This window comes from Trachypithecus francoisi, unplaced genomic scaffold, assembly GCF_009764315.1.
Source record: "Trachypithecus francoisi isolate TF-2019V2 unplaced genomic scaffold, Tfra_2.0 Lachesis_group13, whole genome shotgun sequence".
NCBI lineage: Eukaryota > Metazoa > Chordata > Mammalia > Primates > Cercopithecidae > Trachypithecus > Trachypithecus francoisi.
Genome location: NW_022681458.1, coordinates 51,012,882 through 51,084,970, shown reverse-complemented (window position 1 = coordinate 51,084,970; position 72,089 = coordinate 51,012,882). Strand labels below are relative to the sequence as shown.

The following is a 72,089-nucleotide window of genomic DNA, read 5'->3' as shown; positions in this document are numbered from 1 at the left end:
GTTTCTGACACATGGCCAAATAATCTAGATTTAGAGAGGAAATTATGAACAAATTAATTTTAGTCATAAATTAACAGACAGGCAGCTTCTAGAGACCCAAATATGTCTATTTTTCAAACATGGTGACTGTCTTACTCCATTCAGGCAGCTATAACAAAAATACTATAGCCTGGGTGGCTTAAACTACATTTACTTCTCACCGTTCTGGAGGCTGGGAAGTCTGAGATTAAAATGCAGATTCAGTGTCTGGTAGGGACCAGCTTACCAGTTTATAGACTGTGGTCTTCTGACTAAGTCCTTACATGGCAGAAAGGGGTAAGAGAGCGCTCTGGGTCTCTTTTATAAGGGCACTAATCTTACTCATGAGGGCTCTGTCCTCATGACCTAATCACCTCCACAAAGCCACACCTCCCAATGCAGCACATTGAGGGTTAGGATTTCAACATATGAATTTCGGGGGGACACAAATATTCAGTCCATAATAGTGACCTAGAATCATTAAATTAATAGGTTTCCTTTAGTGCAAGGATAACATCCTGAAAATACTAATTAATTTAAAAGTTAAAATGATTAACAAATGGAATGAAACACACACAGACATTTAAATGTACCCTGAGGAATGCCCTTTTATATTACCATATTAAGAGTGTCAAAAGAGAGAGAGAGACAGAGAAAGAGAGAGAGAGAGAGCTTTACCTGTGGGTGTATAATGATTTTGGGTTGTTAAGCAGCACCCTTCTTTTGAATTGCTCACAATGCTTTATAGCATTCACTTCAATGGTGACAACACTCTTGTGGGTGGCAGGCATTGTACTAAAAGTGCAGTACAGCTGCAGGTCAGACAACCCAGGGACACACAGTTATCACGTCAACAGTTTATAGCACAGGTGGGTGCAGAGCCCACAGGGTCGGTCCAGTCATGCTTCATCCACATCTGACCAAGGTGGCATCTTCTTGGACTGATAAGCTCTCGAATGAATAATAGTTTTAAGTTCCCATTATTCTGGGTTTCCCAAGCGTGCCTGCCATATCTGAAACAGATGGTCAGTATTACAGGATGATGACTGTTTTTAATTCTAATAGGAATCACATGATTAACACTTCCTGAAAGGAACTGGATTACATATTGAAAATTGGACCTCTGCTCTTCAAAAAAAAATTGATTTCCTGTCTCATTTCCAGAAAATCATAGGAATACTGAAAAGTCTGTAAAGAGTATTTTGAAATGGATTAACATCTACACTTGTTTTATGTCACACTGATCTCTTAGGCCCCATCCAACTATTTACTTATTTGGCAGTTATGATACTTTCTCTGCACAGCCAAAAGCCTGGGGAGGGACATGCATGCAGGGACAACATCCGTTTTATTTTCCCGTGTCGTCCCATGCTTAGCACTGTGCCTGGCACATCGCGCGTGCTCAACAACACTTTTTGAGTAAATAAATCTTGCAGTATTTTGCTTTATAAGACTTTTCTTTGACTATATGGCACTCCAGTTGGAGTTCTATTTATGATAACAACCCCTTCTAGCAATGCTTTTGTTGCATGGATAATGTGTTTTTATTTTTCCAGATTTCTTTCATTTCTGATTTACTCTGACCATTCACAAAAGTATATTAAGATTTGAAGATTTCCAAACACCTCTGGTGAGGGAATTTCTATAAGTGTTCAAATGTTTCTTGACTACATTTTAAAAGGTTATTTATATCTGCAGTATTTTTGGCACTTAACAAGTAATAACATATTCATATTACATCAACACTTACTTCATTGTTTTTCCTTTAAAAGTTCTTAAAAAAAAAACAAAAAACTTAACATCTTCCCAGATTGTATTTCCCTCATCTCCATTAGTTACCAGTGTTGACTCTATTCTTTTTATTGCCAATATTCCTGCAGAAAACTTAGAGATGACCTATTTGTCCTTGATTTTTGCTTCCAAAGATGCGCCACCAAAGAATAGGAATTTTTTATAGAATGCTTACGCTTTAGGGGCATCTGTCCCTGTCTTTAACTTTACAAAAATAAAATAATAAAGTTATGTGTTTTCTTCACACATTTGAAAACCAGAAATAGATTCAAACGTACATTTTTCTATCCGTGTGCCAAGCTAGTAAGTCGAGCGCAACAGACTGCAGCGCGCAGGCCACCGCAGCTCCGCCCTCACACAGCGCTCTTCCTCCTCCCGCGCCTCCCCCGCGCCTCCTCCCACTGGGGCCCGGCCAGCCAGCAGCTCCCCCCGCAGCCCTGCCAGCTGCTCCCCTGGCAGCTGCACGCTCGCCTCTGGGTCTCTCATGCCGCGTAATGTTCCTGGGCATCATTAAAATCAGCATCACTGCGTTTTAGAGCCGAGTGGCTTTGGACTGGCTCCTCTGACACCACCGAATTTCTGCAGATCATTTACTCCATTTTAGACTCTTTAACACTTCACCATCTGGAAGGTCTTGGAGAGGGCACTGGGACCAGCGGAGTGTCTGCTGCGTCATGTGGGGCACTTTTAGTGACCTTCTTTTGAAGCAAACGTCAACGGGAAGTGTGCTAGGTGCCCACAGGGAGGGGTCTGATGGAGGAAGCCTGTTACTGCTTCTTCGCCCTCAAAGGAAGGAAGCCTTCTAGACTTCTGAGGAGGTAGAACTCAACAGTATACGTGCTTTTAACTAGCAATATGTGTGGTACACGTTCTTCATTTGTAAAATCAGTTCTGCAATGCCTGTTACTCCAGTCTCTGTTATCTCAGGAACTCTTGAGTGAAGACTATCCGCTGACCTAAGCTGGGCCGATCAGAATCTCTCTGGGGAGTCTGGAATTGGGACAGAAATGTTCGTCTCTGTCCTGGTTTCTCCAACAGGCAAGATGTGCATGGGGAGCTGGGGATGGGCGGTGTTTGGGGCTGTGTACCTTGAGGTAGTGAAAACAGATCTGCTGATCCTGCAGGCAGTGAGAGAGAGAGAGAAAGAAAAATAAATCTACAGTGAGAAAAATAGACATGAGAAAAAGCCAGCTTCCCGGCTTCCCAGAAGCTTCCTGGCTCGCGGTTCTAGTCCCCCAGGAGACTGGGCTACTTCCCCGCCTGGCTTGAAGTTAGTTTCTCTTCCATGCAACAAAAATCCTCTCCTAAGATGTTGACTCCACAAGGCTTCTGACCACAAAGCACAATCATAATCCTTTCATTGAGTTTAATTATCCAAAATCTCAAGAATCTCAAACACAATTAAGAACCCAGAAGTAGACAGATGACATATCCAAATAGTGAAAGCTATGTTTTTGGTCCAGAATTGTGCAGAGCGTCAGTCCTAGCTACGCCTGGCCCTGCTCACTAACTCCTCCTCAGAAAACAACTCATCAAATATATCTTGCAGCTGGTATATGCTCTGCACCAGGTCAAATGCTGAAGTTTTGGAGGCCATCATGACACAGCCCAATCCTCATGCTTTCAATCTAGCAGGGAACTTAGACAAGTAAAACACATTATACAAGGGGTCTTTAAAAAGTTCACTGAAACACGTATTATGAAAAACTATGCATAGATGTCAAAAATTTTTGCACCAAAATAAACTTGTACTAACTTGTTATAACATGTCTGAAAAGGATGTAGTTCGAGGCACTAAGATGAGACATCAGTTTGTAAGGAGTCCCTTATCAGAGCAACGTAAATTCTGCTAAAATTGAAGCAAGAACAAACATTAAATTTTTAGTGAAGCTTGGTTGGAAGAATGATGAAATCATTAACTTTATTTATTTATTTATTTATTTATTTTTATTTATTTTTGAGACGGAGTCTCGCTCTGTCGCCCAGGCTGGAGTGCAATGGCCAGATCTCAGCTCACTGCAAGCTCCGCCTCCTGGGTTCACGCCATTCTCTTGCCTCAGCCTCCTGAGTAGCTGGGACTATAGGCGCCCAGCACCTCGCCCGGCTAGTTTTTTGTATTTTTTAGTAGAGCCGCGGTTTCACCGTGTTAGTCAGGATGGTCTCCATCTCCTGACCTCGTGATCCGCCGGTCTTGGCCTCCCAAAGTGCTGGGATTACAGGCTTGAGCCACCGCGCCCGGCCGAAATCATTAACTTTTAATGAAAAGTTTATTGGGACAATGCCCCCCAAAATTAAGCAGTTTATAAATAGAATAATTCATTTTAAGAAGGGGCGAGACAATGTGAAAGCTGAAGCCTGCAGCAGCAGACCATCCACATCAATTTGTGAGGAAAAACTCATCGTGTTTGAGCCCTAATTGAAGAGGACCAATGATTAACAGCAGAAACAATAGCCAACACCATAGACATCTCAGTCGGTTCCACTAATTTTTCTGACTGAAAAATTATAAAGTTGAGCAAACTCTCTACTTGATGGGTGTCAAAACTGTTGTGCCCAGATCAGCAGCAGACAAAAGCAGAGCTTTTGATGGAAATTTTAAAACAAGTGGGATCAACAATCTCAGGGCATTTCTTCAAAGAACTGTAACAGGAAATAAAACATGGCTTTGCCAGTACAATCCTAAAGACAAAACACAATCACAGCAATAGCTACCAAGGGGGGTAATGTGCTTCAGTCAAAGCACAAGCAGACCATCAAGAACGTAGGTCATGGTGGAGGTTTCTTTTTTGGATGCTCAAGGCACTTTGCTCATTGACTTTCTGGAGGGCCAAAGAACAGTAGTATTTGCTTATTATGAGCGTGTTTTGAAAAAGCCAAAGCTTTAGCAGAAAAATGCCCAGGAAAGCTTCACAAGAGAGTCCTTTTCCACCACAACGATGCTCCTGCTCATTCATTCCTCTCATCAGACAAGGGCAATTTTTGTTTTTGTTTTTAAGACGGAGTCTTGCTCTGTCACCCAGGCTGGAGTGCCATGACACAATCTCAGCTCACTGCAACCTCTGCCTCCTGGGTTCAAGCCATTCTCCTGCCTCAGCCTCCCGAGTAACTGGGATTACAGGCCCGCACCACCACGCCCAGCTAATTTTTGTATTTTTAGTAGAGACGGGGTTTCACCATGTTGGCCAGGCTGGTCTCAAACTCCTGACCTCATGATCCACCTGCCTCAGCCTCCCAAAGTGCTGGGATTACACCGTGCCTGGCCAGAGAAGGGCAATATTTTGAGTTTTGATGCTAAATGATTAGGCATCCACCTTACAGTCCTGATTTGGCTCCTTCTGACTTTTTGTTTCCTAAAAAATCTTTAAATCTTTTTTTTCGGTTAATAATGTAAAAAAGACTATATTGACCTGGTTGATTTCCCAGAACCCTCAGTTCTTTAGGGATGGACTAAATGGCTATTATCACTTATAAAAATGTCTTGAACCTGTTGGAGCTTATGTTGAGAAATGAAGTTTATATATTTTATCTTTTAATTTCATTTCTTCATGAACCTTTTGAACTAGTAAGAGAATTTTCTAATTTAACTTTACTGAGTTTAAATCTCAGTGCTGTTCAAGAAATGATAATACTGGCCGGGCACAGCGGCTCATGTCTGTAGTCCTAGTGCTTTGGGAGACTGAGGCAGGAGGATTGCCTGAGGCCAGGAGTTTGAGACCAGCCTGGCCAAAAACAGTGAGACCGTTTTTCTTTTTTCTTTTTTGAGATGGAGTCTCGCTCTGTCGCCCAGGCTGGAGTGCAGTGGCGCAATCTCAGCTCACTGCAAGCTCCAACTCCCGGGTTCACCCTATTCTCCTGCCTCAGCCTCCCTAGTAGCTGGGACTACAGGCACCTGCCACCATGCCTGTCTAATTTTTTGTATTTGTAATGGAGACAGGGTTTCACCGTGTTAGCCAGGATGGTCTCAATCTCCTCACCTCGTGATCCGCCTGCCTTGGCCTCCCAAAGTGCTGGGAGTAGAGGCATGAGCCACCACACCCCGACAGTGAGACCTTGTTTCTAATTAAAAAAAAAAAAAAAAAATTCTGAGTCACAGGGCAGAAAAAAAATACAAAATATGATACTACTTTGCAGATGTTATCTTTTTAATATTTCAACAGGCCAAGCATGAGTATCAGCTATAAAAATCTCAATTTTAAAGATATGACAAACTTTAATTATTTGAAGATGTTGTATGAGACTTGCAGAGTTCTAGATAGGGAAGAAACTGTTTCCAAGATGCTTACATATCCAACCGAATGAAGTAGATTAGAAAACAGCAGGATGAGCCGGGCGCGGTGGCTCACGCCTGTAATCCCAGCACTTTGGGAGGCCGAGATGGGTGGATCACGAGGAATGGGCCTTAAGGGACACCATCGACTTTGCTACGATCATGTTGCATTTCTAACTAGGCTCTCGGTGTTGACAGTACAGCAAAGCCCTTTTGGTCAAGGAAACAAACTTTAGACACTGTCAGAGACCAGTTACAAGATCAAGTGGTTTTATAAGATTAATGTAAAAAAATCTTTATATTAATATTTTACTACTTTTATTTTGAATATGTACCAAAGAACATACATTATATTTTCAAGCTAATTTGGTAATTTAGAATAAGACTTATAAAAGCAACTTTTATCAGATTATATATTAACACATGTTGATTGCAGAATATTTGGATAATATAGATCAATACTGTATGACCTAATCCACAAAACCACTTTATTGTTATAGTCATGACTTTTATTTTTGTAATTAATTTCTCAAATCCTCACTTACCCTATCAGGAGAAAGTCTAATATAGACTCTCCCCAAATTGTCCAAAGACACTATGGGCTGGGTGTGGTCGCTCACGCCTGTAATCCCAGCACTTTGGGAAGCCAAGACAGGCAGCTTGCTTGAGTCCAGGAGTTCAAGACCAGCCTGGGCAACATGGCAAAACCCCATCTCTACTAAAAATACAAAAATTAGCTGGGCATGGTGGCACACATCTGTAGTTCCAGCTACTTGGGAGGCTGAGGTGGGAGAATCACTTGAGCTCAGGAGGTAGAGGCTGCAGTGAGCTAACACCACTGCACTCTCTCCTGGCCAACTGGAGTAAGACCCTATCTCAAAAAAAAAAGAAAAGAAAAGAAAAAGACATTATGGTCTTACTGGGTCCAAACAGTGACAAGGGTGAGTTGTGTTTCCATTGCTAGGTCTAGAGAGAAGTGGGAAGCTTGACCATTTCACTAGTGCTCTCCTTCCTTGCAGCCTCACAGGGCTCTCTCTAAGTATTGTCCTGCATGGTCCATGCTGTGGCAAATGCCCTTGCTGCATCTGGCCCTGCCTAGCCATGGTGGGGCTCCAACCTGGGGTCCTACAATTATAGCTCTCTTGGAGTCCCTGTCAGTCAATGATAGTCACCATTTCCCGTATTCTCAGCATAGAACCAGAGTAGCTGGGTCCCAAGAAGCTTCTAACTTAGCCATATGCTGTGCTTCCTCCAAGAATGCCTAGGACCTTAAATTTATCCCAGGATGTCAACTTAGGTTTGCTGATTCCTAATGATAATTTTATTTCAGGTCCTCATTACTGTTCTCTGAGAATGGGCCTTGGCCTGGTTACCCTGATCAATCTTGAAAGAGCAGGGTAGAAAATGTGTCCTTGCCTTTCCAGGTGGTCAGGGCTCCATCCTCATACTATCCAACCACTTCATCGGGGACCAATTTTGTTAACCCTGGGTTTCAGAGAATAGCATAATTCAAGAAGGATGGGTAAACTCTACTCCCAACATTTCCATAGCTAAGGGGGCAACTGGAATGACTTGGAAGGCTACAAATGAAATCCTCTTATGTCAATTTTAAAAAATCCATGACAAAGCAGTAATATGTGGTCACTGCAGAATATATAGAATGTACAGAATATTACAAAGAAGAAAATAAAAATCCCTCATAATCCCATTCACAGATAACCCGTTAATGCTGTAGAGGACTCTTGTCCTAACTTGCCTTCCCACCCACCCTTGCAGTACTCTCCCATACCCATCCAACAATTCAGACAAGTTGCTGCTCTGAACACTCCATTCTTTACTTCTTTGTGCATTGTATTTCCTTGTCCTGCAATGCCTTCTTTTCTATTTTTGCCTGTTGAAATCTACTTCTTTTAACGCCCAGATTGAATGTCACCTTCCTCTTAAATGCATTCTGCTCACATCCTCTGAATGAAGCTCCACCTACTCGGACCACCCACAATTTGTACTTTACTCGAGGCACATATATCATGCCTTTGAATTGTACTAATTTTTGCAATAGTGTCAACTCCATGACTAAAGTGAAAGTTTGAGCGAATTCCTACTTGAGAGTAAGAATTTTGTTGCACTCAACGTTTCCTTTTTTTTTTTTTTTTTTTTTTTTTGAGACAGGGTTTCGCTCTTGTTGCCCAGGCTGGAGTGCAATGGCGCGATCTTGGCTCACTGCAGCCTCCTCATTTCAGGTTCAAGTCATTCTCTCGCCTCAGCCTCCCGAGTAGCTGGGATTACAGGTGCCCACCACCATGCCCAGTGGAGATGGGGTTTCACCATGTTGGCCAGGCTGGTCTCGAACTCCTGACCTCTGGTGATCCACCTGCCTCGGCCACCCAAAGTGCTGGGATTACAGGCATGAGCCACCACACCCAGTCTGTATTCAACTTTTCATCTCCCATGTCAACTGGTACAGTGCAAATAGTTATGTACTCAGCAAATGTTTGTTAAAAAATACATGTGTGTACCTAGCAACAGAGAGATAACATATCAATTAAGTTGGCCTAGTCAAATTATTTAACTTTATTAAAATAAAAAATGATAGGGCCAGGTACTGTGGCTCACACCTGCAATCTCAGTGACTCAGGAGACTGATACAGGAGGATCACCTGAGGCCAGGAATTCAAGACCAGCCTAAATAACAAAGCAAGACCCTGTCTCCACAACAAATTAAAAAATTAGCCAGGCATAGTGGTCACATGCCTATAGTTGTAGCTATTTGGGAGGCTGAGACAGGAAGATCGCTTGAGCCCAGGAGTTTGAGGTTACATTGAGCTATGATTGTGCCACTTCACTCCAGCCTGGGCGACAGAGCAAGATTCTGTGTCTTTAAAAAAAGAAAAGTATCAAATATCTGTTATATGGAAGACTCCAGGTATTTACTGTTTCAAACTTTTCTTAAATTTATTTTTTAAAGGTTCAGATGCACAAAATTATAAATAATAATATAATAAACACCCACATACCCAGCATCCATATTAAGAAACAAAACATTACCAGTATAACTGAAGTCCTGTAAATTCCATCCTTAACGCACCCCTTTATGCCTCTACCATAGTTAGGCAAATTCTGAACTTGGGGATTAATCTTTCTAAGCATTTATTTTTATTTTAACCATACTACACATGTATTTATAATGTATGTTTGTTGGATTATTTAAGAGTATTCAATTCTGCTATACAAAATAAGACAAACACATAGGGAGAAAAAAATGAAACTAAGAATTGAAGCAAGTAGCTTATGAAACAGGCAAAATTCCTACAAAATGTAGTAGCGCATTTGCGTAATGAACATAATTAGAAAGACATGGAAAGAGCAAGAAACACATAATAGTCATGATACATGAGGCCCTGAATCATCCAATTTTCATGACGCACTGAAGATACTTAAGGCATATCAGGCATTCTCTATTCAAAAGGTTTTAATTTGGCCAACCATTGGCTCCTTGCATCCTCTGCAAAAGAAATGTAAACAAAATTCATAGCTGTTGATGGGGTTAACTGACAAGCTACCGCCGTCAACCAGACCTACTTTGCTCCCAAGACTTTAGAGCAAGTGTGTGTTTTGACCCCAAACACCCCTGTCTGTTGGGCTGCTTTGGTTAAATCTCAACTCTGATCTTTGCAAGCAAACCCTTGGTTAGGAAGGCTGATGTGGCAAGGAGAGACAGGACTGAGGATTCAGGTGTTGTCATCTTTCCACCCTGCTTCCTGTGACACATCTTAAATGTGTTAACCCACTCCATGTCTTTCACCTAGCTTCTTATGGTGTGTTTTAAATTGATTTAATAAGCCAAGTGATTTGAGGATTTTGTTTTGGTTCATGAGCCTTTCTTGTTCTACAATCCCTTGAATAGCTTGCCTGTTAGTGTACTTACAGGCTACCATTGCAGCAACAATGGTTGTTGTTTCCCACACAATAGCATTTGCAAGTTTTTAATCTGTATAGAAATATATTCTACACATTCAACAGAAATTTTTTTTTTAAGAGACAGGGTCTTGCTCTGTCACCCAGAATGGAGTGCATTGGTGCAATCATAGCCCACTGCAGCCTACAACTCTTGGGCTCAAGGAATCCTCCCACCTCAGTCTCCTGAGTAGCGAGGACCATGGGCATGTGCCACCAAGCCTGGCTAATTTTATTTTTTGTAGAGCAGGGCCTTGCTATGTTGCCCAGGCTGGTCTCAAACTCTTGGCCTCAAGAAGTCTTCCTGCCTTAGCCTACCAAAGTGCTCCCAATTTACAGGCATGAGCCACTGTGTCTGGTCTTGCAACCTGATTTTTGGTCAACTTGATCAACACCTTGTTTGTGAGATTCTTCCATGGGAGATATGCATATCTATTTCATTCATTTTCATAGCTATATTCATTGAATATTTCACAATTTACCCATAAATTCTTCTGTTGATCTAATGCACATCATTTCCAATTATTTTCTATGCTGCTGTGAATATTCTTGTATGTATCTCCTTGGGCACAGGTAAGAGAGCTTCTCAGAGAATATACCTAGGAGCGCAATTTCTGGCTCACAGAGTATGCACAGCTTTAACTTGACTAAATACTGCCAAATTGCTCTCCAAAGTGTTTGTGCCAATTTATACACTTACCAGAAGTAAGTTCCTATGTTGTTTGTTTTTTGAGACAGGCTCTCACTCTGTTGCCCAGGCTGGAGTGCAAAGGCATTATAGCTCATGGCAGCCTTGGACTGCAGACTTAAGCAATCCTCCCACTTCAGCCTCCCTAGTAGGTGAAACCACAAGCGTCTGCCATCATGCCTGGTTAAGTTTTTATTTTTTGTAGAGACGGGATCTCACTATATTGCTCAGGCTAGTTGCGAACTCCTGGACTCAGGTGATCCTTCTGCCTTGGCCTCCCAAAATACTGGAATTAAAGACAGTTCCTATGTTCTTAATCCCAGCCAACACTTTGTGCTGTCAGACTTTAAAATTTTTACTGATCTGATGAATGGATGAGCTCTGCTCACAAAGAATCATCTTATGGCATTTCCTCAGTACTTTAATTATGAGGGAAAAAAATCTGTGCAAATTTTGTGTCAGATTTTTGGATTTTCTCATTCTCTGCTTAAGGCCAAGTAAGGTTTCCTCTTTCTATTTCCATCACTGTCAGCACCAAAGGAAAAACTTTGCAACAAAACTTGTTATATTTTTTCAGAAGGATTAAAGTTTGGAAGAATACCATATTGGAGGCTTTAAGTCTCAAAAATATCCCTCTGATTATACAGGGGCATAAGAAAATGAATTTAACTGCATCTATGCAAATCAATCATCACTAAGCCTATGTCATAATGATGGTAGGTCAGTAGTGGAACAACTATGACTCACAGGCTAAGAATGCCCTCATTTAAGAAATTCTACAAAGTTGCTCCCTACCCCAGAATATCTACCCCAGGGGCTTGTTCCATGCCTCAAATTCAGCTACTAAAGTACTGAAGTCCAAAATTTTCATATTTAAGAAAACTCCAAAAGAAAACACATCTCAAAAAAAATTTGTATAAGTCATTAGCACCTTATTTGTCGCATCTCTTAAAAACACAAAAGGAATGGGCCACAGAACCTGCAAGGGCTAATAGGGCATAATTAGCTAATAGGGCTAATAGGGCATAAGTTGAGGCCACCCTCAACTTCTTCCCCTCCCTTTATCCACAACATTCAGACAGACAAATCTCTGTTCTTAGCATCTTGCTTTAATATTTTGGATGGCTCCCCAAAAGGGCTACCTGTATTCTCCAAGTGTAGTCTAGGGGTCCCTTCTGGCTTCAGGTCCTTCACTAAGGTAATCATTTAAAAAGTACAGATTTCCCAAGTGCCAGCCCAGGCCTACTCAATAAGTATGTCTGACAGGGAGATCCTGGAATCTGTTTTCAATAAATAACCCAGTTTGATTTTCTTAAAGAGTTTTTCACAATTGAGAAGTACAGTGTACAGTAAGTACAGAAAGCATAAATGTGCAGTTCAGTGATTACAAAGTGAACATCCACATAACCATGGTCCAGAACAAAAGACAGAGCCTTGCTTGCCAGCACTTCAGAAGCCTCCTTGTTCCCCTTTCAATGATTTCTCTCTTCCCTTAGTCAAATCTATTATTCTCATGTCTGACACTCACAGCTTGATTCTTGTACTCACTGGTAGCAAGAACTACAGCTACAAGCTAAAGTCCAGACTGCTTAGCATGTCAAAGGCAGCTCCTGCACAATTTGGTCTCTACAATTTCATCTTCTGCCTCTGCCCTCTTCATATGTAATTCTCAAGTCATTTGGAATCAGTTATGCTTCATTTTACAATGATTTCCCTAAGTTACTGCTCATGCTGCCTCACTGCCTCTGTGCTTCTGTACTTGCTGGGGAGTGCCTGCACTTCCTGAGTCTTAATTTCATCCTTCCAGGCCTGTCCAATTGTCGCTTGCTTACAAGGCCTACTGACTTCCACCCCTCTGCCCTACCCAAATCAGAACCATCACTCTTTCTTTGTGTGACTAAGAACATCTTATAATGTGTGCAAGTGCTTGTTTAATGTGTATTCCCCTTTCTAGACCAGGAATTAGGGCAGATATTTTTTAATTTTCTTGTGCATATAGGCTTAGTGTGTATCCCTCAGTCAGTGCTTAATTGTTGAACAAGCAAATAGTCTCCAGGTATAAACATCTTTGGAAAAGTAGCACACGGCAACCTTAATAACTCTGGGTATATTTGGATCAGATCACGTTCTTCCTTGTCAGGAAACAAATGCAGACATCAGTAACACACTGGGTGCCTGAGAGGAAGGTGAAAGCAAGTGAAGAAAATGGGATGAAACACTGCGGGAGCAGGAGCGGGGGAGCTAGTGATGTTGTCTGAAGGGCTGCCAGAGCTACAGAGCAAGGGACAATCAGAGTGCTCCCGGCAGCAATGAGCCTTCCCTTCTTTCTCTGAGAGGACTCTCAGTTGTCAGACCACTTTGCTGCATGGGGAGCGTGGACTGTTCCAAATTCCTTACATCTTTTCCTGCCTCTGATTGTCCTCACATTGTCCATCTTCTTCTCTGAGTATCCATTCTGCTTGCAAAATGCCACCTTTTAAGTAAGTAACCTGCCTATTTTTGACCTTAGCATCAAAACTCCTATCCATCCATAGTATGTGAGTGGGAGTGGAAGGCGACAATGAACCAGCCACAGAGAGGGGCCTTGTGTAACTGCTTGGTGCTCAGAGGATCTGGACAGAAGCATCTGGGCAGCCTGCCACGGGAAACTTCACAGCAATGTCATAGTCCTGACGAAAACGAACCTTGACTATTGGCCAGACTGAGAGGGTGGAAGGACAGGAATGAGCATCACTTGAAATCTACTGATGCTGGAAAAGATACTGTAAAGCAAAATTTAAAACCAAAAAGTAGTTAATAAATTTAGGCCCCTTCTACTGTATAGGTCTGAAAGAGAGCCATCACTGGTGGTTTGATACCTGGGGAAAGGGTGAGGGCAGCTTTGAGTGGAGATGATCAAGGCAGGTCGGGAGCCCACACTTGGGAGATGCTTGCATCTGCAAAACGAAGAAAGAACTGCAGTCTCAGAGAAAGGGGGCTCTGCTATCCTCCCCTAAAGAACCATAGCAGCAGATGGGTCTCAAGCAGCACTGGACCAGTTTGGCACATGGTGGGCCAGTTTTCTGCAGCTAAACAGGGACCGGAAGAAACAAACAGGGCATCAGAGGTGGCCCAGATGCCAGTTCTGTCATTGGGTGTGAAAGCCCAGTGAACGTCACATTTTGAACTGCAAAAGCTCTGGGACTGCATAGGTCCCTGGAACAGGAGGATCCTCAAGAAGATATAAAGAGATACATGCTTGAACGATTAATCAGGAAAAAAAGAGACTATTTGTGACATCAGATTAAAAGCCGTTCAAGCCAACTCTATATCTATAAATATATATAAAATCAATATTAACACATTGAATTTTTTTGTAGCTAGTTGGGTGACAAGGCAACTCAGGATTGTATCTGAATCAGCATGGTGAAAGTATTTGGTGTGGCGGGATATCTATGTCTTGAGGGTCCACCATGTGTCAGATGGTATACCCTCAAGACATGCAGTTATACAGGACAGATGACACACTAAGTGCTTGACACATACTTTTTGGCTCCCAGTTTTTGTTGACCTCCTGGTTTTTGTTGCCCTCTGCAAACAAGTGGATAAATACATACAATTTTGTTTTCATTTTTATTTGTAAACTGCTTTTGAAGCAGGACCTTTGTTAAAAAAACATTTATTTTTTTTCCAGATTTTCAAAGTAATGCATGTTTAATGTTGAGTTGTGCGTGTGTGTGTGTGTGTGTGTGTGTGTGTGTTTTTAAGACAGAGTCTCACTCTGTCACCAAGGCTGGAGTGCAGTGGCATGATCTCGGCTCACTGCAACCTCCGCCTCCTGGGTTCAAGTGATTCTCTTGCCTCAGCCTCCCAAGCAGCCAGGACTAAACATGCCAGCATGCCCGACTAAGTTTTTGTATTTTTAGTAGAGAAGGGGCTTCACTCTGTTAGCCAGGATGGTCTCCATCTCCTGACCTCGTGATCCGCCTACCTCAGCCTCCCAAAGTGCTGGGATTACAGGCGTGAGCCACCGCGCCTGGCTGAAATTTTTAAAAATTGAAAAAAAGCATAAAGAAGAAAATAAAAATTATCTATAATACCATCACCAGAGATAATTACTGCTAAAATTTAGTAAATTTCCTTCCATGTTTATATACGTAGAGAGATTACAGGTTGTTTTGTTCTGTTCTATTTTTACCCATAACATTATGAGCATTTCCCAATATTATTAAATATTAATTGAATATATTCCATCATATAGATGTAATACAACTTATTTAACCAATACATTTTTGATTTTTTCCATTTCACAAATAATGTTGTAATAAAAATGTATAAACTTAAATGTGTACAAACTTAGCATAGTATCTTAGAAGTGAATTTGTTGGCTGAAATCATATAGACATGTTGAAACTCTTGGTTCAACTTGCCAAACTGCTGTTCTAAAGGTTGTTTATTTTTTTTACCAGCAATGATGAGCCCCTAACCTCTGCAACACTGTGATTATTTGGAATAGTTTATTTAGGGAATATAATTTATAGTTGGAAAAAACCCTTACTCTGCCACTATGAGAAATTATTATAGTAAGGAATGAAAAAATACAATAGCTAGAAAACATTAAAGTTTTTGACTACCACGTATTATTGCTAGTCCTGGGTAAGCTGAGTCATGATGTATAAGTCCAAGTACACAACAATATAATTCAAACTGTAAAGATGTAACTTTGCAATTATATGCAAACAGAACTGTTTGATTTATCTGTATTTCAGTAGTTTAAAAGTCTCTCATTGTAGGATGCATGCATTGTCCTTTCAAAGTATCCGCTCCTAGAAGGCAGTGTTGAGTAATTTGTTGTGACAGTTTGCCAACTCATCAATATTAACACATTCAATTTTTTTTTTTTTTTGGTAGCTAGATGGGTGATATGGCAACTCAGGATGATATCTGAATCAGCATGGTAAAGTATTTGGTGTGCTGGCATAGTTTTTGAACCCATTCTCCTTTTCTTTCCTTTTCCTGACACTTACCTCTTGCAATCCAAGCGAAGAGAGAAGACTGGCTGCTGTTTCTCTGTCCCTTCTCCCTGCAGATCTGTCCCAACTACTCCATCCCAACACTCCCATCTGTCCCACGTCAAGAGGCTGGTGTAGAGGAGTTTATGTGAGGATGATCTCTTCTTTGCCCCCTCTGCCTTTTCTTTCCATTTTCTTTTTCAGGGGAGCCCTGCACTTGGTACTTTTTCTTTGGCTTTTCACTTCTCCCAAAATAGTTATGTCTACTTTAGTCACTTCTCGTAAGTACAGACACATCTTCTCTAATCTCCATTCTCTTTCCCCACTTCCTTCTAATTCTTGCCCATTTGCTTCAAGAAGGGCTCCCTTCCTTAACATGCCCTCTTCCTATTTCCTTGCTCCTTTCATGAAAAAGCCAACATCTTGGCTGACAAGTCACACACCTTTGTCAAGGAAACAAACAAAATCCTCCATCCACCCTCATGTGGAGTGCTTCACAGGGGTACTCTAGCTGCTGAGTCCTTTGGCTGCAGTCCTTTGACCTAGAGGAACAGAGAAGCCCAGAGACTGAGCTGGGAGAGTGGGCACAGATTTGACATTGATCTCAGCAAACCGGGTGGAGAAGGGCAAAGCCAAAGCTGGGACTGTGAGGAATAAGGCGGCCAAGAATGCAGTGTGCAGTGGAAGACGGTTTGAATACATTCCAGAGATGGGGAGCAGAGCACTTTAACCTACTCTCCACCCTAGCTTGTGTTGTTAACAGACAATTATTAATGACCAGGAATGAGCGGACAGTAGCCAATGTGGTTGAGGCCTAAAACAGTGTTACGGATTAGTTAACTATACAAGTCCTCACAGTGGATGCTGGGAGAAAAGGGAAGGAGTGGGAAGAGAAGATAGAGTTGCAGAGTTTTAACCACTGTTGCCAAAGATAGGGGATAGAAGAGAAAGAAAAACAAGGCTCTAATCCTTAAAAAATTTCCCAAATTTCTCTTAAGAAAGTCTTTTCAAAAGTTTCCGTTTACATTTCTTCTGTCTTAAACACAAATTTTAACCATAATTACTCTTCAGTCAATTAAATGTTTGGTTGTACTTACTGCCTAATATATTTTTCTACTCTTTCTATAAGCAATGTGTAGTACAAATTTCCTTATCTGTAGAAATCAATTGGATTAGATAATTTCTAGGATCCCACCTAATCCCCCAAAGTTTATAATATGGTATTTTCACTTGTATTTTATAAGCACTGGTAGCCCATCCTAGGAATCTAACCATCTTGGGTTTTTTGTTGTTGTTTGTTTTTTCTTACAGCAGAGATTGCATTATAAGTTCAAAATAACCAACTTATAAAGAAATAAACAACTGGAAACTAAACTAGTTGCATGTTGAATTTCTGCAAGGTATTTGAATATATTTTGAATATACGAAAGAAGATGAACTAGGTAAATTTTATAATCCTTTATACCTTAAAATTCTATAGTATTTTGTAATAAAATACAATGGATGAAGGTTTGCTTATTTTTCAGCAAAGCAGATATTTTTAAAGTTGTGGCTCTTAAAATTATGAGTTATTATATATTCCTATTGTCTTTAAGAAACTTATTTATAATCTGTATATATTTTAAAATATTCCAATTTCCATGCATTTAAACGTTTATTTAGTCTACAATACACTTCCAAAGCTTTGAATTTCATATTGCAAAATAAGGGAAATTTTAATTATATTCTGGTAATATGAATATTGTACATGACTCAGTTAATTGTAGGGCTACCACCACACAGAGTGGAAAATTTGTTAAGTGTAGAATTGTTCTGAGGCAATAATAGGCAAGAATTATACTGTATCTTAGATCTTGTAGGTTACAAGCCATAATGTTATTCTTCCTCTCCTCTAAGAACATTTTAAATCTATTATCTTGTTTGGAATTACTGAAGCATTTTAAAGCAAGAAATCTTTCCAAAAGTAATAAATTAATGCTCTTTCAGTGAGATTTTCATTCAAAAGTCAAAATCACTACCAACTTCCTACATTTTTTTTTCGCTGAAAACTTTTTTTAGTTTCACAAAGTGGAAATGTTTTTTTTTTTTTTAATTTGTCAAAAGAATTCCCTATTTTTGCAAACGCTAAAATAATGCACTAATCATTGAAGCAGTTTTAATAACAATTTCTTAAAACCCCTTTTAAACATATATTTACTGAATTCAAGAGAAGTATAAGGCATAGTTGCTCTTTCCAAGGGGGCCTACTGTATACTTAGGATGAATATAAATTAAGTAAAAATGCATAAATAACTATGAGCCTTCCATGTGGAACAAAAGAGAAGTGGAATCGGAGTTAGGGAAAGCAGAAGCTACAGAGAAAAGTGGAGCTCACGGTGATCTTCAAGGAAGCTAAACTGGACCTTTAAAGATGGGAGAAACACTTAAGTGTTTCTGAAACCTCCAGCACTGACTTGGCTGCTTAGAGCTATTTGTGTAATGGTCCAGACATAGGCTGTGGGACAGAGCTCTTGGCCTCAAAGCCTGGCTCTCCCATGTTACCTAAAAAGGTTATTTTAGTACCCCACATTTCAGTTTCCTCAGTTCTACCAGAGAATGAAGTGAATAATACTGCACACTTTATAGTGCTGTTACGAGGATCAGATGAATTAATACCGATAAAGTGCTACAGCACTTATTAGGCACTCAATACATGTTAGTTATTATTTTCTTGCACCACTAAAATAGCATTTACCCTTGGGAGGTGAGCTTGAACCCAGGGGTTCGAGACCAGTCTGGCCAACATGGTGAAACCCCGTTTCTATAAAAAACACAAAAATTAGCCGGGCATAGTGGTGCGCCTATAGTCTCAGCTATTTAGTAGACTGAGGTGGGAAGATCACTGGAGCCTGGGAGGTTGAGGCTGCAGTGAAAGCCGTGATTGTGCCACTGTACTCTAACCTGGGTGACAGAGTGAGACCCTGTCTCAAAAACAAAAACAAACAAACAAAAAAAGAGTTTACTTAATAGTTCTCATTTTAAAATTAAGAGTTTTGGCTAAGGAAATCTATTTAAAAGGTATTTTGAGATCATTGTTCTAAATGCATAATGAATCTAATTTGCCTCAACAGAAGATAACCATAAAAACAAATACAAGGAAAACAGTGCTATTAAATTCTAGCTATATACTGAGGCCTGCCAAAGGCTCTGAGCTGAAGCCTGTTTCCTCGTTGTAAAAAAAAAACAGAATTCACCAAGTATTAGAGGGATTACAGACATACTGGCACCAATTTAAATTTCCTCCTTCAAAGGACTGAAAGAATTGAAAAGGGAATAGCTTGTTTCAGTATGTGGTTTACTGCTATTTAATGCCAACGTTCATCTTCCATATCGAATCATCTCAGCATGCTTCTGTGCTTTGACAGAGCCATCAGAAGATAAAGTGAAGGAGCAGTGTTCATTTACCATTGACTGGTCTTGTGTTCAAAGGTGTGTCATATATACTGACTGTATATTTTCAGTGGCATACATTATATTCTATTTGCCATGAATTTCAACTTCCATTCAGAAGCAGAAAGAAATTATTCCTTTTCTTTAATTTTTAAACCTGAGAGCAGCCATAAAAAAAGAACGAGTTCATGTCTTTTGTGGGAACATGGATGGAGCTGGAGGCTGTTATCCTTAGCAAACTAATCCAGGAACAGAAAATCAAATACCTCAGGCTCTCACTTACAAATGGGAGCTAAATGATAAGAACTCATGGACATGAAGAAGGAAGCAACAGACACTGGGGTCTACTTGAGGGTGAGGGGTGGGAGGAGGGAGAAGGGGAGAAAAGACAACTATTGGGTCGTGGGCTTAATACCGGGGTGATGAAATAATCAGTACAATGAACTCCAGTGATACAAGTTTACCTATGTAACAAACCACATGCCCCTCAACCTAAAATAAAAGTTAAACAACAACAACTTGAGAGGGGAAATCTGGTTTTCTGAGAGGGGAAATACATCTGGTGATTTGGCTGTGAACTGTGACACACTCCACAGTATGGATTAAAATTATGAGCAGGCCTGTAAAATAAGCTTCTCCCAAATCTACTCCTAACAGGTAAAAAAAAAAAAAAACAAGTCAACAACCTGAAAGTCTTTCAAATTTTTAAAAAAGTGTTTTCAAAATTTAAAACCGTACAAGTGATATTTATTTAAGCCATCAGAAGTAGCTCTGTCTTGCCCTTACTTTTATAGATAAGGAATAAGCCTGGGATGATATTTGCAAGAGATAGAGTTAAGAATAAACACATGAATAATAGATAAAAAACAGAATTTGATATATTTCTCAGGCCACTTTCCAAATGGTGTTAAAAATTCAGAATCTGGTGTATTTATTAACACTTTGTCATTTATTTAAAAAGAAATTCTGTACCTGAAACTCTAATATGAATTACTTTAGGAACATTCTAAAATTACTTCACAATTTACACACTGCTTCAAAACATATTGTAACTCTTAATATTTTATTGAAAATGTTATATATTTAATCAGAAGTAGGTATCACGTATTTTAGACACTTCTATTAGGAAATACAATTCATGCTAATAACATCTACAAAATACAAAAACTGTTAGTTCATGTTTTCCATTTCATTTATTCAACAAATATTTATTAAGTAACTACTATGCGTCAGCCAGTGTTCTAGCCACTGAAGATACAGCAGTTAATAAAATGCCATAGCTAATAAAAAAATTCTGCCTTCTTGGAAATTACATCCATGTCCTTTAGGCTCTTGTTGAAATGTAACATGAAACATGATTTTCCATTTATAAGAAAATTATTTTTATTTTACTGTGATTTGCATTAGGAGTATTACAAAAATAATGTAGTCTCATTCCTCAGTAATTAGTTTTTATATTCATCTTTTAGAGTGCATGAAAAGACAATAAAAACTATAAACAGAGACAAAACATTTTCCTTTGTCTTTTAGACTTCCTTTTGTTCTCCTTATTTTCACTGTTTTATAGCAAAGCCCTGGGGGCAGGGAACCATCCATGACTTACTTGTTTTTGTGTTCCAAGCATCCAGCCCTAAACCTGGCACATTCTTGGTGCTCAACAAGCTGTACTGAATAAATGAATAACTTCAATGTACAGGTATTTATAATAAAATCACACTAGGAGAAACCAAAACTATTGCATGGACGTTTAACAAAAGATATCCAAAGTGGTCTGAATGGGAACTATTTGTGTTACCACATTTTTACACCTGTCTGGGATGCCTCCAAGAACACTCTAAAGCCTTGAAACTGTTTGATCTCTTCCAGAGGGCCTTCAGAGGATAATCAGACACCATAATTGTTACCTTCCAGGATGGAATGTGCATCTCTTTGCTTTCCTCTAACAAATCCTCAGGGCGTAGGAGTGGGAGAAGACTGTGTGTGTGCTGGAGTCGAGAGGAGGTATTAGGGATGGCATGAGTGACAAAAACTGGTAAGGTAGAAAAAAAGAATCCATTGTCTGACTTGTCTCAGATACAGGCGATGCTTCAGTTCTTTTTGAGCTACCATATTGACTACAGTGTTGTCATACAGACATATAGAATTGGATGCTTAAAAGCTTAAAATTTTATCTTTCCTTCATTTTCCTTCCTCCCACCACTTCCCCCAGCACCATAGGGCGTTTAAGGCAAAGTAAAGTGGGCCAAAAATGCCATTCTTAATGTGGGAAGAATACACTATCTAAATGTGCCCAGAAAACAAACAAGGATAGATTCCACTGTTTAACTGTAGAAATCAGTTACAAGTCAGAAGAAAAAGTTATCTGCCCTGACACATTTCCTTTTCAGCATCATGTTCAGCCAGACAAAGACAAGCTTGGGAAGAGGATTTAATGTTGTTTCTTCCAACTCTGGAAACAATTCCACTTGAAGGCTCAACACTTCAGGTAAGACTACTAATTTCGTAACTCATGAATCAGTGATTATATATCTTTATGGAAAAAAGTTCTTTTTCTCTAGCTGTTCAGTACTAACAATGTTTGCAAAACATCAAGATTCCAGAGAGAAATTAGAAGAGAATTTTGCAGATTTCGTTGCCTGAACATTACCTTCCCCAAGAGCCAAGAAATTGCCTCAATCTTCTTTAACATAACCACCTTTCTCTTTAGTAGAACAGGATCCACAGCTGCAAAAACCGTGACAATTAGGGAGACTAAGAGAAACTTCTAGCAGTGATTTCTGCAGTTGAAGAATTTCAGGAATTAAGCAGCCTTACTCTTTTGAAATATCAACTCAACTACTCCAGACAAAACCTGTCACTAATACTGAAAAGATTTAACTTTAATTATATATATATACCATTGTGGCATTACTCATTTCTATAACATGATTTCGCAAAAAGAAAAAAAAGGTTCTGTACTTTATTAAAGTCTTTTTCTTTCAATATCATCATCATCCTATCCATTGCTGCAACATAAAGATGTGGTTTGAAGAATTTCCCATCTCAAAGAATGCCTTGTATCCCCATCAGCGAAGTAGGCACACACTGGGAGGCCAGCCAGGATGTGGGAATGGCCTCCTATAAAACTGAATTTTTATGTGTATGTTAAAATGGGATTCTACCTGTGTTTGCAGTAGTTTTATATTAACGAATGCTCTCTAATCTTCAAGAACACAATGCTAAAATTCTTTAATTTTTCCATTTTTTGCAAAGAATGGAAATATAGATTTAAAAACCAGACTTCCAAAATTTTTTTGGCAATAGCTTAAGTACTTTTTTTTTTTTTTTGAGACGGAGTTTCGCTCTTGTTGCCCAAGCTGGAGTGCAATGGCACGATCTCAGCTCACTGCAACCTCTGCCTCCCGGGTTCAAGCGATTCTCCTGCCTCAGCCTCCCGAGTAGCTGGGATTTCAGACATGTGCCACCACGCCCGGCTAGTTTTGTATTTTTTGTAGAGAAGGGATTTCACCACGTTGCCCAGGCTGGTGTCGAACTCCTGACCTCAGGTGATCCGCCTGCCTCGGTCTCCCAAAGTGGTGGGATTACAGGCGTGAGCCCTGGTCAGCTTAAGTACATTTTTGAAGGTGCTTTAATACTCCGGTTAGCAAAGTTTATGCAAACCAAAAAATTCTATATTGTGCCTTGGGAACTCTAATTTAACACACACTAGCACTATACTAGCGCCGTAGTTTTTCTACACCATGGACACAGAAAACATTAAACAATAAAATAAAAGGCAGATTTTCAGGAGGTTTAAAAGGTTGGAATTAGGTTACCCGGCTAGCGCGACAGTTGTCAAAGGTGTACTTCGGACTCCCTGGTTCTATTCCTCCCTCCTCCTCCGGTCCCAACGCCAGGGCGGAGGTGAGGAGGGGGCATGATGGGCGAGGCAGAGATGCTCTCCCAGCCGCCGGTTCTTCCAGCGCCGCGCACCTGCCGCCCCTTCCTCTGTGTGGTCGCTGCCACCCTCCCGCCGGATGCCTCGCCCCCCGGGCAGGGGCGCACCTGGATCACCTGCCTCCCCGCCTCCGCCCCGAGCTTGCAGGGGCGAGGGGAGCCCGGCGCGCTTTTTTTTTTTTTTTTTTTTTTTTTAAGTCAGCCTCCTAGGGAATGTTGGATTTGGCGGGTGTGCTCTTTGAAATACTATATCGGGAACCTCACACATAATTTTTTTTTTAATTGCAAATCTTCCCAGTTCACTCCGCAGCTGGAGAGCAGGCCCGAGGCGGCGTCCCCCACCCGTCTCCCTCCCGGTCATCCCCTCCCCGCGCCCGGAGCTGGACTCGCGGGAGCCGCCCACTCCCGGCGCCCACTTGGTTCCTCCCAGCTGCCGTGTGAATGGGCCGCCCTCCGGATTCCGCGGAGGGGGCGGCGGGAAGGGGCCGAGCCCCGAGCCCAGCGGCCGCCCCCGCCCCCGCCCGGCGGCGGCCCACGCCGGGATCTGCGTCACTCGGCCGCGCGTGGGCGGGAGCCGGAGCGGCGAATGTAGCAAGAGCGGAATCTCCCAATGTGACATCGCGGGGTGGGGGAGTGGAGGCGGCGGAGGCGGGCGGGCGGGTGGGGGAGGGGGAGGAGGGTGCAGCCCGCGCGGGGAAGGCAGGGTAGGGGAAAGCAGGGGAGGGGAGGGCAGGGCGCGGCGGGGGAGGCGCCGCCGCCGCCGCCCGCGCGCCGCAGCCCGGAGGAGCCGCCGCCGCGGCCAAGCGAGCGCCGTCGGGGCGGGTGGGCGGGAAGAAGCGGCGGGCCCGAGCTAGCGGGGGGAGCAGAGAGAGCGCGCCCACCACCTTCCCTTCCCCCCTCGATGGGAGCGGGGGCGTCCCGGCTCCTGCAGCCGCCAAAGGAGGGACAGCCGGGGGCCGTCGCTTCGGAGTTGGGGCTGAGCAGTCCTCGGGGAGAGCGCGCCAAGACCGCTGCAGCCGCTGGCTAAGTACGTACCGGAGCGGACGGTCGCCACTCCCGGTCCGCCAAGTGCGGGACGCTTTCGCGGCAGAGCGACCGCGGGCGAACTTGGGGCGGCGGAGTCGCGGGGCCGCGCGGGCACTTTGGGGGCGGTGTCCGGGGAGTGGGCTCCGCGCGGCCGCCGCCGGAAGGAGAGGGCGGCCCCGGGCTCGTGTGGGCGATTCCCGGAGACATTCGGTGTGCCAGGGCCGCGGGGAGCGCGGCCCTGACTCGTGCATTTTCCCTCCGAGAAAGCTTGGGGTGCCGAGTCCGTTCTGCCAAGGGGGCTGGGGGCGTCTCGCGGCGCTCGGAGGAACCGTGGGGCGCTGTGGGGGTGTGCGATGTGGGTTGTGAGCGCCAGCCCCAGAGTTTTGCAGTCGCCTTTGTCAGGGCGGTCTTTTTGTTTGTTTACTTTATAAAAGTGCTGCACTTACCGTCTCGATTTTCTTCTTGGGTATCCTCCCCTTACGAATATAGTTTTCTTTTTAAAAGCGGAAGGAGAGTTTTGCATGGAAGTGGCTTACAGAAACTTGGCACTGAGGTGCAGGGAAGCGAGAAACTCTTTGTGCCTCTAAGGCCGATGAGAAATTTGCAAACATGTGGGACGCACAAGCCTTGGATGCAGAGGTGTGTGTGTGACCTTATCATGGAGAAACACTGAAAATACTATCCAATCTTTGTGGTCTGCAAGCTCAGAGTTTCCAAAGCTTGAGATAGGAAACGACACTTCTGATAAGCCTGAATGTTGAAGGATCTTGGGGAAAGGGATAGTTGAGATGGAATATGCATTTGTAGATTCTGCAGACCAAGTTTTGCAGCAAGTGATCGGGAGGAATTGTAGAGTTGCATGTACTTACTCCTCGCTTCCTGAGATTCAGGAGGCACCGAAAATTTTGGGATGGCTGTTAATTTAAAATTTCATCTGAAAGAGTCGATTTGGAGTAACTTGTCACTACCAGTTGGTTTGCCAGTGACGTGTCTGCCAACTCAAGGAGTGCAAAGATCAGAAGCTGAAAGAGGAATTCTCAGATCTTGTTTAAAAATATTTTGGCAGTTTTAATAGATAATATGAGATTGCATAGGAACAGAGGAAGCGAATTTAAAATAGATTAGTCACGTAGGAAATGCTTAGCTGTTGTTAAAGTATTCACGCAATGACTTACCTTCCTAGGTTTTCACTGTTTTGAAAATTTTTCCCTGAACAACATACTCAATTATGATATTTCATAATCTCTGTGTGTGTTATAAGAAGTATGAGAAGAGAGGATGCATAGGATTTGCTTTTTTTGTTTTGGGTGGAGATTGAGCTTTTCCTGAAGACCTGAAAGAGCTGCTCCTGATCTAATCTGAGTGCCAGTAAAAGTGGCTCTTAGATGAAAGGCTATCTTTTTCTCCTCCATATTTGTGTCCTTTGAGACATTTAATATTATCCTTTCATTTTTAAAAATATTATATTTTGTCATCGGTATTAACGTACAAATAAGGGTTTTCATGAGACTTTGTAGATGGCTGGCTAGGTCAGCCTTTTTTATCCCTGATTTGGTATTACATATTGGAACATTAGGTCTTGAAAGAAAATTTCAAGGAACTTCTGGAAGAAGCGTTCTTGTTCCAATTTTATTATTTTTGCCATTTTGCACTAAAGTTAATATGCCATTTCGCTATTTAAAATGTTTTTTTTTTCTTGGCTCTGATGGTCTCTTGTTACTTGTGAAGGTATCAGTAATAATAGGAATAATGAAAACATTGAGGCACTGTAGATTTTTATTTTATTCTGCCTGCTAATTATGAATGTAATTCAAATGACAAATTCTTAGGATTACTATGGCTGTTACAAGGACGTTTAGTAAGCTTATATGTCTAGTAAATAACTTGGTCTATCTAATAAATACTTTATCTCATCTTATTTCAAAATTATTAACTCAATTGAGCAATCTCTTTTTTGTAAGTGGCAAATAACATCCACTGTCGTATGAGAAAGTTAATAGATGTTTATTCTCCTTAGAGAAACAGTGAAAACATTAGGTATTTTCATCGCGCTATAGCTAAGAACCTATTGGTTTATTAAATATTTGGGGGGTTTGCACTGTGGATGCTTCTTTGAAAGAAAAAATTATCAAGTGGGGGACATCTTTGACGAATTTGTTAATGAACTTTAAATATTTAAAGTTCAGGTTGGATGAAAACAGAAGTGTGTCAGTTTCTAAAGAAAATATAGACATGGGGTCTCGCTATGTTGCCCAGGTTGGCCTCAAACTCCTGGGCCAAGGGATTAGCCCACCTTAGCCTCCGAAGTTATGTCAGGTTATGTTGGCCTAAGACTTAGGACTCATTTATTCCATTATAACAAGCCTGGAGCTGTTTTTTGTGAGTGCTATTTATGTGCATTTTTGGAAATGAAATCTTTGTAAAATTTACCTTTAAATGCAAAGCTGTGTTTTGGATGGAAGTGACCATTTTATAATATGTTTTAAACAGTTTAAGATCATGCTAATGTGTAATCAACCCATCTATGCATATTTCATGGTGGAATTTGCTAAACATTATAGCATAAGTAATACCCACTTGAGCATAATAGAAGGTTGTTAGCCCCTTTGCTTCGGATTTATTTTTATCTTACCTGCTTCTTTTATCCTTTTCAACAATAGAATGGTACAGTTACTATATTAAATGCAAATTCCCTTTCTGATCTGACATGTTCAATAAGTCATACAACAGTAGAATATACTCCTTAAACTTAATAATGGAACAAGTGGGAAATTTGAGAAGTTGATGCTTGGAAAAAATAGTGATCCTCGTCTTGTAAGAATTTGCAAAGCTAAAACATACCATTAAGCTTTCAAAGAGTTTGTCATTTCTCACTACATTGTATTTAGGGGGTGATCCATTAATTTGCATAGTATATTTAATGATTTTACAGAGAAACTTCTGAAAAGGTGAAAAAACTTATAAATATTGCCTGCATACTCTGTATGCAGTGGGTACTTAATGTTTGTTAAATGACTTGATGGTAGGTTGGTTGAGGATTTCCAGCCATTATATGAAATGCTAGTATTTGCTTATTGTTATTATAGTTAAATGAATACATAGTTATTTAGCAAAATAAATCTGGTATAGTTTTTTCTAATTTTGGAAAATAAATTTAATCTCACACTGAAATTTTTAATTAAAATTTTAAGGTGTCTCTAAAAATTTTTTTTTTTTGGAGACGGAGTCTTGCTCTGTGCCCCAGGCTGGAGTGCAGTGGCGCGATCTCGGCTCGCTGCAAGCTCCGCCCCCCGGATTCACGCCGTTCTTCTGCCTCAGCCTCCCGAGTAGCTGGGACTACAGGCGCCCGCCACCACGCCCAGCTAGTTTTTTGTATTTTTTAGTAGAGACCGGGTTTCATGGTGTTAGCCGGGATGGTCTCGATGTCCTGACCTCGTGATCCACCCGCCTCGGCCTTCCAAAGTGCTGGGATTACAGGCCTGAGCCACTGCACCCGGCTCTAAAATTTTTTTCCAGCTTCATTCGGGGTTTAGAAACAAATCAGTAAGAAATGACATTTTAAGTTTCCCAAATTCCCCTCAGTTCACTAGAAGGTATATATTTAAGTCATAGCTAAGATCCAAAAGTGTCTTGATTTATATGGTACACCGCTTACTAATATGTGCCTAAGTAAATCATTTGGAACTTGAAACACACATGGGAGTTAGTACTTAGGGCAACCTCGCAAATGTAGCTGAACTACATTTAATCATTTTAGCTTGAGTTCTGGGTTCTAGGATGAGAATAAAAGCAAAAATAATTAATTGCATAGAGCAAGCTTGTCCAACCTGGGGCCTGTGGTTGCACGCAGCCCAGGAGGGCTTTCAATGCGGCCCAACGCAAATGCATAAACTTTCTTAAAACATTATGAGGCTTTTTTGCCATTTTTTTTAAAGCTCATCAGATATTGTTAGTGTATTTTTTGTGTGGCCCAAGACAATTCTTCCAGTGTGGCTCAGGGAAGCCAAAAGATTGGACACCCCTGACATACAGGCTCATCCTTCCCTAAGTCAGATTCTTGCTTTTCTTTTTTTTTTTTTTTTTTTTTTTTTTTTTTTTTTTTTTTGAGACGGAGTCTCGCTGTGTCGCCCAGGCTGGAGTGCAGTGGCGCGATCTCGGCTCACTGCAAGCTCCGCCTCCCGGGTTCCCGCCATTCTCCCGCCTCAGCCTCCGAGTAGCTGGGACTACAGGCGCCCGCCACCGCGCCCGGCTAGTTTTTTGTATTTTTTAGTAGAGACGAGGTTTCACCGTGTTAGCCAGGAGGGTCTCGATCTCCTGACCTCGTGATCCGCCCGCCTCGGCCTCCCAAAGTGCTGGGATTACAGGCTTGAGCCACCGCGCCCGGCCAGATTCTTGCTTTTCATAAACCTTTTCAGTTTCAGCCTCTGGTGTACCCATTTCACCCTTCTCCCAGGCCCCTATACCTTCAAGCTATATTCTCCTAAACTTGGACTACTTCAGAGGCTCTAAGTGTAGTCTTTCTGTCCTCAGATTTCCTATTTTCATTGTCCCCATTTCTCATCTCAATATTTCATTAACGTGCATCAGATCTTGTCTAGATGTTAAGAGGAAAACAATCTGGTGGAACTAATTTACCTTAATCTGTAAATGACTCATGAGCTCTTAACTCTTTCCAAGGTTTTTCACATTTTTTGTAAGTCTGTAAGAGGTTGCTATTGACTCAGATAATTTTAAAGTAAAAATTGCAGGCTGCGTTGGGGTAGAGAATTTCTAGTCTTCTGCATAAATAAGTTAAGCCTTACTAGGATTTTGCCCTTGGTTTCTTCCCACTCCTGGAAGCGTGTGCATATGTGTATTGCTATATATGTTTGTGTATGTGTATATAATAATGATTCTCATAGCATGGAGGGGAGAAGATGCAAGAACAGTGATTATAAATCCCTTTGACTATATGGATTATTAATGAGATAGATATTTGATGATGACTTACACTGTGTTTATAGAAACAGAGAAGCAAAGACCTAGGATCTCATGACTGAACTTGAATTCTTAAAAGGCAGGTGTTGGGGCCGGACTCGATCCATGATGTATAACACTGACCACTTGTAGTTCCTGTATTGGGAGAGCATCTTTTGCTTTCTTGGGAGAATAGCCATGTTATAGGAGTGCACCATATAGCTTTTTAAGAAAGAACAAGTATTAAGGATGAGAGAATGAAAAGGATTGTAGCTAAAGTAACAGGATGCCCTGCTATTGGATTGGCAATTCATTGAGATACCAGTTTACACAGAAGGCCTCCGTTTTGGAATATGAAAGGTTGCTGATCAGATTCTGACTCAAGACATTGAGTTTCATTGCACAGCAACCTTTCCAGAAATGTTATTTGTCATAGAAACTTTGCTAGGAATAAAGGGGGACAAAAGAGTAATGAAACCTAATTCTGCCCTCAAGGTGCTTATAACCTAACAGTGACTTGTTCTGCAGAGCCAGGCACGTTGCCTTCCTTGTGCCATGACTCCTTCACAGCTGCACAGCATTTACCACATTGTGTAAGTCTCCGCTGCTTGTCTTTCTCCTTGCTGGTAACTGACTCTCCATGAAGAACTGTCTTTCCTCTGTTCCCCCGAACTGGCTTAGTTCATGGTGTATTTGAATAGTTCAAGATATAAGAGAGAGAGACAAAATGTTGTGGAGTTGGGAGAAGGGCGAGGACAGCTGCAGCCAGGGGTAGTGGGAAAGACGTTTTGGAAAGGCTGTGGAGGTTGGAGGGGGAGAGGATACCTGGCACAGGAGCAGGGAAGTGGAATGCATATTTGAGGAATGCCTAATGTTATCTGCTTGGAACAAGTATATGGGCATGTTAAGGAACAGAGAAAGGCTGGAAAGAGATAGACTTGGGTCTGGGGTGCCTATATGAGTAGTTTGGATTTCTTTATGCACTGGTGGAGAAGTTTGCAACTTTGTAAACTTAGCATTGCAGTGCGGGATCTATTGAAGGTGAAGGAGCTTTTTTCAAAGTTGGGGCAGGAAACAATGAACACTAGAATCTGGTGCTTTTGAGGCAGAGAAAGAAGTGGTGTAGCCTAAGGACATGTAGATTTGAGGAAGAAAGAACCAAAAGCAAAAACGGAATCCAAACTTACTTAAATCCAGGAAACTGAAAGACTAGCGGTGCAACTGAAAGAACTAAGAGAATTGGAAAGAAGTAGACTTGGGAATCTGGAAGAGGGGAAGAAAGTGAGAGAATGTACTTGCTTTCAGACACATCAGATTTGAGGTGTTGACAATGCCCAGGTGGAACGCCAAATTACCGTTTAGAAGAACAATTTGGGCTGATGGTTCTAAACTTTCCAGGTGTGAGGATAGCTTTTTAAATAAAAAAAATTGCAAATATTCATGACTACTTTTAGTATTTGTTTTTTGAGAATACATATAAAGACAAAACAAAACTTCAGTTATACTTTTAAGTGAGTTTTATTTTCCTAAATAACAGAAGTGTCTGTTTACCTTCATTTGCAAAGTAGACGTGTGTGAGAGGCATCTTTTTCACTCAGCAGTCAGTGCTTTGTGTGCATTTGGATTTGAGAACACTTGGAGTGACTCCATGGCTCTGGTCCAAGCTACAAATACAGATTTGGAGGTCATCTGCCTATAGTGATAATTAAAGCCTGGAAATGGGTGAGATCATCAAAAGAAAATTGTGGACACACAATAGAAAAGAGATGCAATATAAAAATTTGGAGAATTCTTAGAATATAATGAGAGAAAGAAGGAAAAACAAATAATACAGCATTACCAAAGTAAGGCGAAGACCATCTCAAGGAGTGATACCATGTAGCAGAGAGATTAGTGAGAGAGAGGCCCAGAGTTTTGATAGAATGGTGAGCCCAGAAAACAGGCTGGTCTGAGTCAGGTTCGAAGGAATGGTTCTTCTTTTCCCTAGTGACAAAGGCCTCTGTCCTATCAAAAAATCCTCACATCCCAGCTTGGAGACTTAGGGAAATTTTGTTTTCCATAGCGAAACAGCAGTTGACCAGTACTTTGTGGGCCAGACTAGCTCCTTACTTCACTTAGCACAGTTGGAACCTAGCAGGTGACTGATGCTACCCTGCAAGGAGCCAAAGTGAGTTTTTAAAAAAGTTTTGTAACAAATGATTACTGTGTAAAAGATCAGTGAATAACAACAACAAATGGTCTTAATGCATTGTTTAATTCCTCTTCCCCTGACATCATTGGGATTCTTTTTATTGGGCTGAGCAGGGGAAGGAACATTTAAGCTGGTGGAAGTAGAAGTTTGCTGTACATTGGCAGCAAGGCCTCAGAGTTAACTTTTGAATGCAGTTAACTGGTTTCGCTTAACTGGAATTCGTTGAAAAGTCAGAGTGGTCGTTCCAGGATATCTTGAAAAGGTCAGGTAACAGTAGTTTTCAGCTGAGTAGATTTACAATACTATAAGCTACCTGTATGTAATGTGTTAAGGACCCATTTTATGTTTACTTCAGAATGGAGAGATACAGGTAGAAGCTTTCTTTTGACTTATTTGACCTTCATGTTGAAGCATTAATGGTTACAGATTTTGTGAAAACAGAAAATCTCGTAAAAGTTTTCTTTCAAATCACATCAAGTTAATGTATGAAAGGGTGGGTGTTTAAATTATCACAGCAGGCTTTGGAAGGAAACTGAAACATTCTCTTAAAGCAAAAGCTTAGTAGGAAAACTCCTTTCCCAGTAGTAAGTGTGGGCCTCTAGAAAGCCTCCAGGGACTGAATCGGTTACTTAGTTATCTTGCATCTATTATCTTGGCTTTGGAAATATACACTTGGTCCTATCAGTCTTTATGGAGATATTATATTCATAACTACTTTCTTACCCATACAGAGGGCTTTCTCTTAAGAACTAGGGGGTTTCATTTTTTTTAAATCTGTAAAGATGAGAAAGGATAAAACTTGAAAATTGTTTTCTAAAATCATTGCCTTATCTCAGAAGAACAAAATATAAGCTTGGGTGTTTTCATTCGTAAGTTTCTCTTTGGTATTTGTCTAACATATATTTTTTTCTTATTGCTCATAAAAAGATGAAAAAGTATTTTTCTAGATGTCCTCATGTAATCTCTCCTCTATTCCATAATGTGAGAAGTACATATGGTGAGTTAATTGATCACCCTGTAAACCTTGCAAAGTTACAGTCCTCTTATAGAAAAAAAAAAAGACTGTGTGTGTACTACTGGGAAGCCCCACGTCTTGGAACTTCTGTGTCTTCCACAGTCTATTTTGATCATGTGTATGTATATACACATTATACATGTCCTTTTTTTTTTTTTTTTGTATTCTTGCATCAAAAGCGTATGGAGGAATTGCATGAGGTATATGATAGGAAAGTAAGTTTCCTTTCTTCCACCTCCGACACTTTATAGCAGCCCTTCTATTTGGTATAGTGTAGTTTAATAAAGCCCTAAACTTGGGTCTGTAACTCCTGAAAGCTCTGTTGTTGTGAGTTAGTGCCCAGGTGGGTGATAGACCCTCCCTGGAGTGGAAGGACACGCAGAGCCTCCTTTAGGTGATTTAGAAGATGCAAGAACGTTTTTTTATCCGGAGGACTGAGGTGGCATGAATGTGAAGGTTGACCTAAAGAATTACCTGGATCATCACAGGACCTGTAGGAGTTTGTGGTGCCTGAAGGATTTATTAAGTAGGAATCTTGTGCAGTTTGTCAGATTTGCCTAATCATAGGAGTCTCCTGAGATGCATCTCAGGCACCTGGGAAACTGTATTTTTCAAAAGCACCCCAAGTGATTTCTTGGGTGTTAGTAGAAGCTACTGGGCCCTAATTCGGCCTTTGTTGTCTTTTGGGAAGTCATCAGGTAACCTGGTTATGCCCATACTCACCCTTGCAAAGAAAGAGACATAAAATTTGAGGAAGTCAAAACAGATTGTGGATGACACACAGGTTCCAGGAGATGGGGCTTCCAGTAGTCAGTGCTTAGAGTGGTAGGGACACCCATTCTCCTGGCTTGGAGTGGCTGAGACTAGAATTTTGTGTAGCATTCTGATTGGTGGCAAAAAACAAAAGTCCCAAGTTCGGTGACTTCTTGGCTTCCAGGGATGTCCCAGTTAACTATTACTGCATACTGTCAGAGTTGAGAGTGGGCCTTCCATTTTTCTCTGATGCACATGTTCTTTTGGCCTTCTGTTATTTTCTCCATAGAGGGCTACAGGGTACTTTTAATCCTAAGGGTGCATTTGATTACAAGTTTATTTGTTTCTCTTAAATGGAAGTACTTGGCCAACTCCTCTTTGTATGTGGGAGGTCTCCAGGCAACTGTGAACAACTTTTAAAGGCTGCTAAGAGGTCAAGAAGTACTTTGCTGAGTCTTGTTCTGTCTCTTTAAAAACAGACTTCTTTGTCTTGCTTGAGCTCTAAAAGTATGTTTCTTCTTTGGCTCTGTCTTAGGCTTTCTGCTGCTGCTTTGGAGGGATCACTCACCCTCCTTTTTTTATCCTACAGCCCTCTCCCTGATACATAGTTAGATTCTAGTCTATTATTTTGCATGCATGGCCGTTCTACATAAGCATTCTACCCTGTGCCGTGTGCGAGTGCCATGTGTTTGAAAGGGAATCCCATCATCCTTATTTTTCTGTGTCCCTAATGCCTGTTAGATTTCTGAACTCTCAGATGTAATCTCATAGTTACCTGTAACTCTCCTTAAACCACAGAGTGCAAATAAACGGTAACTGTTTTCTTCATCAATAAATGTCAATAAAGGGTAACTTCCTTCCTCACTTAGATCTAAGTGATCACTGAGTCTTGTCACTTACTTGTTTGACTTTTCTCTACCTCTTCTTTCTTGATTCCTGAATATACCACCTTCTATTTCTCATCTCCAATCCATACTGAAAGCTATCTTCCTCTGCCTGCCAGACTCATCTTGCACATTTTTTCTCTATAAAATGGGAATCACTGTACCTGTGTCACAGGGCCCTTGTGAGAATTAAGACATGTGTAATGTAAAGTGTTTATTGTATTGCCTGGCACAAAATAAGTATTCAGCAAATGGTAGCATCCTCTGCTTCTTACCTCCTGCTAAATTTGATTGTCTTTCACTCCACCTGCGTCCATACCTTGGCAGTAGCTAAGTATATAGCCAAAAATACGGGACATGAAGCCCTTGGTTTGAGCCTTGGTTTGAACCTCCAGATTCCTGCTTCCCAGTTATTCTCTTTTGGGAAAATAGGTCAGTTTGGTTACTGACCTATAAGATTGTTAGGAGTGCAGAAAGAGATAAAGTATGTAGAGAGAATGCTGCCTTCACAGGCAGTCACGATGCAGATGCTTCTTGTTTTTGTTCTTAAAACCTGTAGTCTAACCTATTTGGTGTAAGAAGTTTGAAGCAAGTATGATGAGTTTTTACTTTTTTTTTTTTTTTTGGCAGGTTAAACCCATCCAGAGTAATGGCTGCGGCCTTACCCAGGACCCTGGGGGAGTTGCAGCTGTATAGAATATTACAAAAAGCCAATCTACTTTCTTATTTTGATGCCTTTATCCAACAAGGTGGGGATGATGTCCAGCAACTCTGTGAAGCAGGAGAAGAGGAGTTTTTGGAAATCATGGCACTCGTGGGCATGGCTAGCAAGCCCCTTCATGTTAGAAGGCTGCAGAAGGCTTTGAGAGACTGGGTCACAAACCCTGGGCTTTTCAATCAGCCGCTGACTTCCCTTCCTGTCAGTAGCATACCCATCTATAAATTACCAGAGGGATCACCGACATGGCTGGGAATATCCTGCAGTAGTTATGAAAGGAGTAGCAATGCCCGGGAACCTCATTTAAAAATCCCCAAATGTGCTGCTACCACCTGTGTGCAGAGCTTGGGACAGGGGAAGTCAGATGTGGTCGGGAGCCTAGCACTGCAGAGTGTTGGTGAGTCCAGACTCTGGCAAGGCCACCATGCCACCGAGAGCGAGCACAGCCTCTCCCCAGCAGACCTGGGCTCCCCCGCGTCCCCAAAGGAGAGCAGCGAGGCGCTGGATGCTGCCGCTGCGCTCTCTGTGGCTGAGTGTGTGGAGCGGATGGCCCCCACACTGCCGAAAAGTGACTTGAACGAAGTGAAAGAGCTGCTAAAAACCAACAAGAAGTTGGCCAAAATGATAGGTCACATCTTTGAGATGAACGATGATGATCCACACAAAGAGGAGGAAATTCGGAAATACAGTGCAATATATGGCAGATTTGACTCAAAGAGGAAGGATGGGAAACATCTCACGCTCCATGAGGTACAAAGCCCGCGTTGTTCTTTCTCTGTGTGTGTGTGGCATGTTGCTAGTCATTAGAGATAAATTTGGTAATAGTTTGCAGCAAATGTGATACACTCCCTGAAAGCAGTATTAAAAACACTGAGGTGTTAGCAACACGTAGCTCTTCTGTGAAAGTAGACCATGTTTATTGTGTTAGGGGTATGTTTGTATTGAACTTGAACATGTTTGAGCTTTGGAACTACAGTATGAGGTGACTTTTAGAAAAATGTCAGAATTTAAGCAGTGAAAGCATAAAGTCTTTGCATTTGAAAGGCAGTTTGTTTTTTAATTAAGAAATAAAACTAGGTTTTAAATATAACTTTTAAAAAACATTTTCATAGGCTTTTTTAAAAGAAAATTTTGTAAAAATAACGAGAACTTAAAGCAGTTCTCAGCTAGCATAGAAAACAATTAGATGAGTGTTGGAAGAATTCTTGCTTTGAACATCGTTTTGGTTTGATGTTTGGCATTAAACATTTTTATCTTTATAGTAAGTACCGTAGACATAGTCTGCTTAAGTTCATGTGTGTATATATGTGTATATAGACACAACATTTTCTCCATATAACATGTATACTTTATGTGTGTGTATAAACTTTGACATTTACGCCTTTTCTTCTCGTCTATCTGGTCGACACATCATCTTTAAAACTCAGCCCAGAATAAGCTTAAGTGTTTTCTGTTATCTTTTCCTTCAGTTAGAATGACCTGTCCTTTCCATTTTTATCCCTACATATACTTCTGTCACAATAACATCAACTTCTTATTGTACTTATTTGTGTAGTGGTCTGTGCTTCACAGTATACTCTGGGTTTCTTCAAGGCAGAGATAATGTGTCCTTCATCTTTATATTCGCAGAGTCTAATGTACACAATAAGTGCTTGGAAAATAAATATGTTTTCAAAAAATAAAAAGACTATTTCATAGCTAATTTATTTTTTATTTTTTATTTTTTTGAGATGGGGATCTCGCTCTATCACCCAGGCTGGAGTGCAGTGAGTGCAGCCTCGACCTCCAGGGCTCAAGCAGTCCTCCCTGCTCAGCCTCTTGAGTAGCTTCAACAACAGGTGTGTGCTGCCACACCCAGTTAATTTTTTTTTAAGTTTTTTATAGAGATAGGAGTCTCTCCATGTTGCCCAGGCTGGTCTCAAACTCCTGGGCTCAAGTGATATGACTGCCTTGGCCTCCCAAAGTGATGGAATTACAGGTATGAGCCACTGTACCTAGCCTGATCTTTTTAAATAAATGATTTTAGATGTGAATTTTGGAGCTTGAGATCAGATAATTGGTTAGCAGAATGACTTAAGTCATAGCCAGTCTGTGACTTGATCTATTTTGGGAGTATCCTTTGAACCAGTAGAGGAATCCACTAAAAGGGCTATATGGCTGTCATTAGTAGAAAAACAAAAGGCAAAATGTGTTGGCAATTTTAGTTTCATGCTTTAATCTAGTTTTCTTATAATTTTTAAAACATAGCAGATGAAACTCAACAAAGTTGAGTCAAAATACCTGTATTTTTATCAAAATAAAAGTATTTCTAAGAGATTAACAAACCTAGTTAACCTGAATTTTAAAAAATCACACCCTACTTTTAAAAAATCTAAAAGGAATTATTTTACACTTAGCTTTCGCTAAGGGGCTCTTTGCCTCTTTAGATAAGTAGGTACATATGGTATTTAAGTAATGAGACCGTGGGTTTCCCAAAATAAGGAAATACTCAAACTGAATGCCAGTAGTCTAAAATGTGGGGGTGGGGGCTTTGGGAGTTGTGGCTTGTGTTTTTGAAACTTAACTTAGGCCTACTTGTTACTTGTAACTCCAGTATGTGAATCTGGTTCAATAATATAGTTTAGGATAAATGTTTGTGAATCAGGAAGCTTTCTTAAAACTAGTAAATATCTAAGATTTTGGAAGAAATGACAGAATCCTGAGGCAATTGAAAGAAGGTACTATTAGGTATATCTTTTAGGTATTATGATAATTTTGCTTTTTTTCTCCTGGTTATTTACAATTAGCAGAAGTTTTTTTAGTTCTTCTAAGTTCCTGAGATTAAAGAATGTTGCTAGTTTGTACTCAATTTCCACATAAGGAATATATGACTTATTCTTAATTCATTGTTGGCTTAATCTCACTGTTCTGAGGGTTTTCTTCATATAAATTGTGTGGATACTATTCTTTTAATCTTTCAAGACATAGAGCTATATGTAGGTCACTAGTGGATGAAATTCAGGAAGCTATCTATACCTGTAAGTTTTTTTCAACTGTTCAGTACATAAGATTATTTTTCTTGTAATAAGAAAAAAATATTTGTTTATATATTTATAGTAACATAACTTGTTTCCAAATGTACACCATAAAGAATTATGGAATGACTTATTGTTAAGGCCCCCCCCCTTTTTTTTTTAAGCTAAAGAATCAGTGATAGTCCTACAACCTGGCTAAGTCCAGTCTGTTATATAGGTGTCAGATTGTGAAGAGAGTGAGTTCTGAGGCTTAGAACCACTCACGTTGCTGGTGTTCAGCAGGTGCTAAGGGACAAACCCAGAAGCAATGTCAGAAAAAAGCCAGCAGGCAGTGTTGCATCTGTCATAAAAGGTGTTAACAGATAGTAGGTGGTAAACTAGGCAAGCAGTGTGCCCCCAATCTTAAATCAGTGAATGGATGAAGAGAGAGCAACTAAAACTTGGGAACAGCAAGGCAATAGAGAATGTAGAAACTTGTAATACTCAGAAATGTAAGCAGGTAGATAATTTGGCATTACAGAATATTTGTCAGCAGATAAATATCTCTCTCTCTCTGTTTCTCTCTTTATCTCTCTCTCTCTCCCCTTCTCTCTCTCTCTCTCTCTGTATCTCTCTTTCTGTCTTCTCTCATTCTCTCTTTCTTTCTTTGTCTCTCTTTTTGTAGGGACGGGGTTTCCGTGTTGCCCAGGCTGTTCTCGAACTCCTGGGCTCAAGCAGTCTATCTGCTTCAGCCTCCCAAAGTGTTGGGATTACAGGCATGAGCCACCACACTTGGCCTATTGCCTATTATATCTTTATCTCATCCTTTTATTTTCAGCCTTTCTGAATCCGTGTTTTGTATATATCTTTTATAAATACTGATCAGTTGGATTTTAAAGAACCCAGTCAGACGTTCTTTGTTTTTTAACTGGACCATTTGGTCCATTTACATTTATTATATGACTAATGTTTTGGATTTTTTTCCATTATTTTATTTGTATCTCCCCTCTAGCCCTGATACACTTTAGTTTTTTTTCTGAGAGGGGCCAGTAATGGTACCTAGCCTTCCCAGTGCTGGAAATGCAAGTCCTGATTGCCTTTTGAGCCTCCCTAACACACAGTTGTTCACAGTGTTTTTGTGCCAACAGTACTTAAAGTCACAATCATTTAATTGTTGGAGATTATAATTTTAACAACCTGTAAAGAAAGTTTTTTTAGGAATCAGTAAATCACTCTTTTTAAGGATAAAGATAACTGTAGTAAGTCCAGTTTTTAAGTCCGGTTATAAAAGATAGAAAGCTAACTTTAAGAGGCCCTGCGTGGTGGGTCACGCCTGTAATCCCGGCACTTTGGGAGGCCAAGGTGGGCGAATTGCTTGAGGTCAGGAGTTTGAGACCAGCCTGGCCAACATGATGTAACCCCGTCTGTACTAAAAATACAAAAAAATTATCTGGGCATGGTGGTGCATGCCTGTAGTCCCAGCAATTTGGGAGGCTGAGACAGGAGAATTGCTTGAACCCGGGAGACTGAGTCTGCGCAACTGCATTCCAGCCTGGATGACAGAGTGAGACTCCATCTCAAAAACAAAAAGGAAACCAACTTTAAGAAATCTTTCGCATAGGCCGGGCCCGGTGGCTCAAGCCTGTAATCCCAGCACTTTGGGAGGCCGAGACGGGCAGATCACAAGGTCAGGAGATCGAGACCATCCTGGCTAACATGGTGAAAGTCCATCTCTACTAAAAAGTACAAAAACCTAGCAGGGGGAGGTGGCGGGCGCCTGTAGTCACAGCTACTCGGGAGGCTGAGGCAGGAGAATGGCGTAAGCCCGGGAGGCGGAGCTTGCAGTGAGCTGAGATCTGGCCACTGCACTCCAGGCTGGGCGACAGAGTGAGACTCCGTCTCAAAAAAAAAAAAGAAATCTTTCACATAAAGAAATGCGTGGAATTTTGGTATTTTGGGCCACAAAAAGAGGAAATGGAGGAAATAAGTATACCAGTAAGGGAGAATATCTTGTTACTTTATCCTTTTAGCAAAATTAGAATATTGGCATTCAGAAAAAGCTAACAGTGCTGCAGCAAGTGACTAATTGTTTGGGAATATTTTCATTTTTCTTTTGTAATTATATCATAATAGTTATTGATTTCATTATTAGCAACTAGGGATCATGAAATCTAGGTAACACTGACAGAACACATGTTTTTAAGGGAGAGGCTTCATGAATCAGCTTTTTATTACAACTCGGGGGTGAGCTAGAGTTATTTCTCCAGCCTCAGTTTTTTACCAGGTTCACGGAGGGCCTGGAGTTTAGTCTACTTTTTTAGTTTGTGGGAGCCTGAATTCAGTGACAATGAATGCATTGTGTTTATTTTTCTTGGTTTCTGGAAAGGTAATAGAAGGAATACTAGAATATTGTTTTCAATTTATGTTGAAAAGTTACTTTCTGTGGTTGTGCATAAGCTAGTACCTCTGAAACGTTGTCAATTAAAACACCTTACTGCAAATCAAACGTTTCCTTAGTAATTTAGATTTATTAATATGAAAAAGAAATCGCTACATAAAAAGGTATTTGAGAATCCTCTTCAAGGTCATTTAGCTACTGCCATGCTGAAACTGAGGTTGATTTGTTTTGAAAATCATTATTTAAAGTATACATTTCACTTTTAACTCCAATAACATTGTGCCTTTCAAAGACACTTGGGCAGGAATTTATCTATTGATGACTCTTTAGGAGGAGGGGAGAAGGCTGAAAATAAATTCTTCCTTCAATTGTGCTTTCATATTCAGCTATGGGTTTAAAATAGGAAACTTGGGTTTATTATTATAACTTGCTGTCAGTGGCCAAATTAATTGTTTCGGAACAATATAAATTACAGTTATAAATTTGGGGAGGAGGATGTTAGATGTCTACATCATACCATATACCATAACACATTCTAGATGGTTTAAATAGGTGGGAAAAGTAAAACGATTAGACTAAATTATGGAACATTTATGTATTATTAGAGTAGGAAGAGTTTTTCTGTGCCTGTCACCCACAGCATAGAAACTGTATGGCTAATGACAAACTTAAAAAAAAAAATCCCATTACATATGATGAAGAGTTAATGCTGTTAATAAAGAATTCCTAAAGTTCTAAGAAAACAAAACATTGTAATGAGTCAAAGATTTAAGAAAAAACTTTAGTTTCATAGTCAAAGAGATGCAAATTATAACCAAATGCTGTTTTAGAAATGTAAAATTGGTAAAGTTTTAAAAAGATAATAACTATTGTTGGTCAAGATTGTAGGAAATGTACTCATCATATAATCATTGTGACAGCATTATGATTTAGAGCAACTTCTCTGAGGGTATTTTGGTGGAATGTATAAATTTCTTAAAATTTAGTATACCCTGTGACCTAGCAGGTCTATTTGTAGGAATGTATTGCAAAGAAATAGTTGGATATGTGTGCAAAGGTGCACATTTAAGAATCTCTTATGCAGCTTTTTAAAAAATAGTACATGGAAAACTGGAGGTAGTTCGATGTCCAGGGCGATGGTAGTTTAAATAATATATTGCTGTTTTCTACAATGGAATATTGTATGTGTGGGTAGTAAAAGTGATATTATAAAGGATTTTTCAATTCATTCATCAGTCAACAGATTTATGTTGAACTTCCAACCCATGCCAGATGCTAATGTAAACAAGCCGTGTCTCTGCCTTAATACATTGGTAGAAATAAAAAATATAGCATATGTAACTGAAAAAAGTAAATTACAAATTTGTATGTACATATATATTTAATGTTTATAAATACACTGAAATATTGGAATAATGTATATTAGAATATCGTCATTCTGGATGGAATGATTGCATGCTATTTATTTTTGTTTTCAAAAATTTTAAGTAAGAAAAATTATTCTAAATAAAGATGAGATGCCTGGGTAGGGAGAAAGGGTGACTACAGTAGTCCCCTCTTGTCTATGAGGGACACATTCCAAGACCCCCAGTTGGATGCCTGAAACTGCAAGTGGTACCAAACCTTATATACACTGTTCGTCCCTATACATGCATACCTATGATAAAGTTTAACTTATAAATTAGACACAGCAAGAGATTAGCAACAATAACTATTAATAATAATAAAGTAGGACAATTAGAACAATATGCCAGCATTACTGCTCTTGCACTTTGGGGCCACTGTTGAGTAAAATAAGGATAACTGGAACATGAGCACTGAGATATCAGAAGAGTCCATCTGATGACTGAGATGGCCACCAAGTGACTGACGGCCAGGAGTGTAGACAGTGTAGACAGTGTAGATGTACTGGACAAAGGGGTGATTCATCACTCGGACAAGACAGAGTGAGATGGCACACAGTTTAAAACTTATGAATTGTTTATTTGTATAATTTTTCATTTAGTATTTTTGGGTCACAGTTGACCACAGGTAACTGAAACCTCAGACAGCAAAACTGTGGGTAAGGGGGTACTGCTGTACCTGATTTCTTATGAAAAGGAAACAAGAGCTAACACTAACCACAACCTTGTGCCAGGTGTGTCTCCTCATCTATTCTTGTTAGAGCCTTTTGGGATAGTGATATTATCCCATTTTGCCTCTCAGAATACCAAATACCAAGCCTCTCAAAAGTTTTGCATGTCCAGAGTCATAGCTGGTAAATGATGGAGCAGGACTCTTCTCAGGTCTGTCTGCCATCACGTCCCATTTTCTTTTTGCTAATCATCATGCCTTGGTTAAGTACATCTTTTGCATATTAAAAAAGTTTGATATACCTCTTGACAATTTCCTGTATCTATATTGACAAAATTATGTGAAAAATTTTCTACTTTGTTAAACAATTAAGATTTTGTGTTTATGATAACAGAATTTTAGTACAAAGTGTTTGGTCAACTAGCAACTCTATATTGGCAATATTTAATAATTATTGAATTATGAAAGCGTAGTAGAATTAGATGGATCTTAGAGATTAGTCCAAGACCTTGATTTTCCAGTATAGCCCTAGTACGTGATAACTCTATTTTTTACTAAGTGATTTGATAAATGTTTAAAATCATATGGTCTTGATTCCTTTTTAAGAATTTTCATGTCAGTTCATAAAAAGTCTATCAGACCATCTACATTCATTTTTGGTTAGAGAAATGGTGTCGGCAAATCCTGTATTCTGATATTTTGGTTTTTTTATAAGCAAGATGCAGAATATTTTTCACTTTTTATTTTCTTTGTTTATAAACTCTCCTACCTAACCAAAAAAAGCATATAAATAAATAAAATCAAGATGACTATCATGATTAATTTGGGCTCTGTGAGATGGCAGATTAGTTGATTTTCTTCAGAAATTTGGCATTAGGAATAATTAGGAATAAATACCATTCTGATTTTTATGAATTATGATTTCATTATATAATGGTGTGACATTCTTATATTTTAAGTGAAACCTTTTGCATTTTGATGAAATTAAAATGTTCTTAATTTTGAAACTCTGTTTTGGATGTCCAGCTCACTGTTAATGAAGCAGCTGCTCAACTCTGTGTGAAGGATAATGCCCTGCTGACAAGAAGAGATGAGCTTTTTGCCTTGGCTCGGCAGATTTCTCGAGAAGTCACCTATAAATATACTTACAGAACCACCAAGTAAGTATTTAACTTAACTGTCAGTATTTTTGCGTTGCTTGATAGAAATAGAGTTTGAAACATTTATTGATAGAATAAACATTTCTGAAAAAGTAGAAGTATGATTATTGTTCTATGAAACTAAACGATGCAGTGACTTTTGAAAACATTGCTAAGGTGATTTTTGTTGTTTAATCCTCCTCTTTCTCTTTTGAAAGGCATCATTCTCTGGGTTACTATAGCGTTGTTCTGGTAGTGGTTTTAGACATTCGTCTCTCACACACACACTTTGGTTTTGAGTGTGATGAGGGGATTTAGTCAGCATTATAGATGTATTTGTACGCCTGCTAACTACATGAACTTGTTGAACTCTGAGGAAATAGAATGGTCCTTTTTGCAAGGTGTTTGCAATCTGATGAGATTAGCTGAATATGTAAAACTACTCTATTGACTAATATCAAGGGAAAATTGAAAGGTACTTCTATTACTAGCAAATGGGTTATGGAACACAAGTTTGAAATAAAATAAACGTGATGTTAGAAATCAATGGTGGTTTCAAAATTTAATGTAAACACAGCATATTTTTCTTCACCTTATCCTTACTTGAGCCATAAGCATTGTCTACAGGATAGGACCATTTGATTTTGTTCACTTGATTCCACACAGACCCTGATTTCCAGCCCACATTGTGTTGTGCCTGCCACTGCCTCTCTGGATGCAGATGACCACTGCGTTAGAGTAACTCTAAGTTTTTGTTGAAAAGTCACATTCTGAGCACCCTCTCCAGCCCTAATAAATCACATTCTTTGGGGATGGAACCCTGGAATCTGAACTTTCACAAGCATCCCAGAGCATTCTTGTGCATCCTAAGTTTGAAAACCAGCACTATAGGCATTTGCCGTCATTACCATTATTTTTCCTAACTCACAGCAGTTTTATTTTCTGCCCTACGTCAGTACCTACATATTTATAACTGACAAGTGAAATCATGTAGACTAAATGAACAGGGTAAGAATATACAGCACATTCTATGGGATTATTTATGAGGTTTTTTTTTTTGGAGTTGGATAATCAAGAGCTGATTCACTGATTTTTAATTTTTTTCATTGTATTATACACCATTTTCTTTCTGAGTATTTAAATAATTTTCTTTAATCAAAGTGATACATGTCCACAGTTTAAGAAGTCATACAATACGTAAGGCTTTCAGTGAAACTCGACGATTCCTGTGCTCTGCCTTCCCACTTCTCACTTCCACGTTCCAGAGGCAACTGCCTTCAGTGATTTTTAGCTGTTTCTTCTAGTATTTACCTTCACCTTTCTTTTTTTTCTTTTTCTTTATTTTTTTGAGACGGAGTCTTGCTCTGTTGCCAGGCTAGAGTGCAATAGCTCAATCTCAGCTTACTGCAACCTCCACCTCCTGGGTTCAAGTGATTCTCTTGTCTCAGCCTCCCAGGTAGCTGGGACTACAGGCATGCGCCACCATGCCCAGCTAATTTTTGTATTTTTAGTAGAGACGGGGTTTCACCATGTTGGCCAGAATGGTCTCCATCGCTTGACCTTGTGATCCGCCCACCTCAGCCTCCCAAAGTGCTGGAATTACAGGCATGAGCCACCGTGCCTGGCCTAATCTATCCTTTTAAAGTTAAATGTACTTTAAAATATATTAACACTTCTATATAATTTAGAAGCCACCTTGGACTCCTAAGGTGCCCTCATTATTTTTTACGACTGCATGGTATTGAATTGTGTGGATGTGCCGTGATTCATTTAGCCCCACACCCTATTGATGGCTACTGGGGTTGTGTCTAGTCTTTCATTGTAAATACTGTAATAAATAACATCATACATAGTATGTTTTGTTGATTCTGAAGTGTACTTTTTCACATTTTAACATCTTTTATATTGAAGTATAATGTAGTTGATGGCTTGTCATAGTTTAATTAATTTCATAGTGGTACATGAAATAATTATGTGTCTTACCATTGATGGAGCATCATTTTATATATGTGTAGGTACCTCTGGGATAGGTTTTCCCAGCAGAGAAATTGCTGGGTCAGGGTAAATACATCTGTAGTTTCTGTAGATAGACAAAATGCATTTTAATCTCATGTAGCCATAAACATGCATCTTAAATGGTCATTTTAGTCATTTTATCCTAAATTATTCCTACTGAACCATAAAGGGATATCCTCCTTGATTTTATTTTTTCATTATGTGATGATCATTAAATATTTATTAGGTGCTAGGTTGGGCACAGTGGCTCATGCCTGTAATCCCAGCAATTTGGGAGGCTGAGGTGGGAGGATCATTTGAGCCTAGGACTTTGTGGCTAGTCTGGGTAACACAGCGAGACCCCGTCTCAAAAAAAAAAAAATTATTGAGTGGCTTTCATACCAAAGCCAGAGGTGGGGAGTTCTTAGGTAGTGTCCTTTTAAAATGTATGATTATATCTGTACATTCCCCTAGTGTTAATTTGGACATGATGAAAGATATTTTCTTCATTATTTTAATGTTCATTATGAATATGTCATTTCTGGTGTTGGAGTTTCAGGGTATATATTTTGGTGGAAGATTATAGGCTGAGATGCCGTTGGAATAAAATCTGTTACTTTCTCAAGTTTTTGGTTTTTTTCCTCTCCTCTTTCCCTTAGGTCAAAATGTGGAGAAAGAGATGAATTATCCCCAAAGAGAATTAAAGTGGAGGTATGGTCATATGTTACATTTTCTTATGCTAATAATGTTTGTTTTTGTTTTAAGATCAAGCAAAATCTTAACTAGCTAAGACAAAACAAAAAAGATGGTCCCATAAACTGGTGAAAAATGGCTTTCAATAAATCTTTAAAAAATACAGAATTTTGTAACTTTGAAATACAATATTTACAGTAATTTGAATTAGCAGACCAAGGAAATTTTTTTTAAACTTTTTTTTCTTGTAGAGATGTGGTCTCACTATGTTGCCCAGGCTGGTCTTGCACTTGAACTCCTGGGTTCAAGTGATCCTCCCTCCTTGGCCTCCCAAAGTTCTGGGATTACAGGTGTGAAACCACCATGCCTAATCCAAAGAAATTCTTAAAAGAAAACTTTGGTGACTAGTCCAGTCAGTTTATCAAAGGTTGATTTGCAGTTGGTGTTTCTTACAGATTTAAAACTTTACTGGTTAAACCATTCCTTGTATAGTCTTATTTACATCATTAGTCATCAAATACAGAGGAGCTAACTTTTCGTTTCTTTATATTAACTATCTAAGGGAAATGATAATTTAGTAACTATAAATTACAGACACTAAAGCCTCTTTTAGAGAGTCACGGTTGAGCCTGCTCTTTTGACTTTAGATTTGCAAGTGGTAAGGTGGGAGTTAAGAAAAGCATACGTTTCTTAGGACTCTCAGAACTATAGAATGGTTTCAGAACTATTATTTCTTACAAATACTTTTTTAAAAGTCTAGGTTGCAGCAGAGTGGAAATCTGGTCAGGCGGCTCCTTCCTTTCTTTTTCTTTTAGGCAGGAGATGGAGGTCAGTGTTCTCTTAACCATCCTATTATTTAATTTCAAGTTAAAGCAGATAACTTATACTTGACCACCCTGAATTTCTATAATCAGTTATATCTACAGAGTATCTATCTGTATGGCAGTAATCCTTTATTCATACCTAAGCCAGAGTTATCTTATAAAAACATAAATCCCTTTCTTTCTTAAATCTTTTCAGTGGCTTTCTACCGTACCTGGAATAAAATCTAAGCTTTTTTTTTAAAGGATCTAAGACCCCACATACTCTGACTGCACCTTGCATCTCCTACCTTGTCTGCTGCCACACTCTCCATTCTTACTGTGTTCCAGCCACACTGACTGACTTCTGTTCCTGAACATGCCAAACTCATTTATGCCTCAACACTCACTGTTTTCCCCCTACCTAGACTTCTATTTCTTTAGATGGCTTCAAGTTACAGCCGTGTTTCCCCTGACTTCCCTGCCTCTCTTTCTAAGGGGTCACTCTCTCCCCATAATCACACTCAGGCTTATTCTCCTGGTTTGTTTTGATAGCATTTGCCGGTATTTGAAACTATTAGATACTTATTTTAAATTTATTATCAGTCTGCCCCATTGGATGAGAATAGATCTCTTATCTGTGAATCTGCTGCTGTATACTTAGAGTTTATAACTGTCTTGCACCTAATAGGCATTTAATAAAATCTGTAGAATGAAATAATGAATGGCTGCAGATAAGCATCTTTGACTTAACACTTTATCCTAAAGCAGTGACTCTCAAGGAAGAAAAGTATTTTGTCAAAAACAAAAAGCCACATTAAAAAAAGAAATGTGGGCTGGGTATGGCGGCTCACACCTATAATCCCAACACTTTAGGAGGCCAAGACAGAAGGATTGCTTGAGCTCAGGAGGTCGAGACCAGCCTGGGCAACATGGGGAGACCCTGTCTCTACCGAAATAAACCAAAAAATAAAAAATAAACTACTTATATTTGTAACCTACCTCGCTGTTAGCTCTGGAATAATGTTTAAGATAGTTTACTCAGAAAATGTTGAAATTATCTAAAAGGCTACATTGATATAACTAGTGAGGTGTGTTATCTCTTGCTCCCCCAGATAACAGGTTACAGAGGGTCCCTGTGGATTTGGCTGTTAGTGACTCACTGCTACTGAAAGGGAAAGGCAGGTGAACATAGAAACAGCTAAGAAGGCATGTGCCATTGGAGGGTTGAGAGGAAAGAGAGCACAGAAACTACCCAGGGGCCAAAAAATTAGTTGCTAGGCTAGAAATACATCTATATCTGTTTTTCACTATTGGCCCTAAGTGTGATCATGATTCAGGCTGCTCACATTTAAGCCACACTTGTCTAGCTTTAGAGGTCATTATTCAATATTGAAATTTGTGATCATGAATCTCATGGACTGTTTGAGCTGCAGTTGTTTCTTGATGAGCTTTGTTGGCAAGTCTTTCTGACCCTCTCAGAGGCCTTGTATTTCATTACAGTGCTTTCAGTTTCTTACTAGAAGCCCAGAGTATTGGGCTGTAACATTAGATGTGACCTTTCTGTTCCTTTAAATATACTTCACTAGAGATACTTGAAGTTCTATATGGTTAGTTTATTGGTTTACTGGAGTTCACAAAGCCACTTGAACAGCTCTGGATTCAAAATTAAGATAATCAGTGTTTCTTTTTCCTGTGAATAACTCTTCTAACCCTTCCTAAAGAAGACAAGCGACAATCAGCCTCAGGCTTCTTTAAATGCCTTTATAGACACTAGACTCTTGATTTTGTTTCCCAGAAATAAATAGTAACTATACCTTTGAATTTAGGACAGTGGCTCACTTTTTTGTTGTTGGTTTGTTTTTAATTTTGTTTTGTTTCTCTGTGGTTTCTTAAAAAGCACTTGTGTATTGCAGGTAATCAGTATCTCTTGAACACGTGTGTGTCTTGTGTGTATGTATACCTACACATGTAGATGTTGGTGTGAATCCTTGTCTGTGCTGTACTATAAGTCAAATTTGAAATACCAGAACTATTGCTGGAAGCTGTTACGAGGTAGATAGTACCGGCTGTATAAAGTTACCACTCCCTTAAAACTTTTCACCAAGTACTGGTGCTTTATGTCTACCTTCTGTATGACTTCTGGGGAGAGGGAGAATTTCTGGTATGAGAAGAGATCAGGGGAGACTATTGGGAAGGTGTAATTTGAGCTCGGTTTTTTAAAGAAGGGTAGAATTTCAAAAGGTAGGGACGTGGGGAGGGGATTGGGGTGGCATTATAAAGATAGACTAGCATGGGCAAAGACAGAGATAAGAAGATACCAAGCATGTTTAGAGAACATTAAGTTTGTCTAGGGAATGTGATTGACAAAAAGGACCTCATAAATAAAACTAGAAAGAATTTAGAATTCTTTTAACATGCTTTTTCTCTTATTTCATTTGAATCTTTCTCTTGTGATTCTCAGCTTATTAGCTTCTATTTAAAGAAAGTAATATACAAGGCTGGGCATGGTGGCTTACGCCTGTAATCCCAGCACTTTGGGAGGCTGAGGCAGGTGGATTGTTTGAGTCCAGGAGTTCGAGAGCAGCCTGGGCAACGTGGCAAAACCCCATCCATACAAAAATTAGCCAGGCGTGATGGCATGCGCCTGTAGTCCCAGCTTCTCGGGAGGCTGAGGTGGGAGGATCACTGCGCCACTGCACTCCAGCCCGGGCAACAGAGCACCCCTGTCTCAAAGAAAAGTTTTAAGTAATGTACAAATAAACTTCAGCTTAGCCCATTTTAAAGTGTAACAGATTTCTGCTTACAGGACCCAAACTAATGAGACAAGTTTTTCTCTTCTTTTAAATCTTTAAGCGTTCTGAAATCCTTTATAACAAACAATAAGCATACGTGCCAAATTGCTGGCTTTTTCCATCTTAAAAAGATAATTTTTACAGTGAACAAAAAGAAATACAATGTTGAGCAGATGATTTGACATCAAAATAATTTGACCTGTAAAGGAAAGAGAAGCATTTTATTGCTTGTCATTATTAATGCATTAGGGTACACTAATACAAGTAGGGCTTTGTTGAAGCTCAGTAAGATCTTTTGTTGCTCAATACTGTATTTTCCTGATCTATACCTGAAGGCTTGGGTGGAATGAAGTTTTAACTCATTCACTTGTCTGATTTTTCTACCTGGAGAGCTTTTATTTATGTAGTAGGTTGTTCTCCCTTAAAGGATAGTTAGTTATTTATTTGATTTAAGCAAAATAGCAGCATACACATTGCATAGAAGAACTCAGGATAATCTGTTGTCCTTAAATAGCGTTCGTCCTTACAGGATATGTTGAACATTAAAAAATAGACTTTGAACTTTAATTCCTAGAATATGTGAAATGGACATGGAGAAAAAGATCACCTGCTAGCTTAGGTGTGCCTTAGGGAACCTACCATTTGGAATGAAATCTCTAGGGAAATGTGTCTTCAGCCCTTTATGCTACTTAGTAAGTGAGGCTGGGAATCCTTCTGCTTAGCCTGGATGAATAACATGTCCACTGGAACACAGCCCTCTGTGAGTCCACTTTCAGGTGAAATGAAAATATATTTTGTTTATTCTTACTTATCTTTTTCATTAGATCTTCTAATTAATCTTCCAGTTCTGGGGCAGTTGTAAAAATTGCTACTTTGTATTGCTTTCATTTTGTGTCAGTCCCTACTAGGCATTTGGAATTCATTATCACAAACATTCTTGTCTAACCTATGTGGAGGCTTTATGATTTCCGTTTTACAGCCAAGGAGAGACCCAGACAGGCTCAGTATCTTCACCCATGTTGCCAAATTGCTATCCAGTAGCAGAGCCAGGGCTTCCTATCTATGTCTGATTCCTGAATGTCAAAGCAGTACCACCTTCCTAGGTGCTAATGATCATTCACAAAGCATCTTACCTGTGAAAAAAACACTATTGGGATTATACCTTTCCTCCTAGTGCCGTGTGAAGGGCGAAATGTGTGCAGAACTGGTAGTCTTTGGAAAGGGTGGATAGTGGCAGTTATTGTTTTCTAATGCAAGAAATTTTATCTAGTAAACAGTTACGAGTTTTGAGTAGAAAATTTAGCAATGTAAGGTACAAAATATTTAAATATAAGAAATTTTCATTTGATATGCCGATTGTTTACAATGAGTGAAAACCTTATGTTGGGAAGATAAACAGAGTAAATCAGAAAAATTAGTTTGATTTCCTTATGTCCTACCTATGAAAGAACATATTTAAGGTGGCTTGACAGCTCATTCAAGGAGCTGAAAAATCAAGAGCCGAAGTCCCCTGGCTCTCTTGTCTTCTCCTAAATTTTTTTAAATGTTAGTTAAAAGTGAATTCAATTGGTAACCTTTCTTTTTCATTAAGAACACACTGAGGTTCATGAACAAATTAGTCATTAACTCCAATGTTATAAGTAACATCTTAGAAGAGAGGAAGGATATATAAAGCTACAGTCTCCGAGCTGGTGATGGCAGCTGACTAACTGGACTGAGTGCTATATCTCATTTGAGTTTTCTTCATTTGCTGAAATTGCTGGAGACTGGACACAGATGGGAAATGACAGCATTCTTGACCCTGTGGGAGTCAGAGGTGCAAAGCATTCAGAGATACGTGGATGAAAGAAATGAGGTTTGTTAATAGAGCCCAGGAAGTCAGAGAATTGAGGCTTGAAGAAGAAAGACCTAAAGGAAACATCTGCTAGCAGTTCCAGCAGGTGGGGGTGGGAGACCGAGGAAAGGGGAGGAAAGAGGGTCAGAATATCCACCTACGCTGCTGCTAGGCTTGTTGAAAAGAAAGCTGGTCTAATTTGACGTAGACTCTTCCCCTCTGGATCAGAAAAACAGAAGCATTACAATGTGCTATTCATACAGAAAGTGTGATTAGAAAAAAAGAAAATGCACGTGTGGGGTTGAGAACATCTGCTGTAACAAGTCATCTAGAGACAGCTAAGCAGTGGCTTTAAAGCAGCTTGCTAGTGTTCGGCAGAAAGGATGAGGAGGAATGGGGATGGAGACCAATGGGAAGAGAGTAATTAGGTCATGCACCAGCCTCCGTCCTATATCTTTTATTTTCTCAGTGATCAGACCCAGAGTCTCGTCAGCAAGGAAACACTGTGATTAATGGCATCAGCCAAAAATATGACATGGAGATAGATCGCTCATAGCATGGTGCAGCTAGCTGGTGCCTGGGAAACAAGCTTACGAGACATATAACAAAAGTTGTGCAACAAACATAATGTGAAAAAGACCGGTTTCTTGGGAATGTTCTCACTTTTATTTCTAAGTCATGTATTTTGGGGACCTTAAATCTACTTTATGTGACATGCAGTGATAGCTACTCGATTTTGTAGTTTTTCCATCCACAATGAACTGTCAAGACTGTGGGAGTAAATAATGACTGATGTACTCAGTTGCAGAGAGATCACTGATTACTTTGGATATTGTTATTTATTACTTATTTTAGGCTTTTATTTATCTTTATTAATGATGGGACACTGTCCATTTTCCAGCAACTTTCACATGTAGAGTTTGAGGTTCTCCATCCAGCTTTTTCAGTATTCTCATGGTTGAATAATCCTGACTTTGGTGCCACCATATATTTATATGGCAATGTGTACTTTTCCAAGGTTCACTTATTTGCATTACTTTATTTAATCCCCACAAACTTCCAATGGGCAGATACACAGTGGTGTAATCCTAATTTAAAAATTTGGATCACTGGAAATAATGAGATTTACTTTTTTGCCTGAGATCACGCAGCTGGTTCCTAATGTAAAATGACTAGATCATACCTTTCTCCTGCAAGCTCTTCCAGAAACAGTATTGAGGCGTTGGGGCTCATGGGGATTCTGATTGGTGCACTCCACACTCCACTCAGATTCTACTAATGAACTGATAACCCTCTAATCTGGGTCTCCAGCCCTGATTTTACCCCAAGCTCCAAACTCACTGCTCCTGCTTACCTGGCTTATCTACACACGGAGATCTCACTAGCAAATGAGCTCAACCGAATTCATTAGCTTTCTGGCCCCTCCCAGACCTCGTGATCTTGAGTTCTTTATTCTAGTAAATGTCATAACCAAACTCTCAGTTGCCTTATTTCTGCGGCATCTGCCACTGTCCAGGTCTGGGCCTTCACCAGCAGCCCTCTAACCGGTGTCCCTGTCACCACCCTGAACTCCCCCTCCTCCACATGCATTCTCCCCATCACATTCACATGTGCTTTCTGAAATGCAAATCCGATCAGTCTCTTTCCTGAGACTTTCAATGGCTTCTCTTTGTATTTAAGATAAAATCTAAAATTCTTAACATAGCTTACAAGGGCTTACAGAATCTGGCCCTATGTTTCCACCTTCCCTCGCCACTCCCTCTTTTTCAGTGTATATTGAATATTTTCCAGCTTCCCAGAGTGTGCCCTGTTCCTTTTGCCTCCAGGCGTCTGTACCAGCTGCTTGCTTTTAGAACTCTCAGCCTAGACACCCTGACCTCTGGGACGCCTGCTCTGCCACAGCACCCTCTGCTGTGCTCTGGATCTCCGTCCATTTCCCTCCCTGGACTGTGTTGTCAGGAGCGCCCGAGGCACGGCCATCTCGTTTGCCATTGTATTCCCATATTGAGTACAGTGTATGAATCAACTGAGTGGACATGACATTCTTGTTGAATGTATAAACACATGTTTCTAGATTTCCAGTGTTCTCTTCACTAAGATAGTTCCCCAACAATGTGCTCAATATTCTCTGGTTGATTTTAGTTATTAAATTTTGAGTTCTTCCTTCTCTAAGATGTCTGTACTTTGTAATTGTCCATAAAATTTCTTTTTCCCCCAGTATCGTGCTTTACTCTGATTAAATCTGGTGGCTTTTTGGATGAACTTAACAGATATCAGTAACAAACATTTATCAAGTAATTCCTATGTGCCAGGCACTGTGTTAAGTATTTTTCATGAATTTTCTGCTTCCTTAAAATGATTCTGTAAGTGAAGTACTATTGTTATCCCCAGTTTATAGATGAGAAAATAGATACAGAGAGATGAAATAATCTACCCAGTATCACAGCAAATAAGTAGTAGAGTTGAGTTTTGAACTCAGTGCAAGTCATACAGTTAAAGCCTGTTCAGCTTATGAAAAACAGAGCTATAATTTCTGTTTATGGAAATGCCTGTATTCTTGTGAGTTTCATAAAGGTTGTAACTGTTTGAATTTATGGACTGAGTGTTGGCTTTGAAGCTGTAAAAAAAAAAAAAAAAAAAGGGAAACCCAGTCTTGAATGTGATGAAGATTAAATGAAATAATGAACATAAAATATAGAACATAGGGACTGGTACATTGTAGATTCCTGGAAAGCGATAACCGCTCATATTGAAATTGTTCTAACTCTTCTCCTAGCTTACCTCACTGAACTTGAGAACTTAAGCAGTTCCAGTGGGGTGGGGGTTTGCTAAAGAGAAAGTTGGGTTTTTCAGTCTAAATAAATAAGAAAACTTATTTATAAGAAAATTGAAATGGCTAAGAAAAAGTGAACTTTGGATTTAGCTTGGACTGTATACACTTGTATGAAGTTCATGTTAGCTTGTTTTGTGATTATGTTCCATACACATCTGTGAGCCAACATAGAAACCTAGCAGAGTGGCTATTTTCAGCACTTCAGAAGTGCTAATTACATACTGGCCCACGATAAAGCTATATAGGACCATCTTAAGACGTCAAGTTTATTAGCTCTTGGCTGTATATCATGTCTTTGAATTTTAAAAATAGCAAATTATTACTTGGGGAATGTATTTTGATAGATAAAATTTTTGAAAATGTGAAATCTGCAGTGGAGAAATAATTTATTGAAAAGACCCTGATGGGGGAAAATTTTTGAACCACTATCTTATATCCCAAATAAGGTAAAATAGTTTGTTATTATTACATCATTGCATCTTTTTCTGCTGTGTATTGTAAGAACTTTGGTTTTTAAGGATTTGCCCTCTGCTGCAAATATATAGCTTATCAAAGAAGGGGAGAAATAATGTTTTGGAGTTTAATTGTTCGTGCTAATTTCTGTGAGGAGTCCTTTAGGTGGTTTCACTAAAGTTACTAAAACCATGCTGTCATGATATTTTGTAGTTATAATGTTCATGAGCAATAAACAGCAGAAAAAGAAAACTTTGAAAAAAGTAGTAGGTGGAATACCAAGTATAAAATGGAAGTAATTTAAGTTGAAGTATTGTCCACTGCCCCCCAGATAGGCCCTGTTTATTATAGGAATTTAGTATGTATTGATATACCTGTTTAGTAGTTATTTCATGTTGAAGGCATTATCTCACTTGCTTTATCTCATTTGGTCCTCACAACAATCCTAATAGATAGGTTGTCCTGTCCTCAATTTTCCTATGAGGAAACTGAAGTTAAGAAAGGTTAAGTTACTTATCCAGTGTCACATAGCTAGTGAGTGGTGGAATTGGAACACAAATACAGGCCTTTCGAATTCCAAAACTCCGTTTCCTGTCATAGGATATGATAAAGGAGAAATCACAAGCCAACATGAAGGAATCCTTGAGCAATTCAGGTTGGGATTATTGGGTAGCACTTTAAAGAAAGTTTAGTTTGGATCGTTAGCCACATTCCATGTAACAAAATTAATTTCTGATAGGTTAGACGGTTAAATTTTAAAAACAAATCAAAGTTTTAGAAAAACTAGAGGGTAGATTTGAATACTTACCAAATTTCTGAAGCAGAATTTCCTGAAGCAGAATTTCTCTAAACTTTATAGCAGCAGTTGAAATCACAAAATAAAAGTATGTACAACTATAGCATATAAAACAGGCATATAAAAATTAAATGATTTTTTAGTATCAAAAGTATAGATAAATTGGCATAAATTAAGAAAACAAGAATACTTAGTGCTGACAAGGAAATTGTCATATATTGTTTGTGGTATGATAAACTAGTAAAGGCCCTCTATAGGTTTAGCAAAAGTATGTAAGCACAAAAATACTATCTCTGCAGTAATTCTGCTTCTGGGAATCTTTTGTAGTAGATAATCTAAGCTATCAAAAATGCTATCTCTATGAAAATATTTTTGCAGTGTTTTTCATAAAACCAAAAATTAGGAAAAGAAAAAAAAATGTCCAATGCGAGGATAGTGGCTAGTCAAACGCCCCACTGGGTTAAATGTTTTTTATTTTATTTTTTTATTTTATTTTATTTTATTTATTTATTTATTTTTTTTTTTTGAGAAAGAATCTCACTTTGTCACCCAGGCTGGAGTGCAGTGGTGCAGTCTCGGCTCACTGCAACCTCCGCCTCCTGGGTTCAAGCGATTCTCATGCCTCAGCCTCCCAAGTAGCTGCCCAGCCTCCCTAGTAGCTGGGATTTCTGGCAGGTGCTACCGTTCCCAGCTAATTTATGTTTTTTTGTTTGTTTGTTTTAGTAGAGATGGGGTTTTACCATGTTGGACAGGCTGGTCTCGAACTCCTGACCTCAGGTGATCCGCCCACCTTGGCCTCCCAAAGTGCTGGGATTACAGGAGTGAGACACTGCACCCAGCCTAGGTGAAATGTTATATAACCATTATTATCAATGATCATAAAGCCTGCTTTCCAGTGTAAAACAATGGGTATGATGACATTTTTCATCTTATTTATGTTTCTACTGAGGTTACAGCTGTAGAAAATAATGTATGTTTCATAAAAGGCTGAAATGAAATATTTTATAACCAATGAAAGATTTTATAACTATTAAAATCTTAATCATGATTATTCAGGTAGTGAGATTAAGAGTTTGCTTTATTTTCCAAGTTTTTGATAATATTTTATTATTTACAAACTCTAAATATAAAGGACTTCTTATTTGACCCACAGGATGGGTTTCCAGATTTCCAGGATTCTGTGCAAACGCTCTTCCAGCAGGCTAGAGCTAAGAGTGAAGAACTTGCAGCTCTTAGTTCACAGGTAACATAAACTCCCAGTTATTATTTCATAATAGTATCTGAAGGTTAAAAAATAAATGACTACTTCAACTAGCTTCAGTTTTAAGTGTTTGAGGACTGACTTTTTATTTCCGGTTGTTTTTTAAAACGTCATCTGAGCCACAGCTGTATCAACATGAGAGCGATAACAACTTGGTTTGATTCAGTTTATGAACGGAATCTGATATGGTGCTACTTATTTATTCTTGTAGTTTTGTAGGAAGTGAGACAGATTCTGTACTCAAGAAAACTTAAACAGTTTGATAATCAGGAAAACCAGCCATGTTGACCCTGGCTGTGTGTAATACAACTCTGAGATAAAATAATACTAGTTCTCAATAAAATATTAATATAAACATTGTAATTATTGTTAAATCTTTTACATTCATATTTATTGAAAAACTGTTAAATGAATACGTGGCTTCAGGTGCTTTTGCCATTAAGTTATTTAATTGTGTCTGTATACTGAAATTAAAATTTTAAAATGCTTTCTGCAAGCATCTTTTAGAAAGCACTGTAAGCTTTTATTCCTGTTGAACAACTTTCTTGTAATAACTTGCTTTTGGTCAAATTTAGTACTGCTAAGTTTTGTTTTTTTCATGTTAGAATGAAAAATACATTTTTTACCTCAGATATGCTTATTTAAATTTTGTCAATTTAGTAACAATTTCAAATGAAATGAAGTTGTAGTTACTTTTGATTTGGTTTATATGCATTCAGAAAAATAGTATAAGTGTTTATTATGTTTATTCTGTAAACTAATACATTTTACCTAATGATTTTTACATTGTGGATCAGGGCTTTTTGTAACCAATTTTATATAGAAGCTTTCTTGTCCTACACTTTTATATAGCATGGTAGTGATTCATATCTGTGCATTTTGACTATTATCTCCTTGGCAAAACACCACAAATACACTGCTCTGAATATCACATATAAGTAATTTAGAGCATTGAAAAGGAACTTATAAAACACATGCAGAGATAAATTTATATGTCAGTTGACTTAATTGTATATTTAAAATATGCCTTTTTATGATTGGTTGGGAAATACTGCAGTTTCATGATGAAGGTGAAAATGCTTATTGGCACTGATGTTTTTCTGCATAATTTACATTGTTTAATTTTAGTGGGAGGTGTGTTTGTCTTGTTCTTCTAGACAGCCGTTTTACACCTTTTCTCCTCCAAACATATTGTCATCAGATCAGTCTGTGTACTGCCAGATCCTAAAATAAAAATGCCAAGATTTCGCCCCAAGTGTTAGAAGTAGTTTATAGCAGATGTTGCTGTTGCTTTTAGATTTCTTTTTTAAAAATCCTTTAAAGGACTTAGTACCTTGGAAAACAAAGGTAAGGTTATGTTGCTTTTGAACTGACATGGAATTCTCTTGAAAGAATTGAGAAGAAAGCTGTTATCTTTTGTACAATATCCAGCCTTTTATGTTTTAACATGATGATATAGACATCTATGCATATTTATGGAATTTGTATACCACGTGAAGTATGAACTAATTTTAATGAATACTAAATATATTTGCTGGAGTCTGAAATTGGCATCTTTAAACCATTAAAAAATCTAGAATGTTTCAGTTACTGATCTGATTTTTGCTTTACTTACTAGCAGCCTGAAAAGGTGATGGCAAAGCAGATGGAGTTCCTTTGCAACCAAGCTGGCTATGAGAGACTACAGCATGCCGAGAGGAGGTTGTCTGCAGGGCTTTACAGGCAGAGCTCAGAAGAGCACAGTCCTAACGGCTTGACTTCCGATAACTCAGATGGACAAGGTACATCTTTAGAGTATCCTCCACCTTTAGGGCCACTATGTGCACTTCAAAGAGAAACAGAAGACAGTGGCTGATTTTTAAATTATGATATTTTGTAGAGATTATTTTACAGGTTCTCTTATCAAAGTTAATTTTTAAATTCTTCATTTTCTAAAAAGGAAATAATTTATCCTGCAAATTTTAATTTGTAAATGTTTTAATCTTTAAGCAGTTGGCACCTGAGATTGACATGTATTATTTTGTAAGGAGTTGGTGGGAATGTGAGATGTCAGCAGTACAGATTATTTTCCCCAAAGAAACAGATTCCAGGAGAGATGTTTATCCTTTTTAAATGACCAAAACTTCATAGTTTTTTAGACTTCCAAAACAAGTTTGTGAAATTTACAACATCTGCTTCTTAAAAGAATATGGTAACTGCTTCTAAAGTATTATGACAGAGTACAACTCAGGTTTAGAAAGTCATGTGATTCGTGAGTGTTTTTACCATTCTACGAAGTACTTCATTCTTTTCACATCCTCACATAGAGAAAATCCCAAGCCATTGTTATTTGCTCATTCAACAGGCATTTTATTAGCATTTCCTACGTTCCAGGCACTCTCCTAGGCACTGAAGATGCAGCAGAGAACAAATCTCTGTTTACCTGGAGCTTACCTGGAGGGAGATGTACAGGTTATAAGTATATACATGTATCCCCTAGTTTCAAATAGCAATAACTGTTTGAAGAAAAAAATAATTTTGTAGTGCTTCCTTTTTATATGTTATTGTTATACTTTTCTAGAGAATGGTTATTATTGTAAAAAAAAAAAAAAAAAAAAAAAAGAATTTCTAGGTAAGAATACCATCTTAACAAGGATTCTCAAGCCATGGAGTGAAATATTACATGTGTCAACAGATCAGAGTACTGAAAGAGAAGAAACTTCCTTTTAAAAAGATTACAGGAACCTTTGAGTTGAGGTCTTGTTTAACTTCTCCAGTTGTCCTTAACATGTTAAGAAGCAAAGGCGGTTATTAAAGATTTGGTGACTCTAATTTGTGACACCAGGATAATTCAGTGTGGGGTGACAGTTTGCTAATGTGGTGGATTTCAGTACATGACAACATGATTGGGTGTATAATTTTTTTCCCATATTTGTGCTAAATCTGTTTTTTCTTGGATTTTGCTGTCATTTTGTTGTTTTTTTTAATCTGTAATTGGCTTGAAGCCTTCTCTGTCTTTCTAGTACTTGTTATTCTATGATTAATGACATGCCTTGGTAAAATGGTTGCACTAGTAAGAAAATGTCTTATAGAGGAGATGTATTATATGCCAAAACTGGAATGCTTACTGGAATTCCCAGTCTTTTGTTTAGCTCTTAAAAATATCCTGGCAGAATTGTAAACCTTGGGACTAGCATGAAATGACTTGCCATTTTCCTCTTAAATTATTATTTAAAATGTTTTTTCCAAGTCTTATTTAAATTCTTCAGTGCTCGTTGACTTTCCTCACTTTTTTCCTAAGGAGTGTTCAGGCAATTTTTGAAAATTTATTTTTCAGAAAAACCATAGTGTGTTTTTAATATTATGCATATTTCTTTTTTCTTTTCATTAGGAGAAAGACCTTTGAATCTTCGAATGCCTAATTTACAGAACAGACAACCCCATCATTTTGTGGTGGATGGGGAGCTGAGCAGACTTTACCCCAGTGAGGCAAAGTCCCACTCATCAGGTGAGAACGTGCTATATGATGAGAGGGTAACACTTGAATAAAAGGATCTTTAAATTCTGTTCTCCTATTCCCTCCCCCACCAAAAAAAAATGTCATCACTGACAGTGTTCCTACAGGTTGAGTATCCCCATTTGGAAAATTCGAAATGCTCCAGGATCCAAAACTTTTTGAGTGTCAGAATGACACTGAAAGGAAACCCCCATTAGAACATTCCAGATTTGGAATGCTGACCCTTAAGTATAATGCAAATAGTCCAAAATCTGAAAAAACTTGAAATCCAAAGCACTTCCTGGTCCCAGGCATTTTGGATAAGTGATGCTCAGTTGTCAATTTTTCTCCCCTTGGAAGTGATAGATTGCCATAACACTGGCTGATCTCGCTAGTCTTTTTGCAAACTTCATATTCCGAACAATGACAGGGAAAACTCATAAAAGTTGAGATTACTTTGATTCACCATTATATGAATGGTGATGTTTATATGAAAGTTTAATAATAAATAGCTGGTTTGAGTTGTGTTACTACCTTTTTGGGCAATAACATAATATGAAATTGATGGACTACATGTTTGCTTTGACACTGAGAAAACCTTGTGTATCAAAATCTAGACTTTTCATGCAGATGCATTTTGGAGGTGATACTCACATTTCAGAAGTAAACTGAATTCCATAAAAGGATGAGCAGCTCCTTATCATAGTTAGATATTTACCTATTTTTACCCAAGTAAAGTGAGTTAGACCTAGTTAAAGCATTAGAGACCAGCACCATTTGAAAGAATCTGTTATCATTCCAAGTCTTAAAGTCGCTTTAGGAGTCACTTAATCACAGTCACTGATTTTATAGATGAGGTAGCTAAAGTCAAATAAATAGCTCCAAATTTGCGTTGTAAGTCAGTGGGAAGTGTAGTTTTATAAGCATTAGGATTAAACCTGACTTTACATTCATGCTATCTAGATAGAATGAATTATGTATTTACTAGAAAAAAAGTTATCAAGAGCATTTATATCTTTCAATTTTAGATCATACTCTTGGTAGCAGATGCTAAAAAGACAAGTTCTAAATAATGTTCTGGTGCTGTGACTTTATAGCATGCTATTGCATACTTGATTGTAGCCACTTTAATAATGTCAGAGGGAGGTTGAGAAATTGAAATCATCCTAAAAAGCTGACATCTTGGTCTCATGTTTTCCACAGCACAAAAAAAGTGATCTATTCTTTAAAGTTTTTTAAAAATGAACAAAAAACCACGTTTTACCAATTTATATTCCTTAGAAGACTATATAACAGGAATACTCCAATTACATTGATCATGTGTCTTGTCATGGGGCATATATACATATTTCATGGAGATACATTACATAGAGATAGAATTGATCTAGATCTTTATGTAGAACCAAATGAAGAAATGCCTGAAAAAGCCTTTTTCTTTATTTTTAACTGAGTAGAAATACAGGTTTCATATAGTGCAAGCCTGGGTCCAGATCTTAGCACTGACACTTGACTGAGTGACCCTGACTGAGTTACTTAAACACCCTGTCCTTCAGTTGCTTCATCTGTAAAAGCGAAGTAGTTTCTACCTCGTAGGGTAGTTATGAGGATTAAACAATACAGTGTACCTGCATCGTACACTATCTATTCCAGCCAGCAGGAATTCAATAAATAGAAGCTACTTTTTTTATTACTCTTACACAGAATTTAAAATCCCCTTCTGTTTAGAGAGGATTCATAAATTGAACTATTTAATTTCAGATAAGCTATTAGTATTGATTACTTTCTAGAATCCAAGGTGTGAATGTATGTGATATGGATGTTTGCACGTATATGTATGTGTACATATCTCCCAGTATTTGTACTTTACATAAAGGTTACATTTGACTGTTATTATGTAGTGTTTGTGTATGGTTGAAATAACTATACACATAGAACTCCATGGAATGATTTCTTATGAAAATAGTGTTCATTATTTTATCCCTATTTCTCCCACCTTAATATGTCATTGTCAGAAGAACTTTAAAAAATAGTTCCAAGGTTATGAAGATATTTTTCAGTCTGATTCCTTCATTGATGGTAAATATTTAACCAGTAACAGTTACATATGAATAATCAGTTTCCTTTTATATATTTATCATGTTGGATCAAGCATTAAATAAAAATTAATATGTTCTGTATGCTAAATGTTTTATGTGCATTTCATTATTTAACTTTCATGCCACTTTATGTAGATACTATTCCTATTTTATAGATGAAGACAGTAAGGCTTAAAGAGGTGTATAACTTGCCCAGAGATGTATACACCTAGTAATTGGCAGAGTTGAAATTTAAATCCAGAATCCAAGCTCTTAATAGCTCTATGAACAGAAATTTTATATGGAATTGCAGAATCATGAATAGTTGATACTCTTTGGTATGGAGTGTGGGGGTTTGTTTTAAAACTTTGTTTGATTTTTGTAGTCCATTGATTTAAAATATCAACTCACTTTGTTTCCATTTTTATGTAGAGAGCCTTGGGATTTTAAAAGACTACCCTCACTCAGCTTTTACCTTAGAAAAGAAAGTCATCAAAACAGAGCCTGAAGATTCAAGATAGCTGTGATTTCTCTCACCGTTTTCTGGAAATGGCATCAGATTTAAGGATAATACTCCATCATAGAAATAAGCCTTAATAACCAGTGTTGCCTCATTCAGCTCAAACAGATTTCATAGCCAAAGCAAAAGGACTGGTACGGTAGTCTGTGGAAACTGGGAAGATAAAACAACAGCCACAAAAGACAAAATCAAAAGAGTGTTGCAATCTATAATAGTAATATTGATTCATTCACATTCCTGTGTTAAGTCATTTTATATGGAAAGGCTTACAAATCAATATTGTAAGCATTCATTATTTAAGAATGTACGATGTATTTGTGTAATTTATAGAAGTAAAATCTAGATGTTGAGACCTGTTTGGTCCAATAGATGTGGATACAATTTATTTTACTTGAAATTTTGTTGTCTACTTTGTGTGTTTAACGTAAATGTATGTCAGAGTTTAAAATCTTTGCCTGCAGTTGTGAAAAAGAAAGCTTAAGTGATGTAGTTATTGGCAAGATTGCAATGATTATGGAAAAATAGAAAGCAAATACTCAGTTTAAGCCAAGGAAAATATTGTGGATTTAATATTTGATAAAACTGATTTTGTTTAACAGGAAGTGTTTAGCATTCACTCATATAACATCTGGTTATCAATGCACGTTTACACAATAAATACTTGAGTGGAGGAAAGTTAAAAAGATGAGCAATAGAGTAGAAAATATCTCTTAAACTAGTTGACCTAGATTGTATTAATAACTATTTGAGATGTTTCAAAGATAGGAAGCTATTACGTGGACAGAGAACTTGAAATAAGTGGACCCATGTATAAAACCTTTGACTTAAACATTGATATTTCAGAATGTGTTAAATAGATTAAGACATAGTAAATTAGGCTGGGCGCGGTGGCTCAAGCCTGTAATCCCAGCACTTTGGGAGGCCGAGACGGGTGGATCACGAGGTCAGGAGATCGAGACCGTCCTGGCTAACACGGTGAAACCCCGTCTCTACTAAAAAGTACAAAAAACTAGCCGGGCGAGGTGGTGGGCGCCTGTAGTCCCAGCTACTCGGGAGGCTGAGGCAGGAGAATGGCATAAACCCGGGAGGCGGAGCTTGCAGTGAGCCGAGATCTGGCCACTGCACTCCAGGCTGGGTGACAGAGCGAGACTCCGTCTCAAAAAAAAAAAAAAAAAAAAGACATAGTAAGTTAACCCTACATGTTATAAAGATGGCGACTGTTAACAAAGGCTGTAACAGATTAAGTACTATTTTATATCCAGAAAGTCTTCTCATGTAGAGAAGTCAGAGAGACTAGATGCTTTCACCAGGGAATGTCTTCCCACCCAGCCATCACAAGTGTGGACAATCACTGCATCCACATCTGTAGGCATATTTCTATGGAAGTTTAGTTGACAGCTATATTCATTATTTATTTTACGATTTCATTTTTCTACACCTTTGAGATTTATGAATGCAGTTTTTTCTTAAAATTTATTTTAATTTGACAGTATGTTTTTAGTTCCCCCAATTTAATTAATGGACCATATGCATATATATGGGAGTATGCTTACATGTTAATAATATACTTGCATACTTACAAGAATTTCACATTGGAATTCATAATGGTAAAAAAACATACATCTGCCAATATACGTTTTTTCTGTTGGTTTAAGAGAAGATAACTGACAGCTTTACCTACTTCCTACAGATGCATCTAAACCCAGATATTGCTGAGAAGAGTGTATTGACTCTTAAGACTGAGTGTAAGAGAGTATGTGTCTTTTTGTTTTTAGTTCTCCTCTAGATCATAACTGTAAAAAATATTAAGTCATAATCTGTTACACTAAAATTTGTCAGCCAAATGTTAGATGAAATGTCTGCACTGTAGTCTCAGATCACTGTCACATATATAAATTGCTTCTTCATTTTAATTTGTAGAAGTACTTTACAGTAGGAAACACCAGTAAACAACTTTTATACTGCTAAAAGGCTTTTTTCCCCTTCCTAAATGTTTTAATTGTATCATAGTGTTTTGCTCACTGAAGAAGCTTTTTATGGACCTTGCAACTTTGTTGCTAGCTTGAGGTTGATTATTGTGGTTGTATTGCTCACTGTGTGTAGAAATAGTATGAGTACGATTTCAATAGACTGTTCAGTTTTTAATATTAGCCATAGCACTGGTTAGTATCTCAGTAGTTTCATGAAACGTTTCCTGTATTCTAATCTATTTTGAAACTTTTTGTTTTTTTTTAAATTGTGTCTTACAGTCAAGGTTGTAGATTTTCATAAGCCACAATTTTAAAAGATGCAGTAATCTTCCAACTTCCAATATTTATCCATTCATTGTGGACCCACACATTGCATCTTTAAATTCATGATAAGTTTCCTTAACTATCTTATGTTTCTGGTCTTTTAAGCTTAGTGATAAGGTGGAAGCACAAGAAAAATTTCAGTAGAATACAGTTTTTATTTTGTAAACACTAATGTATTAAACTTGCTATACATTAAAGCAAATAATATATATTTTTATTTGAATTGTATATGTGAATTGGAAGTTATAACTAGTTGATTTTTTCATTTTGTTAGAGGTATTTTCACTGAACAAGGTCAATTGGTTACCTCAGTATTACAGCCAATATAGTCCAAGGGACCATTTCTCCCCGAGTCTCTTACACTTTATTGTGCGATGTCCACGTTTTTGTGACTCTTCAAGCTGTTGGTGAGGTGGGACGAGTGCACTTGCTTCCTGTGGCAATAAAGATTTTCTGTGCCTCACACATTTATGTTTATAGCATTTTCTACATAGCAGTTTTCCACAGTGACTAATATTAACCCACTCTGCCTCGCTTATCTGCTTATTTAAGCTGGGTTTCAATATTAGGGGACAAGAACTTATGTCTTAAGTTGGAACTAAGTATTGTCAGCTACCGTCATTTCTAAGAAGTCATTTGGTAAAGAGGTTCTCAGTAGACTGGTCTGGCAGAGAGAGGTCAATTTATATTGTTCTCATTTATGAGAAGTTTATGAAGACATTTTTAAAACTCCGCCATTTCTAACTATGAATAAAAGGAGGAACATTAGGATTTAACATCTATAAGACATATTTGTAAAATATTAATGTGATTTGGGTTCAGTATTATGGGCTAATTATATGAAATAGAGCTAACCTGTAGTAAAGAACCAGAAAGAGCCTTTCAACAAGTATTGATGAGTTCTGTAGATTAATGAATATCATCAATGTGCCAAGCACTGTGCTAGGTGCCAGGGAAGAGGTAAAGGCCCCAGATGAAATACATGATCCTTGCCCAAAACCTAGTTGGATGGGAACTAATACCACTCACATAAAAATAAAAATTTCAGTGCCTTACATACTGGGATGAGGAGCTGGCATTTAAGTGCATTCTGTATTAGGCAGACATTATGGTAGCGGGCACTTCACGGGTGAGAGAAAGCACTTTCAGTGAGTGAGATTCAGAAGAGATCGGCCAGGACTAAAAACATTTAGAGGTGGAATTTGATAAAAAGCCATAGTGGCAGTACATTTCACTTTGAGGCTGCCTTTTTTTTTTTTTTTTTTTTTTTTTTGGTTAAATTACTGTACTTTTATTTTGAAACTGCATGGCAGATCTGCTTGCCTGGGTAATATTTCCTTTGACGATCTATTGAATCTGTCAAAAGGTAGCGGGAAAAGGTGCTTTTCATCTGTCCTTAATTAGTGAAACCACTTGGGTAAAAGCTTTAGGATTTGGTAATTATGATACTACTAGCACCTCGTGTACCTTTACAACTATAGTTGACACTATTTAAGACTTAAAAGCTAAATAAGTATGCAGGGAATTTCCTAAGGTCTGCCCACTTGGGTCTCAAATGGTTAAGTATTACTAACACAATGCCCATTTTGCTTGTGACTTCACTTAATATACTACATCGAGTCTTCAAAAAAAAACCAAGATATTAACCAACCTGATGACGCCAGAAGGTCTGCCTCTTTTAGGAAGTGAATTCAATTAGAAGTAGCTGAAGTTAGAATTGAACAAACCTTGTATGTTTGTAACAGCTTGAATGACCAAATACGGTAGTTGTTCTTTTACTAAAAGCCACCATATGGTCCAGCTGTGCATGGGTGGTGGTTCAGGGAATGCACGCTTGTTATCTGTGGGTGTCCTCATAAATGAAATTTGTAAGCAGACCTCCAAAGTTAATAAAAGAATGATCCAATGTCCTGACATTTTTATTGTAAATACAATTTAATATCAAAAACCTTACTGTTAACTATGTCCCTAGTGATCCAGTAAGACAATTTTTATTTCACGTAGAAGTGATCAAAAGCAAAATACTGGAGCTAGGATTTTTCTTACTGAGTATGCAACGGTTAAACCTTTAAAACATCTTCGGGAGGCCAAGGTGGGTGGATCATGAGGTCAGGAGATCGAGATCATCCTGGCTAACGGTGAAACCCCCGTCTCTACTAAAAAAAAGAAAACAAAAAAATAAGCCAGGCGTGGTGGCAGGCGCCTGTACTCCCAACTAGTCAGGAGGGTGAGGCAGGAGAATGGTGTAAACCTGGGAGGCGGAGCTTGGAGTGAGCCAAGATCACGCCACCGCACTCCAGCCTGGGGGACAGTGCAAGTCTCCATCTCAAAAAAAAAAAAAAAAAAAAAAACACATCTTTTGGCATCTGTTTCTGCTGACCTATAACTTTCTTTTGTGGTCACCTCAAAGGTGTTTTTTATTTTTTGTGCAGAAAAACCTAATCAGAAATCTATTTTTTAAGTTCATAATCAACTTATTAGAGTTAGAATGCAAAAATGTATTGTGCTTAAGGTTAAGTTCAACTTACAAATCTTTACTTTCTAAGTTTAGCAAATCTTAATCACTTTTAAGGGAACTGTGAACTGGGTCTGTTTACAGAGTTGGTTAATTAAGCCTTATTCTTCTATAGTCTTCCCATCTGTTAGGTCACACAATTCTTAAGTGTTAAAAAGATGTCCTGTTGAATTCTAGGTCTCCCAGCTATGTTTGACTATTTGGTCACAATTTCCAAATTTTTTTTTGACTGCTAAGTGATTTACTTTCAAAGTATTGCTTCAATAATGTTAAAGGTCTAGCTTCTAGCACTTCATCTTAAAGGAATGTTTAATGAGTTTTTTGGATTTTTTTTTTTTTTTTTTTTGCAATTGGGATAAAACCCTCAAGGAACATCAGACTCACATAAAATAGTAATCAGCTCTTATTTTAACATCCATATGAAATCCTTAGTTACCATTATTTTTCATTTTATTCTTTTAATTTTAAAATATTTGACACAAAGATATTAAAGTATACAGTGTGATGGTTTTTTATACAAGTACATTGTATACTGATTACCACAATCAAGTTAAGACACTAAAGTGGGAAATTACATCTCCTAATTTTTGTTGACTTTGTATTTAGTGCACTCTAGTCAATTTAGTTATTAAATATCTTAATAAAGAATAACTTTCAGTAAAATGTTTAAAAAACTTCCTCTGCACAGAGCACTATTCTACATTTATGTAAACTGAGAAATCCACCTAAATACAGTTTTAAGTTTTAGAAGTTTCTATTGAAATGTTTGCTTTATTATACAATTCTATTTAAGTTTTCCATTCTAACTTATTAAAAGAATCGGCTTCTTCACAGTCTCTGAGAAGTAGTGATAGTTGAATGTTGCCATCAAAACATAATGTTGCAAAATGTAGATTAAGTACATCACATTGGTTCAAGATGGTAGTGCCACATACATTAAAATCATGAACCCAATAATTTTTCTCATTTATTAAGAGTGACAAATTTTGTGAATTTACTGTTAGTCCGAACAGTTTGGTAATCAACCTAGCCCAGTTTTCCTGTGGGTGAGCACTAGTGACGATATAAATTAGAATGTGCTTCATATGTACACATTCTGAAACCTTGTGAGTCATCTTTGCATTAAAAGTTTGCACCTCATAAATTTGTTTTTTAAAGTGCCATGTTCAACACCCACACATAATCCCAAGCAAGCATGGCCATTCTCTTGTAACTGTCACAGACACCCTATATTGGCAGGTCACTTAGGCTGCAGTATGTAGGAAGCTAGTTAAGTAGTGCACACGTAGGTGGAATCTTACTGGTAACTTTCAGCAGAGACATTTTATAATTTTCTGAGACTACCTATGGTCTTCAACTGAACTGTTAAACCAAACATCTGTGGTCTAGCACCCACCATACCCTGCTATTATCCTTCCCAAAAGACAAAGTGATTTTTTTGGTAGCATGTTCTTACACTGTAGGCTCTTCAGAGTCTCATTGTTTTCATTATTCTCCCCCCGCCAAAATATGTATTTTCCATCCCCAGATCCCTGACAACATAATGTAAGCATGTTTTTCATCAGCAGTTAAATGGACTAGGTCATTCATTTTCTTTCTGAGTTCAACCAATGTTTCCATCATCAGAAAATGCTCATATATTGACTTTTGTGAGTTTCTTTTGCATATATTGACTAACTTTCAAGTTGGACCACATCTTTCTGATTTTTACTGATGAGAAGGCAACAGAAAAATTTGTATACTGAGATAGGGACATCGCAGATACAGCCAGGTACTTAATTGCAATTCTTAGGATAATAAAAGGCAATTTCCACTTTAAAAATTAACATTAAAGGGGAAATTAATTACAGGTTATATAATTTATTCAAAGAAGAACAACTTTAATATATTTTAATATTTAAAAGTGAGAAGAGAGGATTGCATTTTTCAAGACTTTTCCATTTCATGTCACAGGTATGTAACAGCTGGCTTATAAGTGAAGTCACTTTTTCTGTGATTCCTTATTTAAAAGACAGGATCTAGTTCTGCCTTGCAAAGCGAAACATTTAAAACTCAGGCTTATATTCTTAATCTGGTAGGTAGTGCTATATAACAAATCCACCATTTCTAGCACTGGGCCAACTGCTTTACAATGTAATCCTCTGCAACTCCAGGAGGTACTTATCACCCCCATTTCGCAGATGAGAAAAACAGACGTCTCAAGAGATAATAGTTACTCCACAACTAGTAGTAGGAACTTGGGCCGGTCACTTGTCTATGAGCACCCGATCCTGTCAAATATCCTTTGAACTGAGTGGCCTGTACTATGGGTAGACATTTTACATGGTAAACACTTTAAAAAATATAGATAAAGCTTGAATACACACATGTAGAAAGAACTAGGCCTTATGTGAGTACTGATCAGCTGGCTGTTAGTGGTGGCTAGACTGCAGCAGAGGCTTCCCAAAGGAAGTAAACATCAAGCCATTCTGAAGGCAGCTACTGAAGCGGAGAACTGAAAGGGCATTGCATGGCTTTGGGATTAGCATGTCTGAAAGGCCCAGGTTGGGAAGCAGAAAAGACACATTACAATACCACTGGAAAATGTAATGGACTAAAGCAGAAAATTCAAATAAAAGTTTAATTAGATATAAAACATCTAGAAAAGAGTGCCTACTAAAGGAAATCCTTCGAAACTCATACAAAGTTCTCATTCAATCTGGGAAACAATTAGAAGTTGTTTTGTTTGTTTTTGTTTTTTGAGACAGGGTATTGTTCTCTTGCCCAGGCTCGAGTGTAGTGGTGCAATGTTGGCTCACTGTAACCTCTGCCTCCTGGGCCCAAGCAATCCTCTCACCTCGGCCTCCTGAATAGCTGGGACTATCGGTGTGCGCTACCATGCTCAGCTAATATTTTAAGGTTTATAAGCTGTTCCAAGATGCCCTCAAAGGGCTTAATTCTGGCTATGTTATGTGGAGGCAGTGACTAGGAAGCTATTGCGGTTGTTCAGTCTTCAGGTGGTCAAACTTGAGCAGTGACAATAAAGACCAAGGGGAAAAAGGGTGAAGGATATGCAATTATTCAATCGTTCATTCATTCAGCAAGCATTTGTTAAGCCACCTGCTTAAAAATGCCCAGGCACAGTGTCAGGAACTGCCCTTGAGGGACACTCACATCTAATAAAGGAAGACAGAAATTGTTGATGATGAAGTGGCAGGACTTGATGACAGATTAATTGTCCAGCTCATGAGAAAGGAACATATCAACCAATTGGAGAAAAAGAATTAATGGTTGTGACCCTAGTTAAAAGAATAGTAGCATCACTTTCCAAAACAGAATTTAGGAAAGAAAGGGAGTTTGGTGCTCAGTAATACTTTGTGTCAGTTCAGTTTTGGGGTCGTTGGTATATGTGAGTAGGGCTGTCCTGCAGGCAGCAACAAATAACAGACCAAAGAGAGTATACAAGATTCAAGCTGGAGGCTGGGCGCGGTGGCTCAAGCCTGTAATCCTAGCACTTTGGGAGGCCGAGATGGGCGCATCACGAGGTCGGGAGATCGAGACCATCCTGGCTAACACGGTGAAACTCCGTCTCTACTAAAAAATACAAAAAAAACTAGCCGGGCGAGGTGGCGGGCGCCTGTAGTCCCAGCTACTCCGCAGGCTGAGGCAGGAGAATGGCCTAAACCCGGGAGGCGGAGCTTACAGTGAGCTGAGATCCCGCCACTGCACTCCAGCCTGGGCGACAGAGCGAGACTCTGTCTCGAAAAAAAAAAAACAAACAAAAAACAAAACAAAAAAAAAGATTCAAGCTGGAGTAGAGGAATTTTGAGAATTCAAAGTCATTTTCCTAGAGAGCTCCACCAAGAGCAAAGTTAGTTATAGATACATGATAACCTTTTTTTTTTTTTTTTTTTTTTTTTGAGATAGAGTCTCACTCTTGCCCAGGCTGGAGTGCAGTGGTGTGATCTTGGCTCACTGCAACCTCTGTTTCCTGAGTTCAACCAATTCTCCTGCCTCAGCCTCTTAAGTAACTGGAATTACAGGTACATGCCACCACGCCTGGCTAATTTTTGTATTTTCAATAGAGACAAGGCTTCACCATGTTGGCCAGGCTGTTCAAACTCCTGACCTCAGGTGATCCACCTGCCTCAGCCTCCCAAAGTGCTGGGATTACAGGCATGAGCCACCGTGCCTAGCCTAAAGAAACCTTAAAGAACCCCATGATTAACGGTTGAGGTGTCTTTTGTAGGTGTTATTTAGAGGGCAAGGAGGAAGGAGGATTAAATGAAGGAAACAAACAAATTAGCTAGGTTTCAAACTATGGTTTAACTTAATTTGCATCTCCAAATTTCATTCACAAATTAGTTATTAATTGCAAAGGAGACAAGTCAATTTTACAATTGTGAAGTCTAGACTATTCTCCTTTCTTGCGCTAAGTGGAAAATTCTATAAATAACACCTTTATTTAAAAGTTGCAAGGCTATCTTTATCATTAGTTGTGACCTAATTAATCCTTTACACAAACCAACAAATTTGGCACTATTATCCTTA

The 72,089-nt window shown here is 38.8% G+C and overlaps 2 protein-coding genes across 6 annotated transcripts; one reads left to right on the top strand and one right to left on the bottom strand.

Moving 5' to 3' along the window:
- Window positions 1-15,605: 15,605 nt before the first annotated feature.
- Window positions 15,606-24,589, bottom strand: LOC117094718 (vegetative cell wall protein gp1-like). The gene is made up of 2 exons (XM_033230829.1): window positions 22,954-24,589; window positions 15,606-16,251 (listed from the first exon to the last, which is right to left on the bottom strand). Exon 1 carries the CDS (start codon window positions 24,349-24,351, stop codon window positions 23,374-23,376), a length of 978 nt encoding a protein of 325 aa, XP_033086720.1. The 5' UTR covers window positions 24,352-24,589; the 3' UTR covers window positions 15,606-16,251; window positions 22,954-23,373.
- NAB1 (NGFI-A binding protein 1) lies at window positions 23,617-63,147 on the top strand. Of its 5 annotated transcripts, none has more exons than XM_033230824.1 (9): window positions 23,968-24,101; window positions 24,605-24,739; window positions 34,530-35,367; window positions 43,108-43,241; window positions 45,875-45,926; window positions 56,573-56,662; window positions 58,302-58,461; window positions 60,051-60,167; window positions 62,663-63,147. In XM_033230824.1, exons 2-9 carry the CDS (start codon window positions 24,693-24,695, stop codon window positions 62,749-62,751), a joined length of 1,527 nt encoding a protein of 508 aa, XP_033086715.1. In that variant the 5' UTR covers window positions 23,968-24,101; window positions 24,605-24,692; the 3' UTR covers window positions 62,752-63,147. The 5 variants fall into 5 exon arrangements, with proteins under 5 accessions (XP_033086719.1, XP_033086717.1, XP_033086715.1 ...); XM_033230823.1 differs by having other exon boundaries at window positions 58,299-58,461; XM_033230828.1 differs by lacking the exons at window positions 23,968-24,101; window positions 24,605-24,739 and adding an exon at window positions 23,617-23,699 and having other exon boundaries at window positions 58,299-58,461.
- Window positions 63,148-72,089: the final 8,942 nt, after the last annotated feature.

Coding starts and splice junctions, on each gene's coding strand:
- NAB1 (XM_033230823.1), top strand. CDS start 24,693: ATGAGAAATTTGCAAACATGTGGGACGCACAAGCCTTGGATGCAGAG. Junction 24,740..34,529: donor CACAAGCCTTGGATGCAGAG/GTGTGTGTGTGA, acceptor TTTTTTTGGCAG/GTTAAACCCATCCAGAGTAA. Junction 35,368..43,107: donor AACATCTCACGCTCCATGAG/GTACAAAGCCCG, acceptor TTGGATGTCCAG/CTCACTGTTAATGAAGCAGC.
- LOC117094718 (XM_033230829.1), bottom strand. CDS start 24,351: ATGCACGAGTCAGGGCCGCGCTCCCCGCGGCCCTGGCACACCGAATGT.